A 72,089-nucleotide genomic window follows, 5' to 3' on the forward strand; every position below is an offset into this window, starting at 1 on the left:
ACGGATCCTGTTAAGTTATCTGGTGCACATGCATGGCCGTCTGAGTTCTTTGAGACAAGGACAGGTGCATGTGGGCCCGATACCTTGGGAGGTTCTGCCACAGCTGGTATCGGAGCTGGATTAAGTGTATACAGTCACATACGTATTTTCAAAACAAAAGTTTTGGTTTTGAAAAACCTATTTTCAACTAAACACATTGTTTGGCTTTGAAAAACAGTTTTAAAAAAACTATAATGCTAGCGACATCCTCTGTTAAGCCCTATACTAAGGACTATCAGGTGGCTTAGTTCATAACCATAACCCATAACCGGGGGTATTGCATACATGTGTATTGTTATTTTTGATGCCATTCAGTTTTGAATGGATCGACGCTCAAGGAAAGGTGAGATGTGAGAGCATGACCGAACAACCGTCGGTCTAGGGGAGTGCTTAATTGTGGCGCTTGATTATATACATGTTCCACATATGTATATATGAAGGCTGCGATGTGGAGTATTTACTTTTCTGGGAATTTAGTACCCCATGGATGTGTATGGGTATACAGACATGGGAATACTGAGAAGTGTATTGTACTTGTAACGACGCACCTACGCTCAGGTGAGAAAGTAAGTTACCATAATGAGTTGCCCTATGGTTAAAGTGTGGCAACGGCGCCTATGCGTGGCTCGGCGCTTAATGATGAGCTGGCCTCCATATAGCAATATATGGAGTATAAACTGTGATAAACTGTCATGTGTGAACTGCATCATTGGGAATTGGGCTGTGATGGATTTTTCTGCAGGTACACTAACCTCGAAAACGTATGTGTAGTTGACGACTAGCAAAACACCGTGAGAGTCATAAGTATGCCACCGAGATAGAACGCTATTGCCACCTTTGGTTGGCAAAATCAGTGAGGACGTGTAGGACGAGCATGCATCCTGATTGTTGCATCATGTTTGTCACCTATACACCCAAAATGCTTCTCTCATCTTTATTCCAGTAACCATTGATTGTAGATAATATGGTGTAATGCTGAATTATGAACTTCGATGAAATAGATGTCCTCCGTTCTTTAGGTAATCTATTTAGGTGTATATGTTCTTGCTCTTGAACTTGATATGCCAATAGAAGGTTAGTGACTCGTTTGTCTAAACCCAAAATCAAGCCATGTTCTTATTTGGTGAACTTAGACCCAAATTTGAATTTTCCGTTATCACTCCACAACCAAACTCATACAAATAAATGCTTAGGTAATTTCCTTGTTGGACAAAAAGGGTACTTAAGCTTAAAATAAGAATCTCGACTCATATTTTCATCTTAGACCATGCCCTTATTCGATTGGCGCAAGCTGATATCCCTAATTCCAGCTTGCTTGTTCTTGATAATCACATCATTGTTTTATCGACCCAACCTAGGAAAGGCATGTCTCATCATTTTCATGAGTTTGATGCCTTTGATTTCCTCATTTCTATCGAAGGCATATCAACTTAATCTCATGATTATTTTTACTCCACATCTAGTCAGATACTAATCCTTGACCTTGTAATCTCTATGATGGGCATAGAAATATGCTTGGGGCTAAATTAACAGTCTCCCATCATACTCCCTTCATCAACCAGTTTAGGTTATGGCCATGTCTTATTCATTTCATTGGGCCATGATCTATTTGTCTCTCTACTTGTAACCATTCTTACAGGTGGAGTCTCTTTTTTATATTGTCATCCTTGCCCAGTCTAGTTGTGTGGCGCGAGATTTCTCATTGGTTACATCTGGTAATGGTGTTATGACTAAAACCGATGGTGCCGCGATGAGACCGAGGGCCTCCTGTGAATGTACACACATGGTTGTGCTGCTCGGCACATGCTGGTATCATGGTTAGTAGTTGTAATCCATTATGAGACTATATCAATGTGTTATCTTAGCACAATCTGTTTTTGCTACGTGAGATTCATTATTGGTGCCAGTTCGGTGATGGTGTCATGATTAATGACTTACGGTGCCGCTACGAAACTGAGAGCCCCTTGTGAATGTACACGCAAGGTTATGCTGCTTGGCGTATGCTGGTATCGAGGTCTCTAGTCATGATCCATTGTGGAACTACACTGATGTGTGATCTTCCGTGGACTCCTCCCTTGAAACAATTTCTATGTTGTTTGTCAAAGTGATCAAGCAACATCTATCATCTTTATTGGATCAAAAGGGCATACCACTTTCGTGTGTGGTCTCTTTTCTTTGATCTTAGTAGTGACTACTCATACAAGTTCCCTTTACGTCCTTTGTGTAAAGGTGAAGCCTTGGAGCTTTTTAGTGTTGGAAGATAGCTAATTAGCTCTCAAAATGGAGATTGATTTTCCCTGCTGTTGAGATGCAGGAGTTTGTTCATTCGCTCTCTTATTTAATCCGTGTATTCCCGAACCAAGTCTGTTCATCTCGCACGAAGAAACGGATGAACAACATGACCAAATGGATCTCTATTCAAATACATGATCTCTTATTAACCATAGTGAACTCTCGACCCATGGCTTACCGATGGTATTGAGAGGACATGCTCAATGTCAAAAGTAGTTCAACAAGTTGGTTTTACTAACTTGTAACTGCCCAATGAACAAAGGTTGAGTTTAGAGATCGTATTGTCGAGTTGTCTAAACTCACTTTTGTACAACCCCTCTTAAGGATGTGTTTACAAGAATCGAGATTAAGTCGGCCAGTAGCCACCTAATCATCGCTCTAGTCGTGCCTCGATCGCCTCACGTGTGCTTTCCCAGCATGAGTGATCAGGTCGAGCTATGATTAGTGCTCGACAAAATGGATTGGTTGCAAAGGCAGCATCTACAGATCCTTCCGCTGGTGATTTTTCGAGTCTCTATCATTTTCAAGGACTTGGCTTCTCTAGCTAACACGAGTTAACTGGGATGTTGTTCGACATCCACACTCGTCTTGCGTGTTATGAAATTCCAATGACCACTTGTTGGTAAACTCCTTTTGTGTGTTTTACCCAAGAGGTTGCATCGGATTCTGTTTGGGTAAAATCGCGTATTTACCGCTCGCCCAATAGACTTAGATAGTATAGTGTCATCAGAAAAAGCAAACTGCACACATGAAACCTTATGTGTTCCTCTGGATGATGTTGTCTCTACTAATGGACATTTCTAAATTGGCTTATGTCGATACATGTTATGTCCACTAGGGGAAACAACATCCTGAGACACTTGCCTTCGCTCAGAACTGCCTTACAATTATCGCTGATAAGGAAATGGGTTACATGCTGCTCTACTCTTAGAAGTCTTTCGTTCCGAATCTCGGGACGAGATTCTTTTAAGGGGGAGGGCTGTAACACCCCAGATGTTTATATTCCTCTCGACAACGAGTACGGATTTAAGCACGCAATATTAGTGGATAAAACGGATTTTAAATTTTAATCATCCTCATTTATTGCGAATTTAATATCGCATCTGTTCCGTTTGTCGCGAGTGCGACATCATTTTTACTTCTATTATTTGGGCTCTTCCAAAAATTTTCGTGATGATCGGAACATCGTCATTCCGAAAATCGGTGCGTCCGATGATTATTTAAAATTTATCGCTCGCGCGAATACGAATTCGGAAGCCCGACACACTCTGATGATTTTATTCTGAGCAGATTAATTTGAAACTTGACGACTAAAGTGTTCGGAGCAAAAGAATCCCAATCGCGCATCGTCCGAGAAAAATCATGCGCAAGATTATGATCTCATTCGTTCTTCAGCACACTGTTGCGGCGACAAAAATCGGGTATACGTTCACAGATATTGCTTCGGCTAATTTTGGTCGAATCATGTCGAACGAATTATCAGTGCCGAAATCAGTTTATTTCAGTCTGTCGTTTCTTGCCCGATCTAAGACTTTGGATATAAATGACGGGTGTAAATTCATCTGATTACAAGTATTCGCTAAATCAAAACCGTGACTACGCGTCCGAGAATTATAATTGAGCTTCGATTCTCGGGTAAATTACCGTGACCATAAAATCATGTATTCTGACCGTAGATCAAATATCTCGTATTTCGATTCAAAATATCTGCAATTTTATTTCTAAAATAAACTGAAAGGTGGGAAAAATCTAAGTAAAATCCCAGCCCATCCTCATCTTTTCACCGTTCGAAATCTCTCTTTCTCTCTTATCCACTTCAGCTGTCATCCTCATCCAACGCTGGGATTTTTCCACTGCCGTGCCGTGGGCTGGCTTCTTCCCCAGCCGCTCCTTCTCATCTCTCCCTCTACGGTCGAGCTCCCAGCCTGCACTTCGGTTCTCTGCGTGTGGCTTCGCTCCTGGAGCAAAAATCCCGCCGCCCCTGCGCAGATTTTTCCAGCGTCTATATCTCTGTGCGCAGGTCCAAGCCACCGTTCAGCTCGAGAAGAAAATCCTACCGTGCTCGATTCTTCCCTGCGCGTCTCCTCCGCTTGGAGCTTCCTGCGCTCCCTGCGTCCCTCTGTGGCCGGAACTCCCTTCATGGCCGGAGCTCGGACGGCGCTCGGTCCTGCCGCCTGCCCCAACGTCGACTATCTCCAGCTCGCCCCCGACCTCTTCTCTCCCTGTCGCGTCGCTCTCTCTCTGCTCGCTCTCCTCCATGGCCGCCGTGGGCTCGCCGGCGTGGTCCGTGTCCTGGCCGCCGTGGTGCCGCGTGCCCATGTGCCAGCGCATGCCCAGCTCCTCTCCGTCTGCTCGGTCTTCTTCCTGGAGCGAGCTCTCTTCTCTCCCATGGCGTCCGGCATTTCTCCCTGTCGCTCCTTCCATGCCGCGCTCGGACTGAAGCTTCCCTACGCGACCTGCCGAGCCTCTTCCTCTGCCAAGTCCCTTTCCCCGCAAGCCCCTGCCCTCTCTCTGTCAGCCGCACGCTCTGCGCCCTGGCTCCCTCGCCATCGCCGGAGTTCTTCTGTTCGGCTCCAGCTCGATTTGGTCTTCAGCTTTCTGCGCGCGCGAATCCGCCGTCGCGTCTTGCTCTCTGGTGGTCGAGCTCGTTCAGCTCGCCTCCTGTCTTCAACCATGGATGTAGATGTCGGCCGCCCTGGATTGTTCGCAAACTCCGCCGCTTGATGCCGCGTCTCCAGCACCAGTGTCCCTGCTCCCTGTTCCTCCATGGCTGTGTCGCGCGCGTTTCGTTGTTCCTGCGCGTGCTATCGTGAAGCTCTTTGTTCGTCGTCATCGCTCGGTCGCACGACAGGCTGATTGCGTGTCATGTGTCGCACATCCTAGGTCCTCGTCGTTGGGTTTCGTGCGTGCTCGCGTTTACCGTCAAGTCGTCGAACCCGTCATCCTCTGCTCAAACTCCACCTCACCAGCTCGCTTCAAACACGATCTCGTCGTCAAGCTTCGCCTTAGCCTTATCTCGTCGGTCACGCTCGCCAGATGTTCGATCAAGGACTTTAGCCGAAGGATGTCGTCGTTCAGGCAACTACCAAATCGAGTTGTGATGTGGTGAGCTGATTCGCTATTTTTACTATCGGTTTTATGATCGTAAAATAAGACGCTACGTATGCGTATACGATTAAGTTAGAAATACCAGTAAGGCGAGGTGTGCTTCGAGGAGTTTAGTTGCTGAATATATTCGAACTAGTTCTATTTTGTATAATATAGTATTTCGGTGACACGTAGGTTAAATTTAGTATTTTAAAATGTCTAGACAATAATATGGTTAGTATTACTATTGACGAATTATAATTGTTTGATAAAATTAAATTGGTTCTTGGGAAGCAAGGTGGTATAATTTATAAAGCGGGGGATGAATTTAGCATTTAACCAATTAGCTAATGAGTTGTGTTTAGGCTGATTATGTTTAATGTGTTGTTCGTGATGTTTGCGTTAGGTTCGTTTAATCTAGAAAACCGTGATTATTGCGCTTAGTCGTACGCTGATAACTAGTGTTTTCCGTAGAAAATAGTACAACGTCTCGCCGCTAGGTGTTTAATTCACCGTCGTGTAGCCTTATTTAGGTTTGTGATATTCTTGTTTATATGTATTCATGTGCATTATGCAAATCATTTAGGTACGTTGATTAACCACGAGATGCGGAGAACTTGAGTCAAGTCGACCCCAAGCGTGGGCTAATCCGTAGGATGAAGCTGATGGACCAACCTGAAGATGGTTAAATCAAGCAAGTGCTCGATCGAGGGATACTCGTCAAGTGGTCGTCGCCTAACAACACTAACCTAGTGTTACCCAGGCAAGCCCCGGTGCATGCAACCCCTTTCCTTGTGTTTTTAAATACTTTTCGCACACTTAAGTCTGGTGAAATGTGCATTAGGTTCATAGGAATTGCTTGAAACCCTTTGATGCATTGCTTTCCTTGATATCCATACCTTTATAGATACTTCTGTGAAGTATCAAAATATGATTTACAAAAATGCTTAGCCTTGCTTAGATCTTGTGGATAGAGGTTGTCCTTAATTTAACTCGAGAAAGGATGGCTTCTACCTGCAAGAGTAATTTCATTTGGAGAAATGGTGGGATCTTACTGCAAAGTTCCCTGTGATGCTCTTTCATCCTAAGGAACAGACACAATCCTAAGGGTGGAAATACTTAAATCGAGACTTGGGCTAGGAACAGGTGATGCTCCGCCCGGGTCAATTAAGGATTGGATGCGTATGTAGGCCTGTTGATCAAGGACTATCTTATCTAGCCACATGCCCTGAGAATGGGACAGGGTAAGCTTGAACCCGGCTATTCCATACATGAAAAGACAATCGCGCACTGGGCGTGGAGAGATGGCGAGAGTGGCACGTACCCTCCTGGCAACGGATCGCCTAAAAGGGGTGGTGTACTCTCGGGTGGCGCGGACCTGTTCATGCAGTGGAGGATCCGTGGGAATAGTAGACATCAAGGTTTACGAGAAACATATGTCGTGTGGTTAGAAATCCTCAGCTGAGTAAATCGATTCGGATCGCCGTTATATCCCCGGAGAGTGGAGACTTGAGCTCCGACCTACAACCTAAGTCAAGATGTGAACACTATGGATAAAAAAATGATGTTGTATTGATGAGATGATGAAATTAGACTAGATGCAAACAGAGTCTATTAAATATTTAATCTGGCGTTAAAATATTGAAAGTAAGGACTCACTTTAGTAAGCTATTTCTGCAAAAGTATCTAAGTTGATTCTTGCTAAAGCCTCTCCTTGATTCCCAAATCCAGCATATCCTTGAGAGTCTTTTCTTTAGTCGGGTAAGTCTTGCTGAGTAATTCCATACTCAGGGTTTTATTCCCTGTTGTTTTTCAGGTTATAGTTTTTGTGCTGCTGTTGATGGTGTTAAGTGCCGGTGGGCTCGGCCTTCTTATATAAGTATACCCCGCCTTTATCTTCTTATTGAGGATGGTCACTTGAGCTAGCATATATATTTCAAAACTATAAATAATTTATAACCGTTCAAAGTTTCTTTCTTTGAATCAATGTAGTAATCACTCTGATCATGTACGAAGTAAAATTTTTGTAACTTGTAAAATTTGGTAATAAGATTTCCGCTGCAAAATATTGATGTGTGTGATTTGTATTACTTAATCCCGCGGTTCTGGTTGTAAGTGGTTTATCCGGTGTCCGTGGGGCAATCGGACGGATCCTGTTAAGTTATCTGGTGCACATGCATGGCCGTCTGAGTTCTTTGAGACAAGGACAGGTGCATGTGGGCCCGATACCTTGGGAGGTTCTGCCACAGTGAATGCCCTTTTCGCTTTTTCGAATAATTTCTCGGGCCATTTCTCGGCCACCATTATCCCAGACATCGGTGAAAAATTTTCCACCAACCATGCTAGCTTCGGCCGAAGGATCTCTTGCATCTTCGAAGGACAAGGCAGCTTCGGATTGCGCTAAAATCTTTACATGCTCGCAGCCCTTTTTCTCTAAAATGGTGGCAATTCCCCTGGCACCCGAGAAAGCACATATGTCTCCGCGGCTATTTAAAATTTCCTCGAAGGCCTCAGCTTCGTGATCGATCCATTCGATGGGACCTTCGGGGTTGCCTCTTGTAAAGTTTTCTTCGCTTGAGAATGCGCCGACGCTGGCGAAGCTAGCTTTCAACTTCTTGACACACTCCATAGATTTGTTGTAGCATCTTTTCTTAGACGAACGAAGCTCTTCAACAGTTCCCTCTAAATGATTTGCCCATTGGTCGCTAAGTTCTCGCTTCGTTTCTTCAAGTATGCGTTCTTCTTTGGCTCTGGCCAGTTGTTTTCGAAGATCTTCAATTTCAAGTTTCTGAGCCTCAGCTTGACCCTTAAAAGTAGCCTCGTCTTCTTTTATTCTATTTATCAATGAATGTAATATTTTATCTTTTTCGAGACCTTCGTTCCTTAGCTCAATTACTTCGGAACGAAGGTTGCTCAGGGCAATAGCGCACCCTTCGTCTTCGGTATCTTTTTGGGCCCTGAGGGCATTGCTAAGTATAAGGCCCTGCGGGGAAGGATATGTGTGCATCAATAGATTTAAGTAAATGAAACATCTTGGTTTCAAAGAAAAAGTACAAAGATCTCATTTTTTGTACCTTTAAGCTATTGTATGCCAGGCTGTCGGCCAGATCGTTTTTCGACAGCACCGAGAGCCCGTCTTCTAGTGTTGGGAATCCGAAGCTCTTGCTCATCTCCCGACAGACAGAAATCTCCTTGCTGTCAGGGAGACAATACAAAAAGTCTTCTTCTCCACTGCCATTGAATATTAACGCCCCCTTTGGATACTTCAGTTTTTGGGCGTAAAGCTGGGCCTCTTGTTTTTCTTTTTCTGATAATTGTTTCCCCGAAGCATGACGAACAATATAATCAAGAACTTTGGGGGATGCTTCGGGGGCAATGACACTGATTTCTTCAACAAAAGTTGGCTCTGTTATTTTTTCTTCCTCGGTTTCCAAGGATTTTATCTTCGTGGGCTCTGAGGACCCAGCTTCGGCTTCAGTTTCTTGCTCTGGAGCTTTAGTATCAGAAATTTCAGTTTTCGCTTCGGGAATGGCAACAGTCTTCTTCGGAGGTGTGCTTGAAGATTTAATTGTTTCCAGAACATCTAGCACATTGACCATTCTCTTTCTTTTCGGAGTCACTGCTGGCACCTTTTGATTTTTTACTGTCTCAACATTTGCTGCAGGACTCAAAACTTCTGATGTTTTTTCCTCAGTTGGTTTTTTCACTTCTTCCATTTTTTCTGTGGATGGCGCTTCGGCCATCTCTTTGGTTTCTGGTAACAAAATCTTCGGTTCTTCCAATTCTATCCTTATTGGCGCTTCGGCCATCTCTGCGACTTCTGGCAGCAAGGTTGGCTTGGTTGGCTTTTCAGCTTCGGTGGCCGAAGAAGTTTCTCCGGTGAACTCAGGCACCGAAGCTGGTTCAATATAGCGTGGCCGATGTGTGAGGACCTTTATCCTCTTTCTTTTCGGTTCTGGCTCGCTAGAAGCAGTTGCAGCTTCTTCTTTCGTAGAGGTTGTGTTTTTTCTTTTCTGCCCTCGAATGGGATAGCGATAGTCAGGGTAGACAAACCCGATTGCATCAAACACCCGGTTCAGCCTTTTCTTTTTTCGGCCTCCGAAGGCTGCTGACAGTGCAGTATCTTCGGCCTTCGAATAAGCCCCAAGCAGTTCATCACTTAAATTTTCAATACTCTTTAACCAGTCATCATCTGGCTCAACGAATTTATCTCCGAACTTGAAAGTATACTTTAGCCTGATAAGTCCACCTTCGCCGGCCTCCTTTATGGTTTCTTGCGGCATTTCCCATTTCTCCGCGAGTGGCCATACTCTGAAAGCAATATGTTCTTGTACCAAATCTCTCGTTCCAATAAAAGAACAAATAACACCGAAGGCTCTCTGGCATTCTTCGACAGCTTCATTCATTTCAACCTTCGGCCTCCGCAGGCCGAAGCTTTGCCAAATAGGGCGCATAATTATACCTTTAATATCTTCCCATGCTGCCAGGTCATTCTTCACATAAAACCATTCTGTCATCCAGTCGCCGGGCCATCTCTTCCGAAAGGTTGGCACGGGACAGCTTGACCCAGACCGAGAAACGAAACTGTAGCAGCCAAAATTATTGTGATACTGTTCTTTACCCCAAGGTTTTGTTTCGTATGATAATTCGTGTATATTCACTACACGACGGTTCACTTACAGCGACCTACGGTTGGTTGCTAAAATGACCTTCAGCGACCTACGGTTGGTCGCTAAAAACTTTTAGCGACCCATAAGGATGGTCGCTGTAAGTGCCGTCGCTAAAGGCTTTAACGACCGACATCTTTTTAGCGACCGACCCTCCGTTGCTAATATTGTATATTTAGCGACCAACCGTGGGTTGTTGTACTATAGATTTAGCAACCAATCGTGAGTCGTTATACTATACATTTAGCAACCAACAGAAAGTTGCCCCTGATTATAGTCGTTAATAACGATAATATACCATTAATTAGCTTTCAACAACTGTTATATATACAAAAGCATCACAAATCACCAATTTTTATACACATAATCACATAGATATACAAATTTAATTAGTATTGCACAATGATAGATCCACATCACATAAACCATCAACAAGCACCACAACAAAATCATTCACAAAACCTACACATGTTATTATGTTTTGCACATATTTGCAAACACTTTACAAAATCATTCACAAAAGTACTAACGCTTCAAGTGATTCGCAAAAGCCTTCATTGAGCAACTCAACAGGATTTTCCATAGATCTTTCTCTGCAGCTTTTGCCACTTCATTGAGCAACTCAAACAGGATTTTCCAGATAACTTATGTATTCAGAAGAGAGACGTGGAGAAATGTTTATATCCAGCTGCCCAAAGAAAAGATTCACTCAAACAATGCTCATACAAAATTGCAAAATATCACTATTTAGTGCTCGCATCAGAAAGCTTGCAAGTCAAATTGAGAAGAATTTTTAGGTTCACCTGAACATCTTTGTATGGTACTGGGACTAGGCAAAACTGATCAACCTGAAAGAGTTGAAGCAATCCTGTCAGAATTATCATGGGCAATAGCATGTCATGCAGAACTTATAGCTAGAACTTAGCTAAGAAATTACTTGATTGCTTTTATAAAGAAAAGCAATCATCCCCAATAGTTGTACTGTTGGAAATCGAAATAGCAAAATACAAATGTTCTTAACTATATTTTCAGTAATCTGAAGGACTAGCCAAACAGCTTTAACTATCCTTCGAGTACTCTGAAGATTCTAATTACAATAATGTGCACCCGTGATGAATCAAGCAAAGAATAGACTGGCTTGAAAGGACATGATAAGGAGACTTGTACACGAGCAAGTAGTTCAGAATAGGAATTATCTTCTTGACCATGTAAGATGCATCTCGCAATACTGAGAAGTGGTCAACTCTACTGATGCAACCATCAGGCTCCTGTTATTCCAGACCCCTGAAAAACAAGATAGATAGCTACTAAACTTCAGACAGCTACTAAACTTCAGATAGCTGTAAGAAAACAATATGTCCACGCAGATGTAACTCTAAAATAAGGGCAAATAAATAGAAAATTGGCTACACACTGAAACCACGCCTTACAGATATAACAGCGTTATAGCTCTCAATGCAGGTTATAGTCAGCTAAAACTGAAATAGCAAACTACTTGTAAAAGACACCTGAAAAGAACCATACCTGGGGCCTCCATTTCCGTGTAGCTATGTGCAAAGCAGTATTTCCCTTCTTGTCCCGCACATTGAGAATGGAAACATCAGCCATCAGTAACTCTTCCACTACATCTGTGTTCTTGCCTTTCACAGCCATGTGAAGTGCAGTTTGTCCCTTCCTATCCTTGATCGGAACAATTCCTGGATCCCTCTCTATGAGTGCCTTGACAATACGATGGTATCCAATCCTTGCAGCAGTATGTAGGGATGTCTTCCCGTTTTTCCGCACAATCCTTATGCAGCTATCATCAGTGTCCAGTATAGCATTTACCACATCCAAGTGATCCTTGACAATTTACAAGTCACAACCCCTGGTACCAATTTACAAGTCACCTATAAGTTACTTTGATCAAGGATAGGGGGTAAAGAATAGACTGGCTACATTCCATACGATATTGTTCATGATACTGGAAATCCAATGCGTCATTGACTTTTGTAACTCAGGATGGATATACTACAAAGACTTAAATAATACGTATTAGTTCCATTTTAAAATTACCAGTACAAGCCTATGCAGCACAGTTAGCATTTTATCATGGCAACAATATGTATTACTCTACTATCAGTCTATTTACCAGGAGAGAAGTGTACAGGATTCCTTGCTTAAGTGTTATGGTAGGAACCTCTTCTCGTCTTCTGTTTTGTCTGACTTGTCTTCCTTCTTCTCTTGCTGTTTAAGAAGAGAAATAAAGAAACCTTCATATTTCCACATACATATATTACTAGACTAGTCAAGATTCGTAAATACAGGATAACAGTTCATGTGAACTGGGTTTTGTTGCTTTGGGCATATTTCATTTTCACCAAACCAGTGTATCCAGACCACAAATGGGTACACAACAATTTGACTCAATACCTGCTTTGTATAAGGTATTTGTGTGCTCTCACCAAGTAATGTTCTACTATTTCCATTCCATAAGATCAATTGTGCTTGTGGAACATAAAGAACTCCATATGCTATCCTAAACAGCAGGGGCAGAGCTCAGAAATCGGATACTTAGACACAACAACCATGGATACCTATAACTTAAAGTGACGAATAGAAATACTTTAACTAGATTTTAGAGTTACTAATCTAGATTATCGGGCATAGCACATCGACTAAATCAAGCACCACACCACTTAATTTAACAAGTAGAGCCTTATCAAATAACATAGAGTTTTGACAAGTCCACAATTTTTAAATCTAAAGACCTAAAACACTAATGGATGATACTTGCTGATTTTAAATACTAATCGACTTCCGTTGTTTAAAAAAAACTTGTTGTTTATGACAAGATTTGGTCAAACTTAAAAACTAAAACTTGTTTCGAAGACCATGCACAGTCAAATAAGTGTTTTTGAAAACTACGTACCTCATTCTTTACTACAAGGGTAGCGAGTCTAGTAATATCAGGATTCTTGAGCTGCTCAAGCTGCTTCTTCCCTCTCCTCAACAAGTACTCTATGTGTACAAAGTTCCTACGGTCAACACTCCTTGCGTTGTCACGGAACTCTGCCAAGATAACAGACTCGATCCTGCGGCGTTCTTCAGGGGCCTTAAGGCGTGCTGTCCGAAGGAATCCCCTGTACAGCGCCAAAACCTGCTTCTGAATACCAAACAGCTTTGGGCGGGAGTCCATATCATCCTTGTACAGCAATCATCAAAGCCTGATGCAAATGTAACTACAAAATGAGCTATTTTCAGACAGTAGACATGTGTTTGGACAGCAGAACAGCAAGTCAGCAACTATCTGTTTAGCTCACAATTCATAAAATATGTATCCAAAAATAGTAAACTAGAACTTTTTGGAAAGCTTATAAAGTCCTCTATAACTTTTGTATTACCATCACAACAAGATTCGACCTTTAGAAAGGTCAAACAGCGCTAAACATAAATTCTGTCCAGATTTGGACAGAATTCGACTAACTACTTCAAAAGTCCAGAACTGGAGTTTCCGAAATCCAAATCAGGTGATCCTAGACTTTTTAGAAAGTTAATAGAATTGTCTACAATTCATTTATAAACATCTCAGGTTAATTCAATACATATCAAAGTCAGTTACTACAAACAGACTTCGCTGTCCAGATTTGGACAGATTCAGACTCTATAGTTCAAACAGCTGTAACTTGATCTCTAGACCACCAAAAAGGGTGCTCCAAAATTTGTTGGAAAGCTTAAGAAAAGTACTACAATTATTCTACAATTACTAAGGGCTGATTCTCAGTTTAGCTTAGCCAAACAATCCAATTTTCGAAACCTGTATAGAATTTGGACAGATTCTGAGACTGGACTTGGAAAAATCATAACTCCTAAACTACTACACCTATGGTCATGAAATTTTTACACAAGTAATATAAAGAGATTATCTACAAATTTTATATATAACGCTTCTACAGAAAACATGATCTACTTTATTGGACTAGCTGCATAACTAAAACTATACCTACAGCCCTAAACAGCAATACCTTCAATTTAACTTCTATTTGGCTTGTAAAATTATCCTATGTTTGGCATTTAGAATACTCTAACACCTTATTAGCAAGATGTTAAAAGAACATTAGAACTACCTTGATATCGTACAATTCATATACAATAACTGGTTCAACTCATACAGCTAACAATCTCTTCAACTCAATAACTGAGTGAACTAATTAGGACACAAATTACCTTACCAACATAAAATCCCACCGGAACCCATGAAAACGCTGAGGGTTTTGGTTTAGATTTTTCATCGAGCGATTGGCAGGGGTTGTGCTTGGACTTCGTCTTCCCCCAAATCATGGGATTTCTCCTCACAAGAACACACGAATATACACACAGTTAGCATCTACTTAATCGACGCCGAGTACTAAAACGACAGGGCGAGAACAGGACCTCGTCGGGGGTCGACGGTGTTGCAGATGGGGCTGCACACAACACAAAACTCCTCATGGTCATTTCGTCGAGCACCAGAGAGATGGGTCAGCCACCAGTAGAAAGGGGCTGGACGAGTACCGTGTGCCATGGGAGAGGCTGAGTGCTTGCAGCAGCAGGGCCGAAGGGGGAGCTGTGGCTGGGGCAGGGGCGAGGTCGGCCACCAGGGAGATGGCTGGGACGGCGGCGGCCATGGAATCTGGGTAACCTGGTGGGGAGGGAGGAGATGGAGGAGGGGCAGCCATGGTGGGACAAGCCTGGACGCCTAGTGGAGGAGGAGATCCCGGTGGAGGAGCAGCGGCAGGGGCGCTCAAGGTGTTGGGCGCCATGGATCTGGAGAAGGGGAGCTGCAGGGGCGCTGCTGTGCCGTGGGAAGGAGAGGAGTAGAAGGTGACGCACCATGGGGAGGATGAGGTCGGCGCAGGGAGCTCGGGAGAGCTGGGGCTGGGTGCCGAGCAGAGGGAGATGAGCACCCAAATGGTGGCTGGACTGGCTGCCGTGCTTGAGCAGAGGAGGAAACGATGGGATGAGAACGACCTGGAAGTTGCAGCTTCGGGGAGCAAAAAGAAAATACCTGATTGGATAAGAAGGAAGAAAGGCGGTGGAGGATAAAGAAAAATGGGATTTTCCCACTTAATTTTATTTCATTCTCGAAAATACGAAGGCAAATACACATACAAACTCGAGTTGGTTTGGGTGAAATATACACGGTTTGGACTAAGCGACATTTGGGATGTACATTTTTAAGTATAATCAATACTGCAACAGAAGATAATAATAGTATAAATTAAGTAAATCTTGTGATTGGAAACTTCATCAGTTATAAAGTTAAGCAAGAACAGGCACAAAAAATCATGGCCAATGCCGCGGTGGCTGGCTGCCTGACTGGCTGCCTGACGGCGACCGCGGCCGAGGGGCGGGGTGGCGTCGTCGACGAGCGGCGGGATGGGGCAGAAGTGACGGCGGCTGCGCTTGTGGTTTGGTGCGTGAAATAGGGTTTCATTTGTTTAGTAGGCCTTTAAATGGGCTTTGGTGAGTAAATAAGAAACACAAAAATCACGTACCCCTATAGCGACCCACCATCAGTCACACACTTACTTCTATAGCGACCAACCATATGTCGTTAAATTTCTAGACTTTTAGCGACCCACAGACCGTCGCTATAAACGCATTTAGCGACCAACCGTCGGTCCATAACTTTTAGCGACCAACCGTCAGTCCCTAATAAGGGTCGCTAAAGATCAACCGTCGTGTAGTGATTGCAGAAACTTTTCGCATCAGGCTCCAGACCTTGGCTTCTCACGGCCCATACGAAGATATTCAGCCTTATAATTGCTTCGGGGGTAAGTTGATGAAGATAGACTTCAAACATTTTCAGCACCTCTACGACGAAGCTGCTCAGGGGAAATCGTAGTCCAGCTTTCAAAAAGCTTCGGTACACTACAACTTCATTCTCTTCAGGGTGTGGACAAGTCTTTTCCCCTTCGTCGGCCCTCACAACGGACAAATCCCGGAAATACCTTCCTCTCATGTTGACAAGATGATTTTCTTTGATAGTTGATTTGCCGAAAACCGCATGGCTTGGTCGCCAAGGGCGATCTTCGGAGTCTTCACCACCACTGTCCACATCATAACTGTCGCTGTCACCAGTATCTCCAGACAAACCTTCCAGAATCTCCTTGGTGATTTTTTCTGTATTAGTCTTCGACATTGCTATAAGAAACCCCAGATTCTTCTCTTCATCGAGACTCAACTTCATCTCGGTAGCAGCCTTCTTATCTTCAGACATCTTCGGGGATACTAAAAAACTGTTTTCAATGCCGAAGCTTAAAAACTTAAAAGCTCAGCAAATCTTGGTGCGCAAGAGCTAAAAATTGAGTGAGCGGGAGCAGATGGCAAGAGAGCGTGCCAAATGAGTTTGCGGTATGATCTTATTTATACGCCCAGTGCGTTGAAAATTGAAAGACCCCGCTTGTCAGTGAATGTTGCTATTCTAGCAAAGGGAAGGTGTTTTTTCGGACCTTCGGCGTAAAGCCTTCGTCCATGTCGCAATCTAAATTTATAATTTTAAAACAAATTAATATTGCGAGGGGCTACTGTTGGGGGCCTTCGGCTTACGAAGGTCCTCAAAAACAGGATTTAACAATATTTCTGGAGTATAATGTGTGAGCAGGTATCTTCGGACTCAAGTCGGTATCACAGCAGGAGAAGACCAGAATAATACGAAGGTTGATACAGCGCCAAAGATGTGAACAGGAAAGCTTCGGCATGGTAGCAGAAAATGAAACCGACTTAAAGATGAAAAGGCTATTCAGACCTCGATAGATTACTATAGAATTATTATCAAATGTAAAGGGCATGAATGTAATTTTGTATGGGCTGTGTTCCGTGCCTATAAATAGGTGAACAGTACCCCCGTACTGTTCACGCTGATTTGGACATTCGCTTTTGCGTCACGCTTGTACTTTCATCTCCTTCAAGCTGAAGGTACATTTGTAATTCGATGTTATTTCTGTTTCTACATAATGATAATGCAAAAATAAGTTAATAATAATATACAATTGTCTATGTTATTCTTCATATTCCTTATGATTCATCCTTCGTCACTGTATAGTATATTTATGAAGGTATGCCCCTCATAACCTTCGTCCGAAATTCATTATATCCTAAGGGAAATAATGCTTCGAAGGACGAAGGACTTTACCGATTAACATTTTCTATGTTGCCTTGTTCTTAACTCATAGCATTTGAGAACAAGTCCCCAACAGTGTGTTTTTGGCATACATTTGCATAATTCATCACATCATCTGTTGCATTCATACAAACATTCATTAGACATTCGAAGGATCATCATCATGACATAAAGCACATACATTAACAGGAAAGACATAAAATGCTTCGTTGAATATGAAGATGCTTCGTCTCGAGATAAAAGAAGGGGAGGTACTTCGTCTCTAATGAAAAAAATATTTCGATGTGAACAAAAAGAAGGGAAGGTGTTTTTCGCCTTCGGCTCAAAAGATTGCAAGCGATGGTTTCGTCCACAACAAAGCAATTCATACAGGAGCGAAAAGGTGAAATTATATTACAAGGTATTCACAAATAAGTACAATATTTTGTTCAAACTGTCAGTTACAATAATTTGCCAAATGATGCAAAGAGATCCTAAGCTTTCTGCAGATAGTTACAAAAGTTCTAAGAATCTTAAGAACGTTCAGCCCTTCGGAACAAGCTTCGGCTTAACGACCTTCGGCACCACCATTCTGCAGAGAAAAGAAGGTATGAAGAAATTAGGAAATATGGTAAAGTAAAACCAAGGTAAAAAAGGCAGGTAAAAGTTTCATACTGAGTTAAATAGTTTTCGCTCTTCATCCCCGGCCAGTTCGCGCGCGCCTTTTGCCCAGATTTGAGTGATAAATCTGTTCCCTATGCTTTGGGCTTCGGTGGGAATGTCAACTAGATCTAATGTCGAAAGATTGAAATTTGGCTTATTAACAGTTTTTGCATGAGTGCATCCGGCCTTCATAAAAGCTACAGTTGTACCACGAGAAGCCACTAGGGCACAAAAATCCCCGTGCCCGGTGATAACTTCACCAAGGCCTTCAACTTCATTTTCAATGTGAGCAAAGGCCTCGGGGATGTCTTCGACCGAAGGGTTAGATTCTTTAGAAGTAGCTCCAACCGAGTTGAATATCCCCTTCAACTGGTTAACGCACTGAGTGGCGAAGTCAGCACACTTGTTCCGAAGGTTGTAAAAAGCTTCACGTAGCTTCGTATTCCTTTCAGTTTCGGCTGTGACCTTTTGATGCATCACGATGCCCGATCTTCACGACGTAGGATCAATCTTCAGATAACTAGCTTCGAAGAAGCCAAGATAACTTGCTGCAAGCAGCGATAACTAGTGCAACCTGACAAATAAAACTCGAAGCCAACCATCGTCTTTGACCGACAACTTGAATCGAGGATTCGCCCAGCCACACTCTCAAAGAACCAACCAACACAGCCTACAATCAATCGAGGAGACCTCGAAGGGAGTAGGAGCACCACTTGGGAGCGGATGAAGCCGCCGCTTCTGCAATCCCGCGAAGGAATTCACAAGAGCAAAGGGGTAGAGATCACTTTCAATATTTGTTAGCACACAACTGAACAAAAGGGTTCTGTTTTTAGATTATCCAAAGCTGCCTTACATCATAGACATAGGGGGGTATTTATACTAGTAACAACCAGCCTTAGAGAGGTATAAACACGAAACAAAAGTATTTTCACGTGCTAATGTGAAGGAGCCTCTTCGGGAGTTCTGCAGAGCTGATTTCCGTGTGGCTGTTTGACTTCTGCGCAGCCTTTAGTATTTTGATAATAACTTCTCCTAGGAATCTCCAAATGATGTGGGGCTAGATGCGTTGGAAAGCTGACTTGATAAGCTTTCTCACCATGTGTAGCATGCTTAATGAAACTTTGTAGAATGAGGCAGTTTAATACGAAAACTTGGTCATCAAACAGACTGTTGACCTTCTGACCAGTCAGCACTAAAGTAGGTCGGCTGCCTTTCTGGTAGATTTGATTAAGTCGGCCTTAGAAGCATTGGAAACGAGACTTCAAGAGCTTTCCAAAAAGTACTTATGGGCCTTCATAGCTTTGGGAATCAAAAGATATGACTTTTTCTTCTGGACGGTTCTGTTGCGCTGGACTGACTCGGACATAGCTCTTCTTGCTGATTCGCCCTTGATATGTTTTGTCCTTCCTCTTTGGTGAACCTAAGTAATATCAACATACATGACTTAGGTAGCATAAAGTTCTCATTAGTGTTTAATTGAAATTCATAAAGTAGCACGTGCACCTCTTGCTGTAGCTTCTTAGCTCGGCTACGTGTAATTGGTCCATCAAAGACTTGGGTTGGTGATGATGTTGGTTGTACTTGAGTTGATGTAGTATGACTTGGGGGTTGTAACGTGTTGCTTAATGGCGTGGTCGTATCATCCTCCTCCCCTTGAAAAGGAGTCGTCCTCGACTCTAAAGTGTCTTTACTCGTATATGGTAAGAGGTCAGCAACATTGAACATGTTGCTCACCCCATAGCTTGGTGGAAGATCTATCTTGTATGCATTATCATTGATCTTGGCAAGAACACAAAATGGACCATCCCCTCATGGCATAAATTTGGATTTGCGCTGATCAGGAAAATGCTCCTTGCGCAAGTGGATCTAAACCAAGTCCCCCGTTTCAAATACCACTTTCTTCCTATGCTTGTTCATGCTTGCAGCCTTGCGCACTGCTTTGAGCTCAATTGCTTCCTTGGTCTTCTCATGTATCTTTTTATGTATGCAACACGCTTGGAAGCTTCCATATTGGTTCTTTCCTGCAATGGAAGGGGCAACAAATCTATCGGAGCAATAGGTTTGAACCCATATACAATTTCGAAGGGGCATAAATTAGTTGTAGAATGTACTGCCCTGTTATAAGCAAACTCAACGTGTGACAAACAGTCCTTCCAATCCTTCAAGTTCTTCTTTACCATTGTTCGCAGCAGCATTGACAATGTACGATTCACCACTTCAGTTTGTCCATCAGTTTGAGGGTGGCATGTGGTGGAGAACAAAAGTTTAGTCCCAAGCTTTGCCCACAATGTTTTCCAAAAATAGCTCACAAACTTCACATCACGGTCAGATACAATGGTCTTGGGCACTCCATGTAGCCTCAAGATTTCTCAGAAAAACAAATTGGCAACATGTGAAGCATCGTCGCTCTTGTTGCATGGAATAAAATGCGCCATTTTTGAAAATCTATCAACCACAAAAAAATAGAATCTCTCTTTTTTTGAGTCCTTGGCAGCCCTAAAATAAAATCCATGCTTATGTCTTCCCAAGGAATTTTAGGAGCAGGTAAAGGAGTATATAAACCATGAGGGTTCAGTTTTGACTTAGCTTTATGATAGGTGACACAACGCTCCACAAATCTGATGACGTCTCTCCTCATCTTGGGCCAATAGAAATTATCACTGAGCAGTTCATAAGTCTTCTTTTGTCCAAAATGACCTGTTAGACATCCTCCATGTGACTCATGCAATAAAAGCAATCTAACTGAAGAATTTGGTACACAAAGTTTGTTAGCTCTAAACAAAAATCCATCATGTATATGATATTTTTCCCAACCTTTTCCATCTTTATAATGATTGTATGGCTCTGAAAATTCAGGATCATCATTATACATTTCTTTCAAATTTTCAAGACCTAAAACTTTTACCTCTCGTTGATTCAACAACACATTCCTTCGAGACAAGGCATCAGCGACCACATTGTCCTTACCTTTCTTATATTTCACAATGTATGGAAATGTTTCGATAAACTCAACCCATTTGGCATGGCGACGGTTCAGTTTGGCTTGCCCTTTCAAATACTTCAAAGCTTCATGATCAGAATGAATAACAAACTCTTTTGGCCATAAGTAGTGCTGCCATGTTTCAAGCGTTCGAACCAAAGCATACAATTCTTTGTCATACACAGAATAATTTAATTGAGCACCTCCCAATTTTTCACTAAAATATGCTACAGGTTTTCCTTGTTGCATTAAAACTCCTCCTATCCCAATCCCACTAGCATCACATTCTACTTCAAAAGTTTTAGTGAAGTCAGGAAGAATAAGTACAGGTGCTTCAGTCAAACGTTTCTTCAATTCTTGAAAAGCATCTTCTTGTGAGTTTCCCCATTTAAATTCAACACCTTTCTTTGTCAATTCATTTAAAGGGGAAGCAATGGTACTGGAATCTCACACAAATCTTCTATAAAAACCAGCAAGACCATGAAAACTTCTTACTTGACTTACATTCGTTGGAGCTGGTCAATCCTTGATTGCTTTCACCTTGGATTCATCCACCTCTATTCCTTTTGCTGAAACAACAAAGCCAAGAAACACAACATGGTCTGTGCAAAAACTGCACTTCTCAAGATTAGCAAATAATTTCTCCTTTCTAAGCTCATCTAAAACTTGTAGAATGTGTTTCATATGTTCATCAAAAGACTTGTTGTAAATTAGAATATCATCGAAGTAGACAACAACAAATTTTCCAAAGAAAGTTCTTAAGACATGGTTCATTAATATCATAAAAGTACTAGGAGCATTAGTCAACCCAAAGGGCATCACTAACCATTCATACAACCCAAATTTTGTTTTAAATACAGTCTTCCATTCATCTCCAGTTTTCATTCTTATTTGATGGTATCCACTTCTCAAATCAATTTTAGTAAAAATTGTGGAACCACTTAATTCATCAAGCATATCATCTAGTCGTGTAATAGGATGGAGATAGCGAACGATAATATTATTTATAGCTCTACAATCAACACACATCCTCCAAGATCCATCTTTCTTAGGTACTAAAATCACAGGAACAGCACAAGGGCTTAAGCTTTCACGAACAAAACCTTTATCAAGAAGTTCTTGCACTTGCCTTTGTATTTCCTTGGTTCCTTTAGGATTGGTTCGATATGGTGGACGGTTAAGAAGTGCAGCCCCTGGAATAAGATCGATTTGATGCTCAATCCCTCGAATTGGAGGTAGTCCCGCCGGTGTTTCCTGTGGAAACACGTCCTCGAAGTCCTGCAAAAGATCAGCCACAACACTAGGAAGAGATGTTATGTCGTTAGGAGAAATCAAAACATCTTTGCTCACAAGCACAAAGAGCACTTGATATGGGTTGTTCCTCACTTCTCTCAGCTCAGATTTTGTGGCTAGCATAACTAGATGTTCTCCCTCTTCCTTCTTTTTATCTCTTGAATTTGGTTTGTAGCACTCACTCACCGAATTGTGGATGGCACTCAATTTCTTTTGCTCTTCTCCTCCTTTACTTGCTGCACTAATTTCAGTTTTCTTTTGTAAGTGTTCAGCCATGATTTGTTGAGGGGTCATAGGCTTGAGTACAAACTTTCTCCCTTTCAGATCTAGCATGTACTGATTTGTTCTTTCACAATGCTGAGAATATCGATCATATTGCTAAGGTCTTCCTAACAGCATGTGACACACAGACATGGGTGCAACATCGCACTCCACTGTGTCAACATACTCTCCAATCTTGAACGGAACTTTCACCTTATAACCAATCTTGATATCTCCCGATTCATTCAACCATTGGACATGATATGGATGAGGGTGTCGCTGCAACTTCAAACCAAGCTTTTCAACCATCTCACGACTTACAAGATTATGGCAGCTCACTCCATCAATGATCACCTTTACTACTTTGTCTTGCACTTTTGCTCGCGTTTGAAAAAGATTATGTCGCTGTCCAATTTCAGCTTCTTTCATTTGAACACTCAAGATTTGTGTAACCACAAGAGTAGTACCATGCTCAAATTCACATCCAGTATGTTCCTCAATTTTATGAGTGTCATCTACATTTCCTGCTTTAGATTCCTCTTCACTAGCTGATGTATAATCTCCATCATCATTCACAAGGATCACACGATTATTTGAACACTCCTTTATGACTGACCACGACCTCCACACTTGAAGCACTGAATACCACTACTCTTGGCTATTGAACCCACTGATGTTGAAGTGGATGCTGCTGGTTTATAACCTGTGCTTGGAGCAGCATCGTTCTTTCCACTAGAATTGCCTTGAATATTGGTTCACAAGCGTCCAGTTGAACCTTTTGTCGCTGAGGATGCAACAGTAAACCTTGAGATTGATTTGCTTCCTCCAGTCATGGTTCGTGCACCATATGACAAGGGCTTGCTACTCTTAGAATCTTGTTGCAGCTGGCGTTCAGCTTTGGTGGCTTGATGTACCAAATCAATAAGACTTTGGTACGGCTGAAACTCAACAATACGCTGAATGCTGCGGTGTAACCCAGCCATGAAACATGCAATGGTCTGCTCTTCGTCTTCATACACATTGGCTCTAATCATGGCCTTCTCCATCTCCTTATAATACTCCTCAATAGAGAAACTTCTCCATCTCCTTATAATACTCCTCAATTTATTAATCATGGCCTTCTCCATCTCCTTATAATGCTTCGGCACAAAATGAATTCTCATTTCTCACTTCATCTCTTGCCAAGTAACAATAGGGTCCTCTCCATCTTCTTCACGATCACGAAGAAGTTGCTCCCACCAAATCAGAGCATATCCTTCAAACTCAAGAGATGCCATTGCAAGTTTCTTCTCCTCTGAATAATTATGTAGGCAGAAGATTTTCTCCACCTTCAATTCCCATGTGAAATAATCTTCAGGATCAGATCTACCATCAAATTTTGGAATGGTAAACTTAAGTTTCCCAAATCTCTCTTCTTGGTTGACTCCTCTATGACAACGACGACCATAGCGATGTTGGGACAGATCATCATCATCCCCCAATTCAGATTCTTCATTGTCATCATTTCCTCGATTCCGCCCTCTTCCTCAACCACATGCAGCACCTTGATTCCTCCTCCCATGTTCACTTGCTCTTCTAGAATAATTTCCTTCACCTTCATCCCCATCTTCATCATGGTTTCTTGCACCATCAGGGAGTCGACGACGACCTCTGATTTCAGCCATAAGTGTCTGAAGATCTTGTGCCAACCGATCTTGCTTGTCTTCTATGCTTTATTTGAGCTCATTGAATTGTATCATGGTGACACATTCTTCAATCTCAGCATTGGGATCCATCTTCCTGCGAAATTAGTGGCGACAAGGCAACAAATATAGGTGGAATATGAAGCTATATAGAATCTCACAACCTCACCACTCTTACCAACCAAAGCTCTTATGAGGTCCTTGCGGGTTGCAAGAAAATGTGTGGTGGTAACAAGAAAGTGGTGGTTAAGCGAATACAAGACCAGAGTACCAATTACGATGGCTTATATGTGGAGCTTGGTGGGGAATAATAAACAAGGGATGCAATCTGAATCCTAGTTGTTGTAAAGTTATATAACCATCCAACTAGAAGTTTCCTGCCTAGTGCTGACCACAAGATACGAGTGATGTAAATAGATCAAACACACGCGCAAGAAATTTCAGATTTGATGCAAACAATGAGTATGATTGGAATGCAAGTGTTGCAATCAGATCCAACCAAAATTTTGCACCAAATGACAATAGCAAACTGGTTGAACAACTTGATAAAACTTTTAGTACTTGACTTTCAGCACTTGTGCACATAAACAAACTGATTGTTCTACTTTTCTTTCACAACTTTTTTCAACACTTTTTTTATGCCCTCTTTCTTCTCTCTTTTTTTGATACCTTTTTTTATAGAACTAAACACAGAGATCAGATATGATATTGCACACTTTATAATAACTTACAAGGAACTCAACCAGTAGCTATAGTAGAGAGGATCAAAGTTAACACGAAGCAAATGATGAGTTTTTTTTTCAGATTTTTCTTTTTGTGGATATTTTTAGATATATATATATATAAATATAAGAGGTTCAAAGGGAACACAAAGGTTAGAGTGACCAGCAACTAAAAAAAGACTCTAAGGACTGAAACTTAACAGAACTCGCTAGAACGACAGATTGAAACAAAGGGCTATGGCAAAAATATTTTATGGCTTTTTGGTGGATAGGATGAACACAAAATAGATGTAGCTAGGGGTAAAGAGTCCTACTGTGGCAACTGAGGCTTTGATACCAGATGATGCGTCACGATACCCGATCTTCACGATGTAGGATCAATCTTCAGATAACTAGCTTCGAAGAAGCCAAGATAACTTGCTGCAAGCAGCGATAACTAGTGCAACCTGACAAATAAAACTCGAAGCCGACCACCGTCTTTGACCGGCAACCTGAATCGAGCATTCACCCAACCACACTCTCAAAGAACCAACCAACACAACCTACAATCAATCGAGGAGACCTCGAAGGGAGTAGGAGCACCACTTGGGAGCGGATGAAGCCGCTGCTTCTGCAATCCCACGAAGGAATTCACAAGAGCAAAGGGGTAGAGATCACTCTCAATATTTGTTAGCACATAGCTGAACAAAAGGGTTCTATTTTTAGATTATCCAAAGCTACCTTACATCATAGACATAGGGGGTATTTATACTAGTAACAGCCAGCCTTAGAGAGGTATAAACACGAAACAAAAGTATTTTCACGTGCTAATGTGAAGGAGCCTCTTTGGGAGTTCTGCAGAGCTGATTTCCGTGTGGTTGTTTGACTTCTGCGCAACCTTTAGTATTTTGATAATAACTTCTCCTAGGAATCTCCAAATGACGTGGGGCTGTATGCGTTGGAAAGCTGACTTGATAAGCTTTCTCACCATATATAGCATGCATAATGAAACTTCATAGAATGATGCAGTTTAATACGAAAACTTGGTCATCAAATAGACTGTTAACCTTCTGACCAGTCAGCACTAAAGTAGGTCGGCTGCCTTTCTGGTAGATTTGATTAAGTCGGCCTTAGAAGCATTGGAAACTAGACTTCAAGAGCTTTCCAAAAAGTACTTATGGGCCTTCATAGCTTTTGGGAATCAAAAGATATGACTGTTTCTTCTGTATGGTTCTGTTGCGCTGGACTGACTCAGACATAGCTCTTCTTGCTGATTCGCCCTTGATATGTTTTGTCCTTCCTCTTTGGTGAACCTAAGTAATATCAACATACACGACTTTGGTAGCATAAAGTTCTCATTAGTGTTTAATTGAAATTCATAAAGTAGCGGGTGCACCTCTTGTTGTAGCTTCTTAGCTCGGCTACGTGTAATTGGTCCATCAAAGACTTGGGTTGGTGATGATGTTAGTTGTACTTGAGTTGATGTAGTATGACTTGGGGGTTGTAACGTATTTCTTAATGGCGTGGTCGTATCACCTTTGCTTCAAGCTCCTTTGTTTTGTGGTCAAAGCGCCGTGAACTTTCGTCCAAAACTGTTCGTGCTTCGTCTAGTTCCTCGCTCAACTTAGTATTTCGGGATCATGCTTCTGCGAGGGAACCTTCGGCTGTTTGCAGTAGGATATCTCTTTCTTTTAGAGAACCTTCAAGTTCCTTGATTTTATCCTCTAAGCCCTTAATTATGACTTCGTTTTTTCTATCTTTAGAATCCTGCTGCATTTTCAATGCCTTACTTAACAACATGCTCTACAAAACAAAGGTAAAATTAGAACACTCAATCCACCACGAAGGCAATAAAAATCTATATGAAGGTCTCACCTTAAAGTTGGAATAAAATAGGCTACCGACAATGTGTTGCCATCAGTAACAGCTAATGTCGGTCTCCAGCTTCGGGAAACCAACACTCTTGGATAGATTGTCGATTATCTTTGCCCCGGCGTGGTCGCGAATGCATCCTAAAATTTCCTCATCAACCCCGCCGAAGAGCAAAGACCTCGGTTGGTAACCGCAAGATATAGCAAATTCTTTCAATTCCAACTTGTCTTCCTCAGACAGTTCCTGACCGCCTAAATGCCGAAGATCAAAATCCCTCTCGTCCGAAGGAGTGTTATCAATTTCCTTTCCTTCATCTGGCACTGCGGCCATGTTTTCTTCTGCAGCTACATTTGTTTCCTCTGCAACCACATCTGCAACCATATCTGACACAAGCCTGTCAACTTCTGACATTGTGGCTGCTAGTTCTTTAGCTTTGGCTTCGCCAGCATCTTCGGCATCTGTAGGAATTGCCGCTTTTGTCGCCGAAGCTGAAGGTGGAGTTTGTTCAATTGCTTGCATTATATTCACAATTCGTCGTTTCTTTTGTCCTTCAATCTTCTCTCCTATAGCCGAGGGCATTTCCTTCCTCTGTAAAAGTTTTGTCAGTTTCGATCCCAGAGGACTTAACAGCTTGAATGGCGGAGAATCAGTCATTACCTTCAAAATTTCAACCACTTCGACAGCAGTCGACGATGGAGGGGTTTTCTCTGCTGCTTCGGCGACCTTCGGTTCAGTAGAGGGTGTTTGGTCAAGCTTCCGCTTCTTAATTGTTGCCTTTGGCTCTGGCGCTGTTTTTGTTTTCTTCAAGGCCTTCTCATCCTCTTTTACTGAGCGGGCAGCCTACCTGCTTAGGATACTAACAACCCTTTTTCTTTTCACACCTCCAGCCCCTTTGTCAAACCTCTCGTAATCTGGGTATTCGAAGTTTAATGCATCCATTACCCGGTTTAGCCTTTGTTTCAGCCGGGTACCAAATGCGATAGTCATAAGCTGGTCCTCCTTCTTCGTATAGTTGCCAAGGATCTCATTGCACATGATTTTGATCATTTCCAGTCATTCATTGCATGATTTCTTGAACTGTTTCTCAAATTTGAAGCGATAGAGGAGCCGGACAAGCTCATACTTTTTCCCCTTCTTCTTCGGCATCCCCCAACCGCTAGAAGTTGGAAATGTTCTATTTGCCAAATATTGTTGCACTAAGTCCCTGGTGCTAATCTCGACAGCTACCACTCTAAATTCAACTTCGACTAGCTGGCACGGGGAGCCAAGTTGCATGTGGCACAAGGACCTTGTCATTCTGAAGCTTAATTTCATCGAACTCATGACCATAGTCATCAATTTTTCTCCCTTTTTCTCATCAGCTTTTTACATAGAACCATTCACTCGTCCACCCAGTCAGCCACTTGGTGCGGTAGCCAATTACCGGAGCCTTAGTATCCTTTCGATACGCAAAGTTATAGCAACCAAAGTTATTATGAAGGCCATCCGCTCTGACGTTCGTCTGGTAGTGTAACTCATGCACTTAGCAGAAACCTTCAGCATTAGCACTCATACCATGGCTTCGGAGAGCCCATATGTAAACACTAAGTCTAACGACGGCATTGGGTGTCAACTGATGAAGATATATTTCAAAATTCTTTAAAACTTCTCCTATCATTTCATGTAAAGGGAACCGAAGCCCTGCCCTAAAGAAGCTCTTGAAAACAACAACTTCGTCCTCTTTTGGCTCCGGAATCACCTCCTCCCCAGCAAAGCGGACAAGCTTACTCTCGTCCTCCCCAAAATAACCTAGCTTTTTCATTATAACCATGACGTCTGCTGTTATAGTGGATTTCCCAAATTCAGTGTGGCTTGGCTTCGACGTTCTTAAAATGTTGTAATCTTCTTCAGCCTCATCATCACTTCCGTCCTTAGTTGCAATCTGCTCAGCTTCGGCAGTTTCACCTACGGAAATAGCTTTTTCCGATGTCACTAGACCTGATCGCCTCATCATTTCTGATATTGGCGCTGTCTCTGTTGCCTCAGCATCGTCTCCCTCGCGTGATACCCTAGCGGTGGACCTTACTCGAGCCATTTTGAGTATTCTGATTCCTTAAAGCCGAAGGTGATTTCGAACGATGAAGCGTGTGACTGCAGCAAACAATCTGAACAAGCTTCGGCTATGGTTAAAAAGTTTAACAACACAATAGTGCAATGACAATGAATGTTGTGGTAACTCCTCACCAACCTGTCTGTTTATATAGTGCTGTAGGGGGAGGAGGCGAACCGCCATACCGCCTACACTAGCTGAGCTGTGGACCGTCCGACGATCGGAATATTTTAATCGTTTCTCGGAAACAAGCTCAGGGAAGGTGTTTTTGGACCTTTGGCATTTCGAAGCCTTCGTGTTTTTCGCGGATCGACCTCATTACGGAAAAACAATCTAGCACCATGAAGGGGCTATTGTTGGGGGTCTTACTCTCCACCGAAGGTCCTCAAGGAAAAACACCTTCGGCAAAATAATACAAAGGCTCCTTAAAGCTACCTTCAGCCTCGGTTTAACCTCTCAAGATAAAGACTCTGCAAAGAGACGACAATGTAGAATGCCAAAGCTCAATAGCTTCGGCGTAGACCAGGTAGAGAAGGAAAAAGGACTAAATGGACCTTATTAGTTTTAGTTGCTTGTAAACAAATGTTTAAGGGCATGGATGTAATTTTACCCGGGTTACGTCCCGTGCCTATAAATAGATGAACAGTACCCTCGTACTGTTCACGCTGGATTGTAATCGCTCCCGCGCCATTCTCGCTCTCTCACCTTCCGACAAGCCGAAGGTATCATTGTAATATGAATATTGTTAATGCTTATTCATGGACAATGAAGATAAAATGAATCATAAATATATAACAAATATTATCTTCATTTTCTTATTTATATTTATTTTTATATTATAAAATAATAAAGGTGTGTCTTCCATGACCTTCGTATGAAGATCATTATATTCGAGAGGAAATAATGCTTCAAAGGACGAAGGTCTTTAACCATTAACAATTGTGTTTTCTTATTCTTAATTTATAGCATTTGAGAACAAGTAAACAACAAGACTTGTATCTTTAATTTATAAACTTGACTTGGGTACAAAATTCACAACAATATTTGAACTCAAATGAAGACTAAAAAATAAAGAGAAAAGGGAAAGCAGAAAAGATAATAAAAGAAAAAAGAAACAGGCGCATTAGGCCGTATCCTCCTCAGCCGGAGCCGGCCCACCTAGAGATGGCAATGGGTACCCGCGACCCGATACCCAATGGGTATTTACTCCATTAGGGTATGTATGTGGGCTAAATTTTCTACCCATGGATCTGTTATTGGGCAAAAATGTTCACCCAATGGGTAAACGGGTATTAGAACGTTCCACCTTCACCCATACCCGTTAACCCGTGGGTATAAAATACCCAATATAAACTTAGCTCAAGCATGAACTTTGACTTTAGTCATCCATGTTTTTTACTATTTAACAACATTTTAGGACATAATGTTATAGAAGGCTTAACGACAATTTAATGACCATATAATGGAACATGTAATGTGCTATGTAGTATTGTCCTAGTGTTACTACTTTATCCAATTATCTTTGGTGTATTGAATGATGGTTAAATGATGCTAAAAATTTTGTAATGATATTTAGATGGATATACTTGACATTTGTATAATATAATATTTTGATAGATATTTAATTTTTATGGGTACGGGTGACCCGATGGGTAACCCATACCCACGTGGGTATGCGTATGGGGGTAAATCCATACCCACCAGTGTATATGGGTGACTCGATGGGATTAATTTTTTGTCACGGATATAAGTATGAAGTAGTAATACCGGTGGGTATTTACCCATTGTCATCTCTAGTCCCCCCGTGTTTGACGTGCACACCAGCCAGCCCAACGCGCTCGTCGCAGCTGCACCAGGGTTGCGCTGACCTGTGGTCCCAACCCGTTAGCCGTCCACCGCCCCGCGTGGCCTTTCTATTGAAGCCGCGGTATCGCGCTGTTGGGTGGGCCTGGGTTGTCAGTCCCTGCCCCAACCATCTCGCCGTCAATGGCGGAACTGCGTCGCGATCTCGGGAGTCTGTTGCTCATTCCCGGGCCGCCCTGCTCCTATATAAGGTGCCATGATCCCGAGTCAACCCTGCTTCCACCCCCGCGAACCTCGCTGTGCAATTACGGTCGTATTGAGAGAAATTCGAGAGAGGGCGCTTGTGCACCGGGACCGCCGTCCCTGCACACGCGATTCATCGGCGCTCCGACCGAGAAGCCAGCCAGGCGATTTTTCACCGCCATGCACCGAGCCTGGGTGTAGCAGAGTTGGGCTCGGGGGAAAGCATTTGGACACCGGGGACACTCACCGGTGTCGGGCGGATCCGACCAACCCACACCTCGCCGGGGGCAAACGTAACCTAGGCTCCAGCACCGGTACGGAACCCCTGTATTTTGTTCTTCTCATCTCTTTCATTGTGTCTACCATATGGGGGCTTGGGATGGGGTGGTTGCGCACCTGCACTTTCTCGCCGGTGTGCACTTCCGCCGCGGCACTGCATGCTGTTGTGGGTAGGCTCGGTCCACCATCGGTTCGTAGGTTTCGTGCCACCACCGAATTCGCACTAGCCCCTTCTTCACGTAGCGCCATGCCGGACTCGGATGGCACTCCTGCGGGTTGGATGGCCTGTCGCTGGCATGGGCACCGACGGGGTGCTTGGTCAGGCCGTCGTGGGCACTGCTGGAGGTTGACGATGGATAAGAAATAGTTGATCTAGTATTCAACGACTGAGATTAGAAGATAGCTTACCTCTTCGTCCAACAGAACCTTGGCCGTAGATCTATAATCCAATGGATGTGAATGAATCTTGGTAATATAGAATTCGAGCCGTCGATCTTGATCCTGCGGCTTCCATCTAATAGCAGTCCAGTCTCCCTTGATTTGTTCTGGGCCGTTCCGATCTAATCTAACGGTCCATCCAACCTCGTACCCCTTCGCGTGCGCCATTTTGCGTAAGAAACCCCGAGGAAAAGATGAATCAACCCGCCATCCTCTGACTGTGGAAAATAAATAAAAGTAGGTCTCTGAAAGTTGTAATTTAAACCCTGTGCTCTCTGGAATTCATGGCCGTAATCCAATCAGTTATTAAATAAGTGAAAATATAATCAAAATGAATTTCTTATATAAAAACAATTCTAGAATCTTGATTAATTTCTAGCAAATTTATTTTAGCTCCTTTTTAATCCATTCCAGTTGCATTAATATTGTTTTAATATTGTCTATCAGTTAATAACTCTATTTTAGCATGAAACCTAGATTAAAATTAATCACTTAGTTATTTTTGTACCAAACACATAAAACCTTCAGAAAATCAAAACTCGAAAATCGTAACTCCGAATTTAGTGATTCTTGTTCCTACGATCTTGTTGCGATGCGTAGAATATTATCATGCAGTATATTACTCAGTTTGGTGTGATGATTAATTTCTCTTGTACCATGTTTGTTTGTATTGTGGCGAGTAGACGAGCAAGGGATTGAGAACCCAGGTGTTCAGCAGGTAGAAGTTGCTGAGCAGGAGCTCATTGAAGGCAAGTTGTGTCCTTGACCACTTTTATTTACCCAATAATGTTCTCTATAATCATTTTGGCATGCATAGGCTTAATTTTGATGGGACCCAATAGGTCACCCTAGTTTGGTCATCTTTACACCTTATTTATCCTTGAACTTTTGGGTAGTCTTTGCTATTGCTATATATGGTTTTGGATGTTGAGATAACTATTACACATGTCATTCTTTATTATTATTGTTCTATTTTTGTTCATGATAAGACTATTATGTTAATTGGAACATGGAGCTTAACTTGAGAAACACGTGCCACCACAAGGGTGGAATGGGACGCCCTTGGCTGACTAATTAGAAAAGCTAGTGGAGTCTACCTTACCCGAAAGGGGCAAGGGCAGTAGGGGAGTTGGCGTGTAGGGAGGTTCTCGGGTTGATTTTGCTACGATGGTGGTCAGACGGGGGATTCTTGCATTGCGCTCCCTAGAAACTGTAGCAAGTTTTTTGAAGCTAGTGGAACTTTGTAAAGGCCTCGTAGTGTTACCCTGCCTCGCTTCCTTGGTAGATGTGTATGGGGCCCGTACAACCCCGTGGCAAATGGGTAACATGACTTAAAGAAATATTTTACTAATTCTAAGTAATTAAGTGCTATACATATGAATACATTTATCATGACTAGTAAAACCTATATTTTTAATCCGACCGAAAATATGTGGCCTAGTATTTCTTCTACTTTCTTATATTAATAAAATTATACTTAAATCACTACTAACAAATATTGTTCCATGTTAAAGCGAAGTTAGCCGTAAACGTTTCTAGTATGTAAATCACCAAGTTAGTGAATAGTGACATTATTTATTTTTTTGAAATATAAAATAGTACTCATGTCCAAAATATTGTTGCAGGGTAGTTCATGATTTAGTGTGTTCATCGGGGTCTCTTTTGAATAATTTCTAAACTGAAAATCTCGGAATTAATTTCATTTACACGCAGGGACTAAAATGCAAAATGTGCTTCTTCTACCTTGAGCTCTTGCTCACGCTCCAATTGCCTTGTTCAGCAAAGTCTGAAAGATGGGAAAGTTGTGGCTCTGTAATTGGTAGTTCAAGGGTCCAATCAATCCTTCCAAGAAATGTTCTTGACGCTTCTCGTTAGTGTCCACTTCCTCTAGGGCGTAACATGAAAGCTGGGTGAAGCGATCACGGTACTCACTAACAGTCATGTTCCCTTATGTGAGGGAAAGGAACTCCTTCTTGAGCTTCATTATTCCCGAGGGAATATGGTGAGCATGGAAGTTCACTTGGAATTCCTGCCAGGTTATGGCATCAGCATTGGCATGTGCCGCGATGAAGGCATCCCACCAATCGGACGCGGCACCTTCGAGTCTTCCAGAAGCGTACAAGACCTTCTCTTGGTCATTGCACTGGGTGATATCTAACTTCTTTGCAATGACCTTAAGCCAATCATCGGCATCCAAAGGGTTTACTACATGAGAGAAAGCAGGCGGGTGATGACTCATGAAGTCCTGGTGCTTGTCTCTAGCTTGGGGTGCATGTTGTTGTTGTTGTTGGTATTGTTGGTTCTATTGATTTTGCTGAATTTGCTGCACCGAAGCTGTGAGTCCTTGCAGAAGTTGCATCTGCGCTGCGATGAATTGATCCATAGTAGGGTTGGGTGGTGGTGGTGGCAACTGTTGACCACACTGGTTCTGATGGATATTGGGACCTGATCGAGTGTTCACCATCTGGTTGGTTAGAAAGTGCAATCCCAGGGTAAGGGAGGAGTAGAAAAGATTCTAGGGGGAATAGCTTATTATTAATGTTAAGTTTATTATTATTATTATTATTATTATTATTATTATTATTATTATTATTATTATTATTATTATTATTATTATTATTTTATGCTCTTATGGCCATCATTCCATAAGACCATTGCACTCAAGCAAAACTCCAAATCAAACATTTCAAACAACATCATCACATGGTTGTTATTATTATAAGTGTAATAATAGAAACGTGTTCTTCGTCTAACGCGAAATCTAACTTATTACAACACAATTGAAGAATTTAAAGTAGACTAGTGATGGATCCTGGTTCTCCATAGTAGATCCTCTTGCGGAGAGGGGATAACGCCATGGCAGGGACTTGAACTTTAGGGGGATTCCTTCCATCTAGCTGAGCTTCCAGGGCTGTGATCCTTGCGTGTGCATCCTCCAGCTCCAAGTGTACCCTAGAGAGGTCCAGGGTAACACTATCCAAGTCGGTGTTAAGATCTGCCACCACACCAGCTAGGGTGTTGAGGCGATCTTCTCCAGCTCCACCTGGAACAATGCTGGTATGGCTTTCTCCACGAATACGCAGAGGAAGATGCCTGTACTTTGTGTTGTGCAGCTGCTGCCGGTAGGTGTGGCTGAGGGACCACAGAGTTTGCGTAGCAGCATCGCTAACCGAAGCAGCGTAGGTGGATAGCGGCGTCAGAGACTCGTGAGCTGACAGAGTCCTGAACGCTCTATCACCTGCATCCATCACCCTAACATGAATGCAAGTGATGTAGTAGCAAGACCGAGGAGGCTCGTACACTCGCGTTGTCTCATACAGGGGTCGGACGTAGGTTCCCAACGCATGCAGAACATCCTGCAGTAGGTTAGGGAAGTGCCCTGTCTCGAATATTGAGGTATAATGTTCAGTGACAGGCCACAACCCCACGTAGTGGTCCTCCTATTCTTTGTTGGCTTCCTCGTTGATGTTTTCCTCATCTTCTTCTTCGTCTTCGTCATCTTCATCATCGTCACCAGAGTCGTCCGGGTCATCGCCACCGGGAGCAGGGGCTTGGACTACTGGTGCTGGCGGTGCTGAAGCTGGCGATCCAGCTGCGAAGGCTAGTGATTCTGCCAACGGGGTGGGCGTAGGCAGAAACTCCTTCGAGCTGTCCTCTAGAATGACTCCGTTCTCCACACGAATGCGAGGGAGATCCATAGGGATTTCCTCGACTACCACTGGGTAGACAAGAACTTGCCATGGCAGAGGGATGTAGTTGGTGTTGATCCGAGTGGTTTGGATAGTACGAACCATCTACAAGAGAAAATGTCAACTTAGCTGAATTTTAAGGAGGTAAGATTAATAAAATAATTTTGTAAGAACAAAATAAGCATGTTTTGAACAAACTAGGCTGTCCATTTCTAACTAGTCTAACGACCTAGAGTCAGCATAGCTTTGATACCACTTCTGTCACACCCGGTTCTGGGGGGAAAACCGAATGCATAGCATATGTGGGCTAGGATCCATTTTCCACACATATGTTGACGTCACAAGTGTAATATATCAAAAGACAATGTAATAAAGGAGTAAAGAGAGTAGAGTAACTTTATTACATCATCCAGAATATTGTATCTTAACAAGTATCATAATCAAAGTACGGCGGAATTAAACATGGACACTCTTCCACAGGAAGGTGACTGGCGCATCGTTAGACTCAAAACTCATCAACGTCATCTGCGAAGTCTTCGTCATCACCCTCTAATCAAAATATTAGCAAGGGTGAGCTTAGTTATGGTCGGAGCTCATCAAGTGGGGGAAATAATGCAAAGTTAACAAGGTAGGCTATGGATAAGCGGTAAGCATTTTAGTTGGTCAATATTTTATTAGCAACACCTGTCTTACTAATAAGTGTGTATCCCAAATATCTCAATTAATCAAAGGCATAAGATTATATCAAAAAAACTTAAGTGAAATCACTTAAGCAAACCATTGGTAGATCATCAGATCACGATTTATTTTCCATCTTTAAGTTCAATTATCATGTGAGGGTCCAAGTTGCTCTTAACCGTGAGCACGGCTGACATATCAGTTTTACACTCTGCAGAGGTGGTACAACTTTACGCACAAGCCATGTATCCCATCTAGCCTGGGTTGATCGGACCCGTAAACACTACCGAGGTGAATGGCTAGGGATCCATTATGAGGCTTTCACAAAATATCCTTAGTACAAAGCCACCCGCTAAGGTTTCCAGGTCAGTGTTGATGGCCCTCTGGGTGAGGTAACTTAGCCAAGACTACCACCCCATGTTAACATGAGCTGCCACCAAACCACTGTCGCCCCCTCTTGCCCATCTTTCAGGTAGGGTTGCTAAGCACTAAGTCTATAGAGCTAGTTACCAAAGCCAGAGCCATTATAACACTCATGGTTGCACTATTATCCTAGGTGGTCACTCCATGTTCCATTTAATACAAAATGTTCTTGTTTAAACCATCAGGTTAACATCATAAATAAAACTTCATATCTGGAACATAGTATCATTAAAAGAGTGACATCATATTTATCAAGTTGAGCAAATAGCAAAAATTGCTAAGCAAAGCATTTATCCTAGGGTAATTCAAGGAATAGGGTTGGTAATTCTAGGAAATCTTTATTTAGGCAAATCCCATCAAATTATGCAATATATCCAAAAAGTAAACATTATTATATACATTATTTGGGTATAAATAGAAATACAGAGGGAGAATCCACTTGCCTTGCACGAAAGTGTCCTGTGGGACGTCCTCGAACGAGTTTGGTTCGTCTACCTTAGGGTCAACTTCTAGCATCGATTTGCGTATCGTACATACAAAAGAATACATACGCCAAATAAATAAACATACACCATTACATGGGTAATCATTCACCATTACATATACATTCATACATCACAAACCTATACTTATAAATATGTTTACAACATATATAAATGTTTGTTAATCCACTATATCTTCCTCTTTTGAGTTATCATTGGTGAAAATATGAGCAGGTGATCATGATGCTAGTTTATTTAGTATAATATAGATAAAATGACTTAACAAATTTTACAGAAAATAATTATTAATTATATTCTTTATTACTTAATAATAGACTTTTGGGTTTTATTCTTTTCTTTCTAAATAGAAATTATACGTACAGCTAAAAATGTTTATTTATAAATCGCCTAACATTAATATTCTAAGAATTAATGTAGAGTACTAATTGGACTTTAGTAATATAATCATGATGATTTTGACATAAAGAAATATTTTACTAATTCTAAGTAATTAAGTGCTATACATATGAATACATTTATCATGACTAGTAAAACCTATATTTTTAATCTGACCGAAAATACGTGGCCTAGTATTTCTTCTACTTTCTTATATTAATAAAATTATACTTAAATCACTACTAACAAATATTGTTCCATGTTAAAGCGAAGTTAGTCATAAATGTTTCTAGTATGTAAATCACCAAGTTAGTGAATAGTGACATTATTTATTTTTTTGAAATATAAAATAGTACTCATGTCCAAAATATTGTTGCAGGGGTAGTTCATGATTTAGTGTGTTCATCGGGGTCTCTTTTGAATAATTTCTAAACTGAAAATCTCAGAATTAATTTCATTTACACGCAGGGACTAAAATGCAAAATGTGCTTCTTCTACCTTGAGCTATTGCTCACACGCAGGAATGGAGATCGACGAGGGGTTCGGCCGAGCAGGGGAGGAGCAGGGGCTCAGTCAAGGAGGGTGAGGCGTGGACGGCGAGGCTCGACGTCGAGCGGGCGCGGTCGACGGCGGAGCTCCGGCGGATCGACGCGACGGCGAGCAAGGAAGAGAGAGGAGAGCGTGAGAAAGCGAGGGAGCTCGGGTAGGGAGAGCCAGGGAGGAATGACCGGCCATCAACGCCATTAATGGCGGCCATTATCGCCATAGAGTGAGGGAGGGTCGAGGGAGAGGGAGAGGGAGAGGAGGAGCCGTCGCGGCGGTTTCCGGCTCGGGGTCGGCTCGGCCGGGGTCGGGCGTGGGGCGGGCGTGCAGCGGCACGACGCGGGTGCGGGGCGCCAGACGGTGGAGGAGCTCAAGAAAGGAGAAGGCCGCGGGGCTAAGGCAGGCCCACGCGCCATAGAAACACTAGAGGGTTTGGGGCGCGCGGCTGATGGGCCTGAGTGGGCCAGTTTCAGACGGCTAGCGTTAAGTCTAGGTTTTTTTTCAATTTCTTTTCTTTTCTACTTAAAAATATAAATAAATATATTTTTAAATAATTCAAAAATCATAATAATTATACCAAAATTATTTATAACCAAAATATTTATTTTTGGACCAATATTTCTATATTAATTAATTGGATTTTCAATATAAAATAAATTCTACTAAACATCCATAAATCAAATATGAGCAAACAAAATTACTCTAAATACAAATAAAAATCAAACACTTGAAAGAAAAATTCATTACCATATTTACCATTAATAATCTAAATGTATTATTTTTAGTTGATGGTTTTGTAGTGTTACATGTATTTATTACCAGTAAAGAGACAAGTTTTAGAAATAACCCCAAGTTATTAACCCCAAGTAATTAGAAGAAATACCAGAATTCATCACTGTAATCATCATCATTAAGCATCGTCATAAAGATAACCAGAGTAACTCTAATCAAAGGAGCTCCCAAGGCTACTCATAATCGTGAGCATGTCTGATATACTAGTGTCTAACCCTCTGGAGAGATAGCACTCTTTACCCATGAGTTGTGATCCCTTCCTAGCCTGGGTTGTATAGACCCGATCTTCACTACCAAGGTGAATGGCTAGGGATTCACTATGTAGCCTTTACAAAGATCCTCCAGAGGTCACAGCTACCCGTTAGGTTTCTCCAGTTTGATAAAACATAGTACCTCTCCCCGTAGCAGGGGTGACTAACAAAAGCGAAGTGAACGAATCTCGGCAACCAGCCTCGATAGAGAAAGTACTGTGCCTGGACCCAATTGATGGCCCGACGGCGAAGCCGACTACACTTCAAGTTCCTCTAATTAATCAGCTAAGGGCATCCCATACAACCCTCATGGTTGTACTATTTTCCCGGGTGGTCATCTGTAACACCCTGAATTTGGGGGTATAAAATTTCTTTCTAAATATCTACCAAATTTAGGTGTTACACTTGTCTCTCTCTCTAGTCTCTCTCTCTTTCTTTTGGCTAGAATTAAGTTAATTAGGAGATGGATTAATTATTTATTTTTTTCAAAACAATGTGAGTCATGAAATGTTGCATCATGCTGAGCTTAAAATATCCTTTGAATTGTTGCACATGTTTGAATTGGTTTGAGTTTGAATATTGGTTTGAATTTGAATTGAAAACCCTAGAAAAAATAAAAAGAAAAGCATTTAGAAAATCCCTGGAAAAGAAAAGGCCATTTCGGCCCAAGTCAGCCCAGCCGGCCCACGCCCGCGCACCAGCCCTCCCTTACAGGCGGTCCCCGCCTATCGGCGCCCTCTCGCGCCCAATCACTCTTCCCCCTCTCCCTCTCGCTGCCCAGTGGGGTCGACCTGTCGGCACCGAACCATTCTCGCTTGTAGCCGCTCTCGCTCGCTGCTCGGTGGGACCTCCCTATCAGCATTTGACCACCCATTTGTCGTTCACTATCGCTGGTCCGCGGACCCCGCCTGTCAACCACTCCCCTCTTTCCAAACCTCCCACCCACGCTCTCTGTCGTGGACGCGCCCATGACCACGCGTTTTTCGGCCATGACCCCCACGTCTGAGCTCTTATCTGCAGCTCACGGTCACTCACTCACTCCACTCGCTTAGTTGCGCCCTCAGCCGAGCACCCTCGCCCTCTCTCTTGCTCTGCGCGCGCGCCCATGGAACTCCATCGAAGGATCGCCACCATTACATGGCCATCGTCGCGCGTCTGTCGCGTCTGTTGCCTTGGTGAGCTTCGCCCCTTCGCCGGCAACACGGGACACCTCCCGATTGGCCTCCAACCTCTCTAATTCGCTAGATCCGCGCTCACTGGCGTCTTCCCCGTGCAGCCGAAGCCCACCATCGTCGACTCGAGCAATCCCTGTGTCCCCGCCGTTGTCCCGGTGCTCTAGAGTTTCCTCTTGAGGTGAGCAACCTCCCCATGCCCCTATTTCTCCTTTTGTCACTCTGGTTTTCATGCGATTGCTCGTCGGAGCAAATCCGCGCCGCCGTTGGGCCGCCCCGCCACGTTATGCGCCCTCTGGTGCCCCCGCGCCGGTGTTGTGCCCACGGTTGAGTTCGCCGTGTCACCCTGAGTGCACTCGAGTCCTTCCCCAACCCCCTAGAGCCTTGTCGTGGATGTTCCCTCGCCTCCAGCGAGACCTCACCGTGGGGACGAGCGGTGCCACCGCACTCAAGACCGGCCGCCCTAACCTTGCTAGCCGTTGGATCCCGAACGTTCATCCGAGATCTGGCGATCTAGGTTTAATTAGGACCAATCTAATCTCAGCCGCCCGTGGTAGATCTGATCGCTTAGATCTCCCCCTCACTCGCGCCTCAGCCGCTGGGCCCGGCCCATCAGTCCTACCTCAGGTCAGTGATGCCCCGAGCCCAACTATCGGCGCTTGCCACGCCCGTGCGCTCGTCTGTGAGATCTAATCTGGGTCGTTGATCGAAGATCAGATGGTCAGTATAGCCCCGTAGCCCTTCGCGTGGTAAAGTTGCTAAAGAAACCCTCGGTTTTCCGAGAATCAACACGCCGTCCTTGGGTTTTGCGCGTAGGCCCCAGGATTCTTATAAACAGACCCCCGGCCTTTTAAATAATCACAGGATTGGACCTAATTTTGTATTTCAAACTTCAAAACTTGTTTATTTCATATCTTTTTCATATGAACTCCAAATTTAGTGATTCAAATTGCAAAATGTTCTTAGGAATATTCTGTGTTCAAATAAATTATGTTCATCCTCTGTCTGTGCATTCTAATTTTATGCCTAGGCTATAGGTTAATTTATGTGATAATTTAATTGTTCAATAAGTCAAATAAAAGGAAAACCCTAGTGGTAAATGAATATTTAATCTTGTGAGATTAATAATATGTAGTATATGAATTTATCCCTGATTTAACTTTTATGTCTCATTAAAATGGGTAGAACCAGATTATGTAATCATGGAGAAAGACAACACTTAGAGAATAACAAACTACTAAATGTGATTAGTTCACCCTATACCCTAAACATCCTTTTGAGTTTATACTTTTCCTTTTGAGATGTGTTCCATTGTTCGTACATGATTGGTGTGCTGTTCATTTGTCATTTTCCAAATGTATTGAATGCATGATCGCTTTATTTAGACAACGAGTAGCGTGTGGTTCCTGAGCGTGTTGCCGAAGATTTTCCTAAGCAACAACCTGGTGAAGGCAAGTGTCCTTTGACCTATTATGTCCTACTTACTTTATAATTCACTTCCCACATTACATTATAGAAACCTAAGGATTGACTAGTCTGTATTTACCTTATCCTTGTTTACCTTTTGGGTTATCATGGTTAGCTTTATGCTATTGCTTTACTTTAATCAATGAATATGTTGTGAATACTTATGATACGATGATGTTATCCTGATGATGATCTTGTGATACTTTAGGGGACTCAGGCTGTTTCCTGAGTACCTCTCTGTAAGGACCTGTTCATGGAGTAACCACCCGGGATAACAGTGCAACCATGAGGGTGGAATGGGACACCCTTAGCTGATTAATTAGAGGAACCTGAGGTGTAGTCGGCTTCGCGTAGGGTCATCAATGGGGTCTGGGCACAGTACTTGCTCTACCGAGGCTGGTTGTAGAGGTTCTTTGATTTGGTTTTGTTAGTCACCCTTCCTTTGGGGAGAGGTACTGTGTTTATCAAACCAAAGAAACCTAACGGGCGGCTATGACCTCTGGGAAATCTTTGTAAAGTCTACGTAGTGAGACCCTACTAGGTCACCTTGGTAGTGATCAAAGGAGAGTCATGATCTCTAGGCAGAATGGGAATCACGACTTGTGGGTAAATTGTGCGACCTCTGTAGAGTGTTAGAAACTGGTATATCAGTCGTGCTCACGGTTAAGAGCGGCCTTGGATTCTCTTTGATCAGAAGAATTTCGGTTACTCTTATTATGATGTTTAATGATGATGGTTACAATTATGATCTCTGGTATTTCCTCTTGGAGGGAGTACATTTGGGTAATAACTGGGTTTATTACTAAAACTTGGCTCTACTGATAGTAATAAATACTTGACCAACTAAAAGCAACTGCTTAACCTTAACTCCACATACAGCTAGTCCACTTTAGCCAAATGGGGCATTTGCTGAGTACGTTGATGTGTACTCACCCTTGCTTTAAAAACCACCCGACCCCAGGTTGTCCCCACTATATTCAATGCTCAGGAGGAGATGCTGGCAACATGGAGAACTTTGAGGAGTTTCAGGACTACGACGAGTTCTAGTTATCTTAGTGGCAAACCCCTAATCAGCTGCCTATGAAGGTCTTATCTACTACGTTTTGTAGTCCGCACTTTGCTAATGTTAAATGACTATGTTATAGACTCTGTGGATGTCTTGGACATCTTGATGTAATAAAGTACCTTTCCGCTATTTACTTTGAGCAATGTGTGATGATGTCATATTGTGTAATTGTTGTGTATGTGAGTTTCTAATCTTGGCACGTACATGGTTCACATCTGGTTTTCCTTCCAAAACTGGGTGTCACATAAGTGGTATCAAAGCCTTGCTGACTGTAGGACCGCTAACCTAGACTAGAATGGTCGTCCTAAGGACTATAGACCTCTACCCTTACCTTGACCTTTAGTGTCATTTGAAAAGTTGGTCATCTTGACCAATTCTATGTTATTACTCATCTTACAAAATTTTGTCTCACTTTTCTTTCTGATTACTTGCTGGTCACATAGTTCTACTCTCACTCTTGTGCTTATGATGTCTTTTGTAGGTGACTCGTATTAGATGCACTGCACGTAAGTCAGTTGTTGGGACTCGCTCTCCCTAGCAAGATGATCCAACGGGGGAGTGAGAGCAACGTAAACAAGGTTTCAATTCGAGATGGCAAAAGCTCTGTTAATCTAGCCTCTCAAGGGCACTGTGCGGGGGTATTTATAGGTATCTGAGTGCCCAGCATCCTGAGTTAAGGACTCATGTGCCCTCAGGCGCCTAGGTTATCCCCAGAATATTCCCATAAAGCAGGGTTACAAAGTGTAATTATAGGGAGACCTTTACAAATCAGGCCTGTAATGCGCAGCGGCCACGCAGGGCCTGTTACAATGGGCCAGATCGCACGTGGGCCTCCATTTTGGACGAGGTCGCGAGATGGGACGACCTCGTCACAGGCCTTCGTCCGACGATGCGTGGGACGAAGGGTAAGTCTGCCAGTCGTCTTGTCTCCGTTGGTGCAGCGAGGCTGGCGAAGGCATCGAGCGAAGGGTGGCGTCTTCGCCTTCGCCCCAACATTTGCCCTCCGAGGGACCAGTTCGACTAAGTCATCTGGTGCCGAAGGCATCACTAGATGGTGGAGACGTTGCCCTCGCTCGAAGTGGTTCCACGGGGGTTTTTGACATCACCGTTGATTGACGCCGCACTGTTGGATTGCGGGTTTCCCGAAGCGTCGTGCCCTGTGTATATAAAGGGGGCTTGGGCGGCACGGATTGAAATTTACCTTTCTACGTGCTGCGAAAACCCTAGCCCCACTTTCAAACTGCTCGCTTGCTCGTCTGCCCTCCTTGCTCCTGTTCATCGGAGAACTAGCCCGCGTGAAGCAGACCGCACGCCGCCGTCGACGGTACGTAGCCATGCCGTCTTCCTCCTCGTCTGCTGCGACCACGCTGACGGCCGGGGCGTCTTCTGAAGATCTCTCGGGCACTGTGGCGGCGGCGGAGTTGCGACCAGGTGATACAGTGGAATTCGATGTGTCGCGGATGTCGTTGGCCCGCGTGCAAGATATGCAACGATTGGGGTATTTTGGTGGCGGGGTTGGTCGGGTCCCGGGGGCGGAGGAGGTCCCCGAGCCCAAGGGCGAATTGGTTGTTTTTGTGGCGTTTTTCATCGCCGGACTTCGCCTGCCGGCGCATCGTTTTGTGTTGGAGGTTTTGCAAAAGTTCGAAGTCCAGGTTCATCAGTTGACACCAAACGTCGTGGTAGCGTGGCGAAGTATGTCTGGGCAACAACGTCATATGGCGGCCAGCCTTCGGTGGAGGTCTTCGCCAAGCAATACTGTCTGCACTGGCAGAAGAGAAAAATGGGATAGAAGATTGCGCAATTTGGATCGTGCACTTTCACGCCGAAGTCCGGGAAGACTTCGATGGAAGTTGTGGAGCTGGTCCCCTGTGCCCGGAATAAGTGGGGCAACTGGTGGGACTACTGGTTTTATGTTTCGGAGGCTGAAATCGAGGATCACCTAGGGCTCTCTGCCGCCATTATGTGTTCGCATTATTATGTGGCGTACCCGTCGTTTGAAGTGGCGGAGGATGATGAGAATGAGACGGCCCTTCGGATTGCTGCCCGCACGAGCAGTGGGCGCGATCTGGTTGAGGAATTCATAGGATATGGGGTGTGGCCTTTGGCGCATGGATGGGCGCTGGGCGAAGTATGCCCTCGCGAGATGCCCTCCCTGGGTGGACTGAAGGTGCGAAGTCCGTGTTTTTGCTTTGGATTTGCGAGGGCGGGATCGTGCCGCGGTTGTGCGTGAGGCAGAGGATGGGGCGGTGAGAATTGTTGGGCGCTATGTGCCGAAGACGGAGGCCCAGTGGAGTTGGGATATACGTGAATCCAACAACCGCCTGAATAGGGTCTTTGAGTTGAATTGTTTGCCGTATGGCAGTTACCCTGGGGAGGACGTCGTCGATCGCCGTGGGAAAAAAACAGCGGCTGTGACTGAGGATGACCCCGCGCCGGAGGCCGCCCCAGCCACTAAAAAGAGGAAGCTAGGTACTGCGGTGGGAGAACTGGGGGTCTCCGATAGCTTTGCTATGGAGTTGATGGGAACATGCGCGGCCTCCGGGGAAAGGATGTCTTCGCCCGAACTCCGGGAGTCTTCGACGCGGATGCTGGAGGTTACCGGGGGTCGATGGACCAAGGACGTTCCTATCCCCCGCGCGACAGGCGAAGACTTTTTTACGTCTCGCATGGCTCGTGACTTGAGAGTGTTTCCTTACGGACGAAATATTGCTGTTGTTGTGTCGGCAGTGATGAACAAAGATTGCCAGGAAGCTGCACAGAAGCGCCGGGCGGTCGTCAGGCTCCCCGAAGCTAGGCCGAAGAGGGCGCGGGGGACTGCGAAGGCTACCGTCCTCGACGGTAGCCAGCCGACGCTGACGGCGAAGCCGGCTGCCCCTGGGTCCAGCAAGGTGCCGGAGAGTGCGAAGGCGGCCGGCGCCGGCGGAACCAAGTCTGCCCCGGACGGAGCTGCGATGGTCCGGAAATTGCCTTCGCCGGGGAAGCGTGTTGCCGACTTCGGCACAAATATTAGCGTGGACGACTATCTTGTTGGTAAGCATTTATATATATATATATACTTTTTTTTTGACTGGTGATACGTTGCAGGATCGGGCGAGGGGCAACTTGTTGTTGTTCCGCCTGCGGTGGCGACCACGGCGTCTTCCGTGGTGCTTGGGGTGAAGGGTAGCGCTTTTAGCGCTGGCGGCGAGATTTCGGCGGTCACCGCCGTCAAGGACGAAGCGGGCACTGTGTCTCGCCGGCTGAGGGAGGCGTCGCAGCAGGCGAGTCAAGTAAGTTGAGCTGGACTTCGGTGTTTACCGCTGTCATGGGGATTGTGGTCTCATGTGTGTCTGTTAGGCGGCCGACTTCGCCGACCGCGTGGCGTCGCGAGCCCTTACTGCAGATGTGTCTGCCAAAGTCGAGAGACTTCGGGCGCAGCACGCTGACGCTGTCCGGGAAAAGTCGGCTGCGGATAGCAAGTGCCGCAAGCTGGTGGAGAAGGTGGCCGCCCTGGAGGGCGAGAGGACGGACCTCCGACGCCAGTTGGTGGAGGAGAGGAGGGAGGCCAACCAGGCCATCGCCAAGGCGCAGGCGGCGCAGGCAGAGGCCAAATTGGCGCGGGTGGAGGGGAGTCTCGCCAGCCAGCACGCTGAGGAATGGGAGGTGCGGTTCAACGCTCTGCAGGCCCGCATGGAGAGGGCCGAGGCCTCCACGCGCTCGGAAGTTGAGCGGACGCGCAAACAGCTCGTGGACTCATACCGCGAGCTGGGTGCGTGGACTGCTAACTTCGAGGTGCCCGACCGAGAGGCGGGCCTTCGCTTCCTCCAGTGGCTGCAAGAGGAATTGTTGGCGCTCCCGACCATTGTAGAGGGATTCATGTCTTTTGCCTCCCTCGTTACATGCGAAGGGGCTATGAACGCGCTGTCCCGCGAGGGGTGCAGTCACTATGAGGTCTTTGACCGATCCGATGAAGACTTTGGGCGCGAGATTTTTAAGGTCGAAGACCCTGTGGTGAAGGACTCCGCGGGGGCCCTCTTCGACCGGATGTGGGGCCCCTACGGTCGGGAGGTGGTTAGGGAGCGATCTGACCGGGCAAGGGATCAGGTAAAGTTTGTCTTTTGTTTAGTGTCGTTGAATGTGGGTATACGCGGGCTTGCTGAATCGGTGTGCTGTGTTGTAGATGGCGCGTGCCGAGGATGTGGAAGACTTTGGGCCCCTGAACAGCGCGCAGCCCGAAGTGGAGGCCAACCCGGTGGTGGCCGAGGTTGAGGTCGACTCGGCACCACCCCCGGAAACCGGTGAAGGCTCCCTCGCTGCCCCTGCGTCTACTGTGTCCGGTGGAGGCTCGTCGTCAGCCACTGTGCCGATGGTGGGGGGTCCCCCGAAGGCGGCGACGGAGCTGGTAGCGGAGGATCCAACGAAGGCGGCGACGGAGCCGGCAGCGGAGGATCCCATGGCGGCGGCTGGGTCTTCACAGGTGGCTTAGTGGGTGTGGGGTAGTTAGAGAATTTTGTCTATGTTATTAAACCTTGGTTGCTGCGCAGGTTCATGATTTTGGGCCTGCGCACGCAACCGCTACTGCTAATTTTGTGGCGGCTTCGACCGTGGTCGCTGGAAATGAATCGGATGAGTCTACGTCTAAGTTTTCTGATTTTGATGACTCTAGGAGTTCGGTTGAGTGGACGGAAGAGTCTTCGGATGAGAACTTGGATTACTTTGCGGCCTTGGATGTGGCTGCGGCGGAGGCTTCTCCGCGTGTTACGGATGCTGAAGTTTTGCCTGGTCCGAGTGCTGGGCGTAGGCGACGAAGGGCGGTGGCGAAGCGTAGAGTGAGTGAGGTGGATGGCGGTCGGCTTCGTGTGGGCAGGACTGGCAAGCGGGAATTGTTGTCCTCGCTGGTTGGGGCGAGTGTAGGTGAGGGGGAGTTGCGAAGTCTTTTTGAGGGTGAGGAGCTTAGGATAATGCTATTTAACTATAGGGAGATGAGAATCATTCCGAAGGTTGAACCTATGTAAGGTGTGATGCCCTCGCTGTATGTGTGTAATTATAATTTTTATGATGAGGCTGTGCGCCTTCGCGCGTCCGGCTACGTCCATAGGGGCGTTGCGCACTTGGTCTAGCACATTTATTATGTCGGTCCGGCTGCGCATGTAGTCGGTCTTTGCGCGGATAGTTTCTTGGTGTAGACTTTTGCACGGGTAGTCTTTTGAGGAAGACTTCGGTTTTGCGCACTTGTTGTGCTAGTCCGGCTGCACCCTTAGGCGACTTTTGCACGGATAGTCTTTTGAGGAAGACTTCGATTTTGCGCACTTGTTGTGCTAGTCCGGCTGCACCCTTAGGCGGCTTTGGCACGGATAGTTGCACGAGAGGGTTGCTAACGCTGCCCCTCGCGGTGACTTTGTATTGGTTGAATGTCGAAGACCGTCGATGCGGTCTTTTTTCAACGTAGATTTTTGCGGGGGATTTTTCGCTTGTATATTACATGGCTCCGCCTCGTTAAAAACCTCACCCCCTAGGAGGAAAAGAGTACGGGCCAGAATAAAATTGTTTTGCGAATTACAAGGGCGAGCTGGCCCTGAGGAGTCAAACAAAAAATTTGCGGAGATTATCAATGTTCCAAGAATGCTCCAAGTCCTCGCCGGATGGCGTTGTGAGCCTGTACGCACTGGGGGACGCCTTCGTCTTGACGATGAGAGGGCCCTCCCACTTGGGCTCCAGCTTGCCCCTGGACTCTATCCGAGCTGTCCGGACGAGTACGAGGTCTCCTTCGCTGAATTCCCTTGGGATGACTGTGTGGTCGCGCCATGCTTTTGTTTGGGCTTGGTATTTGTTTAGAGCCTGTAGGGCGAGGACGCGGTCTCCGTCGATGAGTCCTTCGAAGTGGGCTCGTCCACGTCGGGGACGGCTGACGGGACTGTCCGTGGTGACCCATGTTTTATTTCTTGTGGGGTCATGGCCTCTGATCCATATAGAAGGCGGAAAGGGGTGAACCCAGTCGCCCTGCACTCAGTCGTGTTTAATGCCCAGACCGCTTCAGGTAACAAATCGGCCACTTGCCCTTTTTATCGTCGAGGAGCATCTTCTTGACATCTGTGAAAATTTTGCCATTTGCGCGTTCCACAACTCCGTTGGATTGCGGGTGGTATACTGAGGCGAAGGTAAGCTTGGTGCCAATGGAGAAGCAGAAATCCTTGAAGTCTTGGCTGTCAAATTGCTTGCCATTGTCAACTGTGAGTTCGGACGGGACTCCGAAGCGGCAAACAATGTTTTGCCAGAAGAATTTCTGGGCAGTCTTCGATGTTATTGTGGATACAGCCCTTGCCTCGATCCATTTGGTAAAATATTCGATAGCGACAAAGGTGAACTTGAGATTCCCCTGGGCCGTGGGTAGGGGCCCGACAATGTCCAGGCCCCAGCGCTGAAGAGGCCATGTGTGGGCGATTAGCTTCGTGAATTGCGAAGGGCTTCCCGAGCGTGGAGAAAATTTCTGGCAGGCTTCACAGGACCTTGTGACCCGATTTGCGGCGCAGATCATGGCGGGCCAGTAGAAACCTTGACGGATTACCTTTGCGGCTAGGGCCCTAGGCCCTGCGTGAGAGCCGCAAGTCCCGCTGTGGACTTCGCGCAGAATTTGGACGCCTTCGGTCTCGATGACACATTTAAGCATGGGTTGACTGACCCCCTTCTTGTAAAGCTGTCCTTCAATTAGTGCGAAGTCCCGGCTTCGATGTTTGAGGCGCTTGGCCTCATTGATGTCGGTTGGATGATAGTACCCCTGCAGGAACAGGGTTATTGGTGCCCGCCAGTCTTCGGTCATGATAAGGTTGACTATGCGGTGGCCCTCTCTGTCGTTGGTTATTTGGAGCCCCTCTGGGCTGCGGACGGCTGGCGTGCTGATAACATGGTAGAATACGTCGGAGGGCAGGGCCTCGCCTCTGGCGGCTGCCTTGGCCAATGCGTCGGCCTCCTCATTTTTGGCACGGTCCACATGCTGCAAGGTGAAACCTTTGAATTGCCTCTCGAGACTACGGATAGCTGCGAGGTACTGCATAAGTGCGGGGTCCTTCGCTGCATAGTCTTTCTCTACTTGGCCGGTGACTACCTTGGAGTCTGTTCTGATGATGCAGGTGGTGACGCCGAGGGCCCTTAGCTTGCGAAGGCTGAGGATGACAGCTTCGTATTCTGCTATGTTGTTAGTGCATCTGTCAGACTCCAAAGCAAAGCTGAGGCATGCTGCGTATCTGTGCTTGATCCCTGTGGGTGAAGTGATGACTGCAGCGGCGCCTGCCCCCGCATGGCACCATGCGCCGTCGCAATGGATTGTCCACACCTTCTCTACGGACGGGTTCGGCTGTGTTATTGGCCCAGTCCAGTCGACGACGAAGTCTGCTAGGACTTGTGACTTGATAGCTGTCCTGGGTTCAAATGTGATGTGGTAGCCGGAGAGTTCGGCTGCCCATTTGGCGATCCGGACTGATGCCTCCGGGTTTCTGAATAATTCGTCGAGTCCCCTATCTGAGGTGACCCGGACCTTGAAGGCTTCAAAATAATGGCACAATTTGCGCGAGGCCATAACAACTGCATAGGCTATTTTTTCCAGTTCTGTCATATTACATTTGGATGTCGTAAGTACTTCGGAGACATAATAAACTGGACATTGCCTGATTGTGCCCTCTCTGCTCTGCTCTTGAACCAGCGCTGCGCTGACCGCGTGCGGTGAAGCCGCGACGTAGAGCAACAGGGGTAGCGAGGGGTCGGGGCTTGTAAGAATCGCCAATTCTAACAGGTACTGCTTCAATGAAGCGAAGGCCGCTGCCTGCTCTGGCCCCCATGCGAAGTCTTTTGCGCCGCGGAGTGTTTTGAGGAAAGGGAGGCTTCGCTCTACGGATTTGGAGATGAATCTGTTGAGGGCAGCCAACCTGCCTGTCAGTCGTTGCACGTCTTTGGCTGACTGTGGGGGCGTCATATTGATGATAGCCTGGATTTTGGTTGGATTGGCTTCAATCCCGCGGTGTGACACCAGGTAGCCCAAGATTTTCCCCTGGCGAACACCGAAAACGCACTTTTCGGGGTTCAGGCGAAGTCGTGCGTCCCGCATGTTCGCAAACATTTCAGCGAGGTCTGCCAAATGGTCTTCCTTGCTTCTGTTGACCACGACGATGTCGTCCACATACGTGAATATATTTCTGCCGACTTGGCCCTCGAGCACCGTTTTGGTGAGCCGAGAGAAAGTGGAGCCGGCGTTCTTAAGTCCCTCCGGCATTCTGATGAAGCAATACGTGCCGAAGGGTGTTATGAAGCTGGTGCTCGCCTTGTCCTCCTCCTTCATGTATATTTGATGGTAGCTGGAGAAGCAATCGAGGAGTGACATGACTTTGCACCCGGCCGCACTATCGACGATTTTGTCGATCCGAGGCAGCGTGAAGTTGTCCTTGGGGCAGGCCTTGTTAAGACTGGTGAAATTGATACACATTCGCCATTTGCCGCTCTTCTTCTACACCATCACTACGTTGGCGAGCCATGTAGGGTAGGCAATTGGCTCGATAAATTTGGCCTCAAGCAGGCGATGTACCTCAGCCTTGGCGGCCTCTGTCTTCTCGTCGGACATCTTGCGCAGCCGCTGTTTCTTCGGCCTTATTGAAGGGTCAATTCCCAAGTTGTGCTCGATGATGGAGCGACTAACTCCGACCAGGTCGAGGGCGGACCAGGCGAAGACGTCTTTATTCTTGGACAGACAGTAGAGGAGTCTCTCCTTGTCATGCGAAGTGAGGTCTTCGCTGATGGTGACAGTTTGCTTGGGTGTCGCCTTGTCGAGGGGGACAGTCTTGGTCCCGTCGTTGCTTTGCAGCTGTGCTTTGTCATGTTTTTTGGCGGTTGGGCTGGCAGGTTCGGGGACCTCGCGCTGGGCCGTGAGGCAGTTTACGTTTCTTTGCCCGGGAACGAAGTCTCTTTCTATGTTACGCGCAGCCTGCTGGTTGCCGTAGACTGTGATGGCGCCTTGCGGACCTGGGATCTTCATGCACAGATAAAGACCGTGAATGGCTGCCTCAAACTTGTTGATGGAGCCCCGACCCATTATGGCGTTGTACGGGCACACCATGTCGACGATGTCGAATGTGACTTGCTCACTTCGAGCATTGGGTGCTACACTGAAGGAGAGAGGTAACTCTATTTTGCCGACAGGAAAGGTGCCCTTGCCGCCGAAGCCGTACAGCGGGTTGTCCGAAGGCTTGAGCAGACTGTGGCTTATGCCCATGCGATCGAAGGCATGGAGGAAAATGATATCTGCCTGGCTGCCATTGTCGACTAAGACTTTGTGCAGATCCCATCCTGCCACGATGCAGTTGATAACCATGGCGTCGATGTGTGGTGCGCTGCGCAGGTCGACGTCGCGGGCGTCGAAGGTCAATGGTACATGGGACCACTTTGTCTGCACGACTAGACCGGTGATGGCGACGTGGTTGACGCTGCGGTAATGGTCCCTCTTCTGCCGCTTTGTGTCGAAGTCTGCGCTGGACCCCCCAGTGATCATGTGAATGACTCCGCGATACGGTTGATCGGCGAAGTCTTCTTGCTTTGGGGCTTAGGGGTGGTTGTGGTGGTGGACGTTTTGCTATTGCTGGTGTGGGGGTGGTGGTGGGGGAGGTACGATTTGTACCTCCTGGTGATGTTGGTATGCGTGGTGCGGTGGTTGCGGAGCGGGGCCGTGGTTGTATGGCTGAAGGGTTGCTGGTATGTGTGCGCGACAACTCTAGGGTTGTCGGCTGGTTGCGCTCGTGCCATCCTGTCTCTGGTTGCCTTCGTTTCTAGGCAGTCTCTTGTAGGGTGGGCGCAGTCTTCGCCGTGGAACAGGCAGTAAAATCTGCGCGGCTGCTGCGCGCGTCCCCGGCCCCGACCGCGAGTTCCGTTTCCGCGGCCCTGGGGGGATACTCCTGGCGGTGAGGGGCCTCGCCAGCGGGGGTCTGGTTAGCGATGTTGTGCACCTGTTGTTGATTGTGGCCGTCCCGACCGGAGTCTGCCTGCGAGGTCCTCGTCCACGTGCGGCTGGGGTGTGGAGTGTCTTTGGGTTTCCTTTGAGACTCGACTTTGCACTGGTGGAGCTCCTCGGATCTAGCGTATTTTTCAAATAGCTGATACAGCTCCTGGAGATTCTTGGGCGGTTCCCTGATGCAGTGGCTGTAAAGGACGCCGGCCCAAAGGCCGCTGATGGCGTAGTGGATGGCGATCTGGTCATCGACCGAAGGCAGTTGTGACTTGAGGGTCAGAAACTTGCGGTAGTACTCCCGCAGAGTCTCTTTTTCCATCTGCTTGCAGCGTGAAAGCTCAGCCAAGGCATAGGTGTCTGGGCGGTACCCTTGGAAGTTGAGCAAGAATTTGTCCCGGAGACATCTCCAGGAGTCGATGGATAGTGGGGGCAACCTGGTGCACCAGGTGAGGGTTGGGCCTTCGAGGGCGATGATGATTGACTTGGCCATGGTGGCGTCGTCCCCTCCGGATGATGCAACGGTGACCTGATAACTCATGATGTACTGTGTCGGGTCAGTGCTGTCGTTGTACTTGGGATAAGTCCCTGCCCTGAAATTGGCGGGCCATGGTGACACTTGCAGGTGTGGCGCCAGGGGACTTCGCTCGTCAAGGTAGTTGACACCTTGGAATGCCGCGGCGTGTGGGATGGCGTGGCTGTGCTAAGGGAAGTACAGGTCTTCGACTTGTGCGCGCTGCTGTAGGGGAGGGCCATGTTGCAGGCCGAGGTGGCCTTCGCGCTGCATGAGCGCAATCTCTTGTTCGAGCTCCAGGGCCTTCTGCTCTTCGTCGCGTATCATCTGTCGCACCTTGGCTTGTGCAGACACACGTTGGCGCTTGGCCTCAAGGATTTCTTTTTGCTTCTGGAGGTTGCGGTTCTTGATGCGCAAGGCACGCAGCTGTAGCTGCTCTTCCGCTGAGACGCCGATAACTTCGCCGTCCTCGATGATGTCCGCGCCCTCTGGTGGAGCGAAGCCTGGGGGAAGTTGCGGTTGTCCTCCAGAGTTGCAGGTGCGGAGACTGCCTTCGGGAGTGGGTTGTTCGTTGCGCTGCCTCTTGCTGAGAGCGTCGTCTTCGGTGGCCTCTTGGTGGGTGGTGTCGACGAGGGCCTTGCCTTTTTCTCGGCCAGCAGTGCTGCCTTCGCAGCCTCGTCAGCCTTCGAGCTAGCTCTCTTGGGTGCCATCGCGGGTGGTTTTTCCGTAGCACGAACGGTGGGCGCCAAATGTTAGGACTCGCTCTCTCGAGCAAGAAGATCCAACGGGGGAGTGAGAGCAACGTAAACAAGGTTTCAATTCGAGATGGCAAAAACTCTGTTAATCTAGCCTCTCAAGGGCACTGTGCGGGGGTATTTATAGGTATCTGAGTGCCCAGCATCCTGAGTTAAGGACGCATGTGCCCTCAGGCGCCTAGGTTATCCCCGGAATATTCCCATAAAGTAGGGTTACAGACTGTAATTACAGGGAGACCTTTACAAATCAGGCCTGTAATGCGCAGCGGCCACGCAGGGCCTGTTACAATGGGCCGGATCGCACGTGGGCCTCCATTTTGGATGACGTCGCGAGATGGGACGACCTCGTCATAGGCCTTCGTCCGACGATGCGTGGGACGAAGGGTAAGTCTGTCAGTCGTCTTGTCTCCGTTGGTGCAGCGAGGCTGGCGAAGGCATCGAGCGAAGGGTGGCGTCTTCGCCTTCGCCCCAACATCAGTGATCCACTTTTTGCCCTCTCGCTTGACGGAGCGCCCACTGTGCCGCATAGTGACAGGTCAGTCTAGCCATTTAGAGAGACTGCATCGTTGCCTGCACGAGGAGTAGGAGCAGGAGCAGCAGGACTCTTCCCCCTCGCCTCAGTAGGATGGAGTCTAGGAGGCAGCCTCCCCCTACACCTCAGCCAGTGATGCCCCCTGCACCACCACAGGTCATCCCGGCTGCTGGAGACGACAACAACGACACCGCCGTTGGCAGCTCGAGACACAACACGGAGCTCTCGGAGGAGCAGGAACCGAAGGGGTGGATCGCTAGACCCATCACTCGCGACGCCGCTCGTGGGTGTCACTTCCACGACACTCTCGACACCTTGCTGTTTCGGGCCATCGACCGACACACTTGGTCTATTGAGTGTCGTTGTGTAGTCTACCATCATCGTCGCGGGTTCTACCCGGACCAGTGGGAGGCTACTTGCCTGGTGCGCCGTCCGGACGATGATCTCCGGGGTGCAGAGGCCTTCTTAGAGCATTATTCTATCATTGAGGGGGATACTGCCGAGGCAGCCATACAAGATGTTGCACGACGTGTGCTTTCGAAGTACTGCTCGTTGTTCAGCGGTGTAGCTGATGGCCTCGACCTAAAGTACTACCCTCGTCGTTCGACCGGCAGTGCTGGAGGTGTGATTGTCTCGCCCGTTGGTGAGGACAATCCTAGGCTGAACAACATGGTCAACCTGGTCGCCATGCTCAACACAGAGCTAGACCACGCCCTTGATGAGTTGGGCAAGGTTCGGGCAGAGGTTGCGGAATTATGTGTTGAGCGCGCAGCGCGCCACTATCAAGATGGTGGTTCTCCCGCTCCTGTCGGGATTAAGCACCCTTACCGTTCGCCGCCCCATGGTCGCTTTGATTACGGCACCCCTGACTGTAGGACCCAGATAGATTTGGAGCCATAGATCGACAGAGTCAGAGTCTGTAATAATTCTTAATTCTGTGTCTTGGTCTTAGTCTGTCTTAGTTAGAGTTAGTTTGCTTATCATATGTTTTGATGCTTGTCGTGATGAACTTGTAATGAAGTTGGATCTTTGTAATAATTGTCATAAAGGTGTCGGTATCCCCTGCCACTTGGTGTAGTTATTACTATAGTTAGTTATTTAGTTGGGCAATTGTGGTAGAACCGCCCGAATTATCCAGCTTAAGTGCCCAAGTCTCACCTTAGAGGCAACGACGCACTTAAATCGGAATAAACCGTCAAATCCTCGAATCTAGTCCGACAAAACCACTTAACAAGGATCGAATACCACTAGCTCACACGAAGGTGAGGCATAGAGAGAATACAATAAACATGAAACCACAAATTAAGGTTCTAGAGTTATTACATAGATCGGAGTTTTAATAATATATAACAAGTTCGAAATTAAATGCAGAAGATAATCGATACGTCGATATTGAGGAATAGGGCAAGGCCTAACCCACTACTCCTCCTCGTCCTCACCTGTCGAGGCAGCATCCCACTCGACCGTCCAACCCGGTGGTAGGATGGAAGGCCAAGTCACATCGTCAACCATATCCTGTAGCGTACCTAAAAAAATATGCCACAAGCAAGGCTGAGTATACTAATACTCAGCTAGACTTACCCGGTGTGAGGAGTCTACTCCTCTACCTCTAGACCATGCAGCTGTTTGGCTGAGGGGTTTGGTTTGCCAAAAGCACTAGCTGAGTCTAAAACAAGTTTTAGCTTTTCTAGTTCTAACATATTTAATTAAGCTAGGTTTGCTCCTTTCTAAGCAGACATGGTAACAATCATTTTGTACAATCAACATGTTATCTCAAGTAGAACCTCATTTCACTTTTTACTCAATGCAGTACAACGGGTCAAGTAGTCTCATTAGATACGAGAAGCAGACAAATCGAATCGAGTTTTAACCTTGCAAGGTAAACCTAAACACACGACATGTAGGGGCACTCCGTCCCCACACACATCAGCCATCCCCATCGATCCCCCGTTCGCGGCCAGGGCTGACCGCCTTGGCATGCAATGCCCCACTAACCCCGGCTGCCGCCGTGCAGTGGCTGCACTTGCACCCACCATAGCTAGCATGGGAGACCCAGTCTCAGGACAAGTGAGGGATAAAGTCCGCACCCGGTTTCACTCAGGTACTAGGCTTACCGGTTACCATATTTCCCGACATGTGTTTAGTACTTTCAAACGCTTGACTCAGGTATCCACACATTAAACCTTAATTCCATTTCCGTCTCATAGACAAGGCATCCACCCTAGATCCAAGTCCATAGACCATCATAGATCACGTTATCAAGATGAATACAATCAATTCCTGACCTCGCGCGAGTGCTAGAAAAATCAGTCGACTTCTACCGAGATCCCTAATTAGCAAAGCAGCTACTCAACCTAGCATACTAGTATCCATCTCAAAAAGGAATCCATAATTCATACAACTAAGGGTTTCAAGCAACTCCTACACTTAAGTGCACATATAAACGATTATGCATAAAACCGGGGCTTGCCTTCAAAAGCTAAGGCTGCAGGGAGATCCTCGGTGGTAGGCTCTAGAGCTGGCTCCTGGACTTCCTCTTGAGCAACTCCTTGCTCGGGGATGAGCACGTACTCTCCGTCAGGGAGGTTGCAATCTAAATGAATGCAATGAATAAGATACATGTATGATATGGTATGTAAGTCTAATAATTAAAATGGAAGGTGAAGTACTCAAGTTAGCAGGACAGGTCTTAGTTCCACTATTTAAGATTTTAGGGGTATTCTTGGTAATTAGAAGTAGGTGTGGCCAGTCTAGGAAGTTGGATTAAGGTTGTACTCAACAATCCTTCAATGTCTTAGTGAGGATTAAATAAGGTTCTTGGCTGAAGTTATTTATGACTTAATTTAGTACTTCATTAATCCCTTCTTCCCTTTTCTTACATGGGCTTTTAGAGTGGCTTTGAACTACAACACTGATTTAGAAATTTACAAAAAAAACTGTAAAAATTATAGTGGATTCTCACTGGTTTGTATAACTGAGTCTCAAAAATTTAGGCTTAAAATGTGAATGGTTTTATCTACACAAAAATATAAAAAATTAGGACAGAGGGGGTGCTTTGAACTACAACTCTCTTCTAGGAGTGGGTTTTATCTTAAGGGTTATTTTTGCTGGTATCTAGGTATAATATTATGACCTTATGACAAATTTTAGCCAAAGATACCTACTGGTTATTTTATGGGAATTTTCCAAAGCTTTAGGGCTTAGTGGTGCTTTCTACTACTACTATATTTGAAAAATGTCAAACAACATATTTCTCAATTTTCCTATCTTCTTCTTTGCGCAAGAGCAGTCATTCTTTCAACTGGTTAACTTTGCTCATGGGGAAAAGGTTGTAAAATTTCTTGGAATATATGGTCTTTTTCATGGGGTAGGGGGTGAGGTGTATTTCATCAAAATTTTACCTTAGCCTTATATTTTTCTCTGGTAGTTTACATCATAAGTACTTGGGTAAAAATTGGGTTGCTCACTGTTTCACTTTTTTAGTCTTTCTTTTGATTTATTTGAAGTATTGGTCAAACCCAAGTTCTATTTGTTTAACTCACTTACTGTGATGGTTTGGGGTGTTTACCATTTTTGCAGTGGTATATTAGTGGTCAGGGGTCTGCTGAATTTTTCTTGCCATTATTGCATGTACCCATATATTTTTAATCATGGCCTTTGTTGACTTCTTAATGCCTAAATAAAATTATAACCTTAGATTATGTGGTGGAACCGCCCAAATTATTCCAGCTTAAGTGCCCAAGTCAAGCCTTAGAGGCAGCGACACCATTAAATCGGAATAACCGTCAGTCCCTCAGATCTAGTCTGATGAAGCCACTTCCCCGGGATCAAATACCACTAGCTCACTCGAAGGTGAGTTAGAGAGAATACAATAAAGCATGCAACCAAAAATTATGTACTGGAGTAATTACATAAATCAGAGTTTTAAGTAAAAGGAAACAAGTTCATATTTAAAATGCAGCGGATAATCGATAACATTGAATACTGAGGAGTAGGGCAAGGCCTGGCCCACTACTCCTCCTGCTCCTCTCCTACCGGAGCAGCATCCCACTCGACCGTCCAACTCGGTGGCAGGGTGGAAGGCCAAGTCACACCATCAACCATGTCATGTAGCGTACTTGGAAAAATTGTGCCACAAGTAAGGCTGAGTATACTAATACTCAGCTAGACTTACCCAGTGTGAGGAGTCTACTCCTCTACCTCTAAACTATGCAGTTGTTTGGCTGAGGGGTTTGGTTTGCCAAAAGCACTAGCTTAGTCTAAATTTTTTTTAGCCTTTCCAATTCTAGCATTATTAATGTAGCTAGGTTTGCTCCTTCTAAGCATACATGGTAACAATCATTTAGTACAATCAACATGTTATCTCAAGTAAAACCTCATTTCACTTCTTACTCGATGCAGTATAAGGGGTCAAGCAGTCTCATTAGCTGCGAGAAGCAGACAATTCGAATCGAGTTTTTAATCCTTGCAAGGTAAACCTAAACACACGACATGTAGGGGCACTCCGTCCCCACATACGTCAACCGTCCCCATCGACTCCCCGTTCGTGGAAAGGACTCACCGCCTTGGCATACAATGCTCCACTGACCCCGGATGCCGCCGTGTAGTGACCGCACTTGTACCCACCATAGCTAGTGTAACACCCCTGGTGTTACTGTCACTAAAACTTGAGCATAACATCATGTGCATGGGCATATGATGTGTTTGTTACACCTAGACTGCATTCACTAGGAAAGAATTCAAACAAGTTGTAGTGATGTGACTGATGTGTGGTTAACTCCGGGGTAGAGTACTTAACCCTAAATGGGGCTTATGAGTGAAAATGAAGCCCAAACAAGTTAAAACCTCAAAACTCATTAGGAAGGATCATAAGATATTATCTTTAATAGACTTTAGTGACCCTAAAACCCTAAAGTGCTAAAAATCCTAAAAAGACCCCTAAAAACCCTAAATTGGAACCCTAGGGGGCTAAGTGTAAATTTTGTGCACTTTTGGACCCAAGTGCTAATACCAAAGTAATGCAACACCATAAACTATGTGTTTCTCCCATTTAAGGATTTGCAAGTCAAAATTGTGGGAATTGGACTTATTTGCAAAAAGTACTCTTTGAGCATCCTAGGGTTAAGTCTGAAATTCAGTGAACTTGGGGCATCTTTGGAGCCTTATATCTTTTAATCCATGAGGATTTTGTCCTGGATCAGTACATCAAGATGGTAGAGCTATGATAGGAGAATAAGTTTGATTAAAAGACTCAACCCTAAAACCTAGAGGAGTTTAACGAAAAACCCCCTCAAAGTGGAGCTATCAGACTAAGGTTCTATAATTTTCTGAAGATCAGTTGAGTAGGGCCGACTTTGGGGCCATGTGGAGATCGAATTAATGGGTGTTTAACTAAAACGCATGTAACAAAGTTAAAACTAGTTTGTAGTAGAGTAACTTTGATGCAGTCGGCTTGCTAGGGTATTGTACAAAAATCAGAGAAATAGTAAGATGAAGTTGAGCTGTCAAAGACAAGCTATGCGAATGGGGCAATACTGAAAATTGGATTCAGAATGCTATGGCTTCAGTGAAATGCAGTCGAATTGAGAGCACCAGATCTGAGGATTTATGCAGAATTGATCCATGAATCCTATAGTAAACTTGAAGACTATTGTTTGGTGAACAATTTTTATTAATGAAGATCACCCTTTTCTTAACAAGGATTAAGAGAAAGAGATGGTGAAAGGAGGTCGGTTCAGTAGGGTAATGCAGATCAGAAATCAGGAAATATCTGAAGAACAAAAGATCTGAGGCACTGTAGATTCGGATGTGCTCGGGTGAATTCGAGGGGGGACGACCGCGGCAAGATAACTATGAATCGTGTCACCGTTCCGCGAACTTGGCCAGCGTCTGACCGGAGATATTTCAACGGCGGTCACCGTGGCTCGGTCATTTCGTCGCCGTGTCACTCGCGCCTCACTTCTATCTCACTGTGTTACTTTGTTACATGGTCGCCATGCGTTAACGATGTGTTTCGTGGCCGCTGATCGTTAGCCGGACCGCCGTTCCTATAAATAGCGCCATGAACCACGGTGAGGTACTCACAATTTCACCAGTGAGCTCGGTTGAACCCAAAATTCGTGGGATCCTCTCCTCCTCTCCCCCAAATTAGTTGTGCATGGTGAATCGGTAGTCCTTTGCGGACGTATAACCTCAACGTGACCCCTAATTCTACCAGAGATCGTCGCGACGCCATTTTCCCCTTTTCAGACACCGTCGAGCACGAATTCTCCGCGCTCCGTGGCCAACCGTCTCCAGGTCTGCTCTCGCTCTCCTTGGTCATGTTTTAGCACCCACACATGCTTGTGATACTCATCGGCTCAACCCTTTGTGCTTGACCACACTCAATCAACCGGAACACTTCGATTTGTATTCGATATTCACCTCGGGTCAGGTGAATCCAGGGCCTTATTAGTTCAATTAAGGCTTGTTCTAGGTTCGCCTTGGGTCGGTAATGCTTGCCCATTAGTTAATTTGGGTAGCCGACGCCGGTCATGGCCAGTCTGAGCAACAAGGTGGCCGGCGGCGAGCGTGTCGTTGCCAGGGTTCGTTTTGGAGAAGTAACAGAAAACAGAGGACCTTAGTGTAAATGTCAGAGAGACGTGTGAATAGTGCCGATGACTTCTCTTCTGATTTTTGAACCGGTAGGTGCTTTTCTGCAAAACCAACTGCGTGGTCGTGAGCGCGCCCGTTTTCTGTACAGGACTGGGCTGGTTGGGCTAGTTTCGGCCCAACACTGTTGATAATTTATCTTTTTCTTTTTCCGAGAACCTTTAAAAATTCATAAAGAATTCTAGGAAAAATAAAAAAATATGAGACCAATTTTATTGGGCTCCTAAATTTCTTTAGTATTTAATAAAAAGAGTTCCAAAATTTTTATACCAAACCAAGAATTATGTAGTATTTAAGAAGGCCTAAACTTAGTCTTTTTGAATTTTATAAATTATTAGATGGCTCCAAAAATCATAAAACTTTTTGGGTGAACTTATTTTAGTACCTAGAACCCATGGGTGAAGTTAGACATGATTTGGACAATGTTTGATCCCCAAACCCAAAACCCTAGTCTTCTAAGTAGTGTTTGCCCTATGAAATGAAGTACTGACTCCAAAAACCCTAGTTCCCCGGAGTACCGTGAAGGAAAGTTGTATTCAAGATACAACTTAATACATCCTTTCTATTATTGCATTTTCATAAGCATTACATGAGCATTCATGGTTATATATGGTTATATATAGAAAACGAAGAAGAGGTGACTGTTGAAGAGGAAGGGACTACTCCATCAAAAGAAAATCCACCTACCGGGAACTGTTTTTACTTTGACATCTGTGGAACAGAGCCCGACTGTCCTACAACACAAGGCAAGCCCCGGTGCATTTGCCACCTCCTTGCTATTTCAAACACTTTATCACTTGAATGATGCATTAGGTGATAGGAGTTGGGTGTTAAACCAATTGATGCATTTCCTCCCTTGGAACTATTTACCATTCCTTGATTACCTGTTTTTCTTAAAAGGATTTTCTTATGCTTAGTACTGCTTTAGAAAAGCAAATGTTTTAAAAAGGTGATGCTTCACAATGGATGGGATGTTTTCAAAAATAAAACTTGATGGTGGATCCATCATGGCCATGAACCTCTGCCAGGTACCAAACTTTGGGTTTTAAATGATAAAGTTGAGACCGGGCGGGTGACTTGCACGAGAAGAGAGTCTCGGTGTAGTGTCTTCGTCTGAGTCGATTAAGGACCTTGTCGATGTAGGCCTGATGACCGAGGACCCTTTAACTGGTCACATACCTCATCATGGGTAAGCTTTGCCTCGGGCAGACTAATACCAGAAAGGCCAACATGCAATGGGAGTGGAGAGATGGCGAGAGTAGCATGTACCCTCCATGGCAAGAGGCTGGACGGTGGTGTATTTGTGCTCTCGGTTGGCGTGAACCCGGTCTAGTCTTAAGAACCCCGGTGGCGAGTTGACATATGCAAGGGTTAAGTGTTACATATGTCGTGTGATTAGAGATCCTCAGCTGAGTATTAATCGATTCGGATCGCCGTTACTTCTCGGACATGAAGACTTGGTCACTGATTTACACGTAGCATTCCAGTGAACAAGAAGGATTGGTAAAAGGATGGCTAGTATAGGCCAATTGCTTGAACTAGGGTAGAAAGAATTCTAGTGACAGGTAATAACCTAACTTGCTAATAAAACTGGATTTTTAAGGGTCCACTATTAGTAAGCATTTTTGCAAAACAGAGTCTTGATTCTTGATTAAGCCTTACCTTGACTTCCTTAAGGCAGCATATCCTTGAGAGTCTTTTATTTTGACGGGTAAGACTTGTGAAAGTACACTTTGTACTCAGGGTTTTCGAACCCATGTTGTTGTAGGTGATGAAATAGCAGACTTCTGCTGTTTTTGCACTAAGGTGGTGCCCAAGGACGAACCTCAACAGTAACGTGGTTGCGGAAGGACGTGGTCCTTCCTTTTGAAAAACATTATACTTTTATGCGGGAGGGGTTTTTGCCTCCCAGGATTGTAATAATAATAATACTTATGCACTCTTATATCCTGGTGATGTAATCATAACACTCTTTCTATATTATAATGAATGTAAGTTAAGTTATTGTAATTCGCTTTGGCTTATTCGTTCCTCCGATGTGTTGTAATATCTGCGTGACGGGTGAAACACTCTTGGGAAAGGTAAAGGATACAGATACCAAACTTGTTGAGTGATTATCTGCATCTACAGGGTTGTCCGAGGTCCGTTGGACAAGGACAACTGTAGGTGGGCCTAATGACTTGGGAGGTTCCGTGACAGCTGGTATCGGAGCGAAGCCCATCTCTTCAGATATTATGAAGCATTTCAAAAAAGAATTTTCAAATCCTTATCCAAGAAAATTTCTTTCTTACCTTATCATTTTCTGGAAGTACTCATCTTGTAAGACCAAGTAATAGAGTGCAAAATAGAGGAAGTAGGATCAACAAAGGTTGATTCTGTAATTATGCATGCATCATGTTTAAAAACCACACTAATAAATTTTTCCCCTTATGGAGATATGCCGCGTACGAGGAAAACCACGCGTAAGTCCACTGGACCCATTGGCGTGCCTTGTCATCAGTTGGCTCCAAGACATGAAGAGAGCAGCAGCGGCAGCAACGATCCAATCGGAGACTTGGAGGCCCAAGTGGAGCAGCTTCGGACAGAGCTACATCACCAAAACAGGGTGTGGGCAGAAGACAGTCAGCGTATAGCTGAGTTGTCAGGCGAAGTCGGCCGCTTGCGGTTTGAGCTCTCCGAACGAGACTCGGTCGTTCATTGGGCCATCCACTCGCGCTTGATCGCTTGGCATAGTGAAGAAAAAGCTCGAGCTCGTGTGGATGAGCTTAGCACGACCCTTGATAACCTTCAAGTATATTGTAATACTCTACATGAGGAAGTACATGTACTGTATGGTCGACTACACCTAGACGTGCTTGCCGACCTTGTTGGAATGGGAGCCGGACCATCGGGGACAACAGGTGAAGGACCTGATGGGGAACTAGATCTTTTTAAGCCCCCTCCTTCTATGAACCTGGCTGATGAACGGTCTCCTGCAGCAGACAGTGAAGCAACAAAAGATAACAAAGACTGGACTAGTATAGTGTAGGAACTACCTATGTAAAATAAGTAATGTAGTCATGTTGTACACTTGAGTCTGTATCATTACATTTTGGTAATGTAAAATGATGGTATATCGGCATGTTATATTTTCCCAAAATGTTTCTTTGCCTCAGATGCCATCAAGGACTTGTGCACATGATGGTGCGGGTACTTCCCGTGGACGGGAAGATACTCCTAATCCACCACCTGTACCACCAACGCTAGCCGAGGCTTTCGCTGCCTTGGTCTACGTGACTGTAGATAATGCCCGCTTTCTACGTGAAATGGCGGGTAACCAATTCCAGCAGCAAGGCGGAAGGGCTCCTCCACAGGGACCGCGTGAAACTTCATACCTGGACTTCTCTGAAACGCGTCCCCCACTCTTTATTAAAGCTGAAGATCCTCTTGAAGCCAATGAGTGGATCAGGGTAATAGAGCAGAAGTTTGGATTAATCCGCTGCACGGAAACACAGAAGTCGTTGTTCGCTGCCTAGCAACTAAGAGGTCCTACCAGTACCTGGTGGGGAAATTTTGAGGCGATTCAACAAGCCGAACATCAGGTCACATGGGATGAATTTAAATTGGCATTCCGTGAGCACTATATTCCAAAAGGAGTGCTTCACATGAAACAAGAGGAATTCATTCGACTAAAACAAGGAGGGGATACTGTGATGTAGTATCTCAACAAGTTTAATCATTTATCCCAATATGCAATTGACCAAGTAAACACTGACCTGAAAAAGAAGAACTGCTTCATGAGAGGACTCAACGACCGGCTCCAAAGGAAAATGGCTACCTGCTTGGATCTTACATACAGCAGGGCTGTCAGCACGACACTGGCAGTAGAAGCTAAGAATACAGGCCAAGGAAAATCCAAGGGATTTGGAGGTGACAGGTCCAATCAGGGACCTGAGAAGCGAACAAGGTTGGTAATCCAACCTTTCAATCAGAATCGTTCTTCACCTCGTCTACCCTCCTATCCGTTTAAACAGCCTGTTTTCATTCGCCCTGCCACTGCCCCCACTTCTACAAATCAACCGAGTGCCCCTAGTGCTCGTTTCCCCGCCCTCCTTAGTTCCTCAACTGGCTGCTTCAACTATGGGAAGTCTGGTCATTTTATCAAAGACTGCCCATATCCGAGGCAGAATAAGTCCAACAATCAGCAGAACTCGAGGAGCTCAAATAGGGGCAAGGGAAACATGGCTAATAATTCAGTAGGAAAAAATGTGAAGAAGACTGGGCAAATTTATTACACTCAAGTGGCCACTACACCGGAAGGACAGCCGGTAATGATGGGTACGTTCCTTGTGGCCAATCACCCAGCAGTCATTCTCTTTGATTCTGGTGCTTTGCATACATTCATAAGCAATAAATTCGTGGAAAAATATTGCATTCCTTGCACTAAATCAAGGGAAGGGTTTATTATTCATTCGCCCGAGGGACAAATATTTACTAAGGAAGTAGCCTTCCATGTGCCACTAACATTGGCTGAACGGGATTTTCCCACCAACATGATTGTTTTGAAAAGCCAAGATATAGATGTAATCCTGGGCATGAATTGGTTAGCCCAGCACAAAGCTATCCTTAACACTGACTTAAGGACTATCAAGTTGAGCCATGGCCATGAAGAAGTTCTCTTGTCCACCCCTGTAGCTATTCCAGCCAAACCATTTGGACGGGTCTATGAAGCTATTATACCAGAAATCCAGGATATTCCGGTAGTATGTGAATTTTCGGATGTATTTCCCGAAGATCTGCCTGGATTACCTCCAGAAAGGGATGTAGAGTTTGTGATTGAACTGAAGCCCGGTACAGCCCCTATTTCTAGAAGATCGTACCGGATGCCCCCAAATGAATTGGCGGAGCTCAAGATTCAATTACAAGACTTGCTTGAGAAGGGATTCATTCGGTCCAGTTCATCACCTTGGGGATGTCCTGCAATCTTTGTCAAGAAGAAGGATCAAACGCTTCGAATGTGCGTGGACTACAGACCCCTTAATGAGGTCACAATCAAGAATAAGTACCCTCTTCCCTGGATCGGTATCCTGTTCGATCAACTTACTGGAGCAAGGGTATTCTCCAAAATTGACCTCAGGTCGAGCTATCATCAGATGCTTATCCAACCCGAAGATATACCCAAGACCGCATTTACTACGTGATACAGATTATTCGAATATTTGGTTATGTCCTTCGGGTTGACGAATGCTCCTACCCACTTCACATATCTAATGAACTCGGTGTTTATGCCCGAGTTGGATAAATTTGTGGTGGTCTTCATTGATGATATTTTGATCTATTCCAAGAATGAAGAGGAGCATGCTAAACATTTACGGATCGTATTAACGCGCTTAAGGGAACATCAATTATATGCTAAATTCAGCAAATGTGTGTTTTGGCTGGAGGAAATCCAATTTTTGGGACATGTATTGTCTGCAAATGGGATTGCGATTGATCCCAACAAGGTCAAGGATATTCTAGAGTGGAAACCACCAACCACTGTACATCAAGTTCGAAGTTTCCTTGGGCTGCCTGGCTATTACCGCCGATTCATCCCGGATTTCTCCAAGATTGTGAAGCCAATGACAAGTCTATTGAAGAATGATACAAAATTTAACTGGTCCTCAAGATGCAACGAAGCCTTCAAGCAGCTGAAGGTATTGTTGACCACTACTCCGGTATTGGCTCAACCGGACATTGAAAAGCCTTTTGATGTATACTGTGACGCATCAGGCAGTGGTCTCGGATGTGTCTTAATGCAGGAGGGCCGAGTTATAGCATATGCTTCAAGACAGTTGCACCGGCATGAGGAACATTATCCAACTCATGACTTAGAATTGGCTGCTGCGGTTCATGCCCTTAAATTATGGCGTCATTATCTGCTGGGAAATATCTGCCATATATATACAGATCATAAAAGTTTGAAGTATATTTTTACCTAGTCAGAACTAAACATGAGGCAGAGGAGATGGCTTGAGCTGATTAAGGATTATGAATTAGAAATTCACTATCACCCAGGCAAAGCCAACGTGGTGGTTGATGCACTAAGTCGCAAGGCTTTTTGCCATTGTCTTACAGCAACGACCTCTGACACCACATTGTGTCAAGAAATGGAGAAATTAAACCTGGGAATGATTCAACATGGAACCATGAACCAATTGAAGCTTGAGTCAATTCTTCTGCAAAGGATTATTGATGCCCAAAGAAGTGATAAGGGTGTGAGACATATTCATGAGAAAATAAAAGCCGTTAAAGCAAACTGTTTCAGAAAGGATGATCAAGGCATAGTATGGTTTAATAATCGCATAGTTGTGCCTAAAGATGATGAAGTCCGCCAGCAAATATTGGACGAAGCTCATCTTAGTCGATATTCCATTCACCCCGGAAGCACTAAAATGTATCAAGATTTAAAGCAACATTATTGGTGGACAAAAATGAAGATCAAAATTGCACGCTATGTGGCGAGATGTGACACCTGTAGACGTGTCAAAGCCATACACATGAAGACTGCTGGTCCATTGCAATCTTTGCCCATCCCAACATGGAAATGGGAGGACATTAGCATGGACTTCATTGTGGGATTACCCAGGACAACAAAAGGGTTTGATTCTATCTGGGTTATAGTTGATCGACTTACAAAAATAGCCCATTTTCTACTAGTCAAAACATCCTATCCGGTCCTCACCTATGCCTAGATATATATTGCCCGTATTCTCAGTTTGCACGGAGTTCCGAAGACAATAGTGTCGGATCGTGGATCGCAATTTGTATCCATATTCTGGGAAGAGCTCCACAAAACTTTGGGTACTAAGTTGCTCCACATTTCGGCTTACCATCCCCAAACAAGTGGACAGACTGAGAGAGTGAACCAAATACTTGAAGACATGTTGCGGGCATGCGTTCTAGAGTTCCCTCAGAAATGGGATGAATTCTTACCATTGATAGAGTTTTCATATAACAATAGTTATCAGGAAAGCATCAAGATGGCACCCTTTGAAGCATTATATGGACGACGGTGTCATACTCCATTGAATTGGTCTAAACCAGGGGAAAGGTGGTTTTTCAGGCCTGATATGGTCAAAGAAATGGAAGAAAAAGTTCAATGAATCATACATAACTTGAAAGAAGCACAGGCTCAACAAAAGAGTTATGCAGACAAACACCGCCAACCCTTGTACTTTCAAGTCAAAGATTATGTGTACCTAAAAGTATCACCAATGAAGGGCGTGACCCGTTTTGTTTTAAAAGGAAAGCTTGCACCCCGGTACATTGGTCCGTTCCCGATTCTTGCACAATGTGGGCTAGTGGCGTACCAACTCCAACTACCCAAAACATTGTCTGCAGTGCACAATGTGTTCCATGTATCCCAATTGAAGAAATGTCTTCAAATACCAGATCGAACTATTGATGTGATGGATATTACCTTGGAACTATACTTGACATACTCAGACCATCTCATTCGAGTGTTCCATTTCTGGATCAAAAGGACAGGGTCACCCGAAGAAGAGTTCTCAAATTTTATAAGATACAATGGAACCAACATGCAGAAGATGAAGCTACATGGGAAACCCAAGACTTTTTAGAAAAGAATTTCCCTGGCTTTTTAACTTCATGTAATTTGTGAGATATGTATAGTTGTTGATAAGAATGGAATAGACCCATACCACCCCCTGCCTTGTACAAGAAATAAGGAAATAAAAATATGACGTGTTTCCTTTTCCACTACTTGCCCTAGGACTATAAATCTTGGGACGAGATTCTTTTATGGGGGGAAGGATGTAAAACCCCTGGTGTTACTGTCACTAAAACTTGAGCATAACATCATGTGCATGGGCATATCATGTGTTTGTTACACCTAGAGTGTATTCACTAGGAAAGAATACAAACAAGTTGTACTGATGTGACTGATGTGTGGTTAACTCTGGGGTAGAGTACTTAACCCTAAATGGAGCTTATGAGCGAAAATGAAGCCCAAACAAGTTAAAACCTCAAAACTCATTAGGAATGATCACAAGATATTATCTTTAATAGACTTTAGTGACCCTAAAACCCTAAAGTGCTAAAAACCCTAAAACCCTAAAGTGCTAAAAACCCTAAAAAGACCCTTAGAAAACCCTAAATTGGAACCCTAGGGGGCTAAGTGTAAATTTTGTGCCCTTTTGGACCCAAGTGCTAATACCAAAGTAATGCAACACCATAAACTATGTGTTTCTCCCATTTAAGGATTTGCAAGTCAAAATTGTGGGAATTGGACTTATTTGCAATAAGTACACTTTGAGCATTCTAGGGTTAAGTCTGAAATTCAGTGAACCTAGGGCATCTTTGGAGCCTTATATCTTTTAATGCATGAGGATTTTGTCCTGGATCAGTACATCAAGATGGTAGAGCTATGATAGGAGAATAAGTTTGATTAAAAGACTCAACCCTAAAACCTAGAGGAGTTTAACGAAAAACCCCCTCGAAGTGGAGCTATCAGACTAAGGTTCTATAATTTTCTGAAGATCAGTTGAGTAGGGCCGACTTTGGGGCCATGTGGAGATCGAATTAATGGGTGTTTAACTAAAACACATGTAACAAAGTTAAAACTGGTTTGTAGTAGAGTAACTTTGATGCAGTCGGCTTGCTAGGGTATTGTACAAAAAACAGAGAAATAGTGCAATGAAGTTGAGCTGTCAAAGACAAGCTATGCGAATGGGGCAATACTGAAAATCGGATTCAGAATGCTATGGCTTCAGTGAAATGCAGTCGAATTGAGAGCACCAGATCTGAGGATTTATGCAGAATTGATCGATGAATCCTATAGTAAACTTAAAGACTATTGTTTGGTGAACAATTTATATTAATGAAGATCACCCTGTTCTTAACAAGAATTAAGAGAAAAGAGGGTGAAAGGAGGTTGGTTCAGCAGGGTAATGCAGATCAGAGATCAGGAAATATCTGAAGAACAAAATATCTGAGGCACTGTGGATTTGGATGTGCTCAGGTGAATTGGAGGGGGGAACGACCGCGGCAAGATAACTATGAACCGTGTCACCATTCCGCAAACTTGGCCAACGTCTAACGAGAGATATTTCACCGGCGGTCACCGTGGCTCGGTCATTTCATCATCGTGTCACTCGCGCCTCACTTCTACTTCACTGTGTTCCTTTGTTACGTGGTTGCCGTGCGTTAACGATGTGTTTCGTGGCCACTGATCGTTAGCCGGACCGTCGTGCCTATAAATAGCGCCATGAACCACGGCGAGGTACTCACAATTTCATCAGTGTGCTCGGTTGAAGCCAAAATTCGTGGGATCCTCTCCTCCTCTCCCCAAATTAGTTGTGCACGGTGAATCAGTAGTCCTTTGCGGACGTATAGCCACTACGTGACCCCCTAATTCCACCAGAGACCGTCACGACACCATTTTCCCTTTTTCAGACACCGTCGAGCACGAATTCTCCGTGCTCCGTGGCCAGCTGTCTCCATGTCTGCTCTCGCTCTCCTTGGTCATGTTTTAGCACCACACATGCTTGTGATACTCATCGGCTCAACCCTTTGTGCTTGACCACACTCAATCAACCGGAACACTTTGATTTGTATTCGGTATTCGCCGTCACCGTGGTCAGGTGAATCCAGGGCCGTATTAGTTCAATTAAGGCTTGTTCTAGGTTCGCCTCGGGTCGGTAATGCTTGCCCATTAGTTAATTTGGGTAGCTGACGCTGGTCATGGCCAATCTGAGCAACAAGGTGATCGGCGGCGAGCGCGTCGTTGCCAGGGTTCGTTTTGGAGAAGAAACAGAAAACAGAGGACCTTAGTGTAAATGTCAGAGAGACGCGTGAATAGTGCCGAGCACTTCTCTTCTGATTTTTGAATCGGTAGGGGCTTTTCTGCAAAACCAACTGCGCGGTCATGAGCGCGCCCGTTTTCTGTATAGGACTGGGCTAGTTGGGCCAGTTTCGGCCCAACACTGTTGATAATTTATCTTTTTCTTTTTCCGGGAACCTTTAAAAATTCATAAAGAATTCTAGGAAAAAGATAAAAATATGAGACCAATTTTACTGGGCTCCTAAATTTCTTTAGTATTTAATAAAAAGAGTTCCAAAATTTTTATCCCAAACTAGGAATTATGTAGTATTTAAGAAGGCCTAAACTTAGTCTTTTTGAATTTTATAAATTATTAGATGGCTCCAAAAATCATAAAACTTTTTGGGTGAACTTATTTTGGTACCTAGAACCCATGGGTGAAGTTAGTCATGATTTGGACAATGTTTGATCCCTAAACCCAAAACCCTAGTCTTCTAAGTAGTGTCTGCCCTATGAAATGAAGTACTGACTCCAAAAACCCTAGTTCCCCGGAGTACCATGAAGGAAAGTTGTATTCAAGATACAACTTAATACATCCTTTCTATTATTGCATTTTCATAAGCATTACATGAGCATTCATGGTTATATATGGATATATATTGAAAACGAAGAAGAATTGATTGTTGAAGAGGAAGAGACTACTCCATCAACAGAAAATCCACCTAACGGGAACTGTTTTTACTTTGACATCTGTGGAACAGAGCCCGACTCTCCTACAACACAAGGCAAGCCCCGGTGCATTTGCCACCTCCTTGCTATTTCAAACTCTTTATCACTTGAATGATGCATTAGGTGATAGGAGTTGGGTGTTAAACCAATTGATGCATTTCCTCCCTTGGAACTGTTTACCATTCCTTGATTACCTATTTTTCTTAAAAGGATTTTCTTATGCTTAGTCCTGCTTTAGAAAAGCAAATGTTTTAAAAAGGTGATGCTTCACAATGGATGGGATGTTTTCAAAAATAAAACTTGATGGTGGATCCATCATGGCCATGATTGGTTCAACATCGGAAAAGATGTACCTCTGCCAGGTACCAAACCTTGGGTTTTAAATGATAAAGCTGAGACCGGGCGGGTGACTTGCACGAGAAGAGAGTCTCGGTGTAGTGTCTCCGTCTGAGTCGATTAAGGACCTTGTTGATGTAGGCCTGATGACCAAGGACCCTTTAACTGGTCACATACCTCATCATGGGTAAGCTTTGCCTCAGGCAGACTAATACCAGAAAGGCCAACACGCAATGGGAGTGGAGAGATGGCGAGAGTAGCGTGTACCCTCCATGGCAAGAGGTTGGACGGTGGTGTATCTGTGCTCTCGGTTGGCGTGAACCCGGTCTGGTCTTAAG

At 44.9% G+C, this 72,089-nt stretch overlaps 1 protein-coding gene and 3 long non-coding RNA genes across 5 annotated transcripts; 2 read left to right on the plus strand and 2 right to left on the minus strand.

Moving 5' to 3' along the window:
• Positions 1 to 4,384: 4,384 nt before the first annotated feature.
• On the plus strand, positions 4,385 to 6,181 carry LOC100192063 (uncharacterized). The gene is made up of 2 exons (NR_160015.1): positions 4,385 to 5,436; positions 6,005 to 6,181. It is a non-coding gene; the product is annotated as an uncharacterized lncRNA (long non-coding RNA).
• Positions 6,182 to 10,534: 4,353 nt separating this feature from the next.
• Positions 10,535 to 11,390, minus strand: LOC118476042 (uncharacterized). The gene is made up of 3 exons (XR_004855300.1): positions 11,253 to 11,390; positions 10,889 to 10,933; positions 10,535 to 10,773 (listed from the first exon to the last, which is right to left on the minus strand). It is a non-coding gene; the product is annotated as an uncharacterized lncRNA (long non-coding RNA).
• Positions 11,391 to 11,865: 475 nt separating this feature from the next.
• On the minus strand, positions 11,866 to 14,717 carry LOC103638067 (succinate dehydrogenase assembly factor 1, mitochondrial). Of its 2 annotated transcripts, XR_004855299.1 has the most exons (5): positions 14,619 to 14,717; positions 14,499 to 14,530; positions 12,997 to 14,412; positions 12,217 to 12,311; positions 11,866 to 11,952 (listed from the first exon to the last, which is right to left on the minus strand). XR_004855299.1 is itself a non-coding variant. In XM_008661059.4 (3 exons), the coding sequence occupies exons 1-2, from the start codon at positions 13,261 to 13,263 to the stop codon at positions 12,252 to 12,254; spliced, it is 327 nt and encodes a 108-aa protein (XP_008659281.1). In that variant the 5' UTR covers positions 13,264 to 13,416; the 3' UTR covers positions 11,866 to 11,952; positions 12,217 to 12,251. The 2 variants fall into 2 exon arrangements, 1 of the variants encoding a protein (XP_008659281.1); XM_008661059.4 differs by lacking the exons at positions 14,499 to 14,530; positions 14,619 to 14,717 and having other exon boundaries at positions 12,997 to 13,416.
• A 20,962-nt stretch (positions 14,718 to 35,679) lies between these two features.
• On the plus strand, positions 35,680 to 42,600 carry LOC111590548 (uncharacterized). Its single transcript, XR_002749661.2, has 2 exons — positions 35,680 to 35,829; positions 42,367 to 42,600. It is a non-coding gene; the product is annotated as an uncharacterized lncRNA (long non-coding RNA).
• Positions 42,601 to 72,089: the final 29,489 nt, after the last annotated feature.

The sequence above is a fragment of the Zea mays genome, chromosome 1 (assembly GCF_902167145.1).
Source record: "Zea mays cultivar B73 chromosome 1, Zm-B73-REFERENCE-NAM-5.0, whole genome shotgun sequence".
NCBI lineage: Eukaryota > Viridiplantae > Streptophyta > Magnoliopsida > Poales > Poaceae > Zea > Zea mays.

Coding starts and splice junctions, on each gene's coding strand:
- LOC103638067 (XM_008661059.4), bottom strand. CDS start 13,263: ATGGACTCCCGCCCAAAGCTGTTTGGTATTCAGAAGCAGGTTTTGGCG. Junction 12,312..12,996: donor CCCTTGTAGTAAAGAATGAG/GTACGTAGTTTT, acceptor CTTCTTAAACAG/CAAGAGAAGAAGGAAGACAA.